The 68,207-nt window shown below is 31.8% G+C and overlaps 4 protein-coding genes and 1 pseudogene across 4 annotated transcripts; all 5 read left to right on the top strand.

The window, feature by feature from the left end:
* Positions 1 to 4,947: 4,947 nt before the first annotated feature.
* Positions 4,948 to 10,061, top strand: LOC7473582 (triacylglycerol lipase SDP1). The gene is made up of 3 exons (XM_002308873.4): positions 4,948 to 7,222; positions 8,069 to 8,212; positions 8,547 to 10,061. The coding sequence occupies exons 1-3, from the start codon at positions 5,804 to 5,806 to the stop codon at positions 9,552 to 9,554; spliced, it is 2,571 nt and encodes an 856-aa protein (XP_002308909.1). The 5' UTR covers positions 4,948 to 5,803; the 3' UTR covers positions 9,555 to 10,061.
* An 11,496-nt stretch (positions 10,062 to 21,557) lies between these two features.
* On the top strand, positions 21,558 to 22,781 carry LOC7473581 (probable calcium-binding protein CML36). The gene has a single exon (XM_002308872.4). The coding sequence runs from the start codon at positions 21,816 to 21,818 to the stop codon at positions 22,455 to 22,457; it is 642 nt and encodes a 213-aa protein (XP_002308908.1). The 5' UTR covers positions 21,558 to 21,815; the 3' UTR covers positions 22,458 to 22,781.
* Positions 22,782 to 31,463: 8,682 nt separating this feature from the next.
* LOC112327903 (nuclear intron maturase 3, mitochondrial) lies at positions 31,464 to 34,103 on the top strand. The gene has a single exon (XM_024603136.2). It carries the CDS (start codon positions 31,569 to 31,571, stop codon positions 33,930 to 33,932), a length of 2,364 nt encoding a protein of 787 aa, XP_024458904.1. The 5' UTR covers positions 31,464 to 31,568; the 3' UTR covers positions 33,933 to 34,103.
* A 136-nt stretch (positions 34,104 to 34,239) lies between these two features.
* On the top strand, positions 34,240 to 35,955 carry LOC112327871 (pentatricopeptide repeat-containing protein At4g38010-like; annotated as a pseudogene).
* A 1,197-nt stretch (positions 35,956 to 37,152) lies between these two features.
* Positions 37,153 to 42,184, top strand: LOC7496099 (probable methyltransferase PMT6). Its single transcript, XM_002308870.4, has 7 exons — positions 37,153 to 37,533; positions 38,685 to 39,099; positions 39,253 to 39,542; positions 40,124 to 40,504; positions 40,971 to 41,217; positions 41,319 to 41,457; positions 41,899 to 42,184. Exons 1-7 carry the CDS (start codon positions 37,362 to 37,364, stop codon positions 42,055 to 42,057), a joined length of 1,803 nt encoding a protein of 600 aa, XP_002308906.1. The 5' UTR covers positions 37,153 to 37,361; the 3' UTR covers positions 42,058 to 42,184.
* The last annotated feature ends 26,023 nt before the right edge of the window (positions 42,185 to 68,207 follow it).

Raw genomic sequence — 68,207 nt, 5'->3', positions numbered from 1 at the left:
ATTTCGTGGGATATGCTATTTAATTAATCCAGGCAATGCTTGTGAAATTCATATGTTGCTTTCGTGGGATATGCTATTTAATTAATTAATCCAAGCAATGCTTGTGAAATTCACATGTGAGTAACTTGCAATAGACAAGAAGTTTGTGTTTCTTCTACAAGTCAACAAGCTATCCACAATGGCGTCATTTGTGCTTTGTTTAGCCACCAAGTATGGAGGAATCCAATATAATAAACTTCAGTGAAATTAAAAATACTTGGTAAAAGCTTAGGATCAAGAGGTTTGCTCTCTTTGTGGTTTCAGGTTCGAGCCATGTGGTTGCTCATATGATGGTCACTGGAGGCTTACATGGTCGTTAACTTTAAGGCCCGTGGGATTAGTCAAGGTGCACGCAAGCTGGCCCGGACACCCACGTTAAACTAAAAAAAAAAAAAATACTTCCCCTTATCAAAGTATAATTTTAAACTCTATGGGGATTAATTCAAGTTTTTTATAAGAGAATCGAATAAATTATCATTATTTTGTTAAATTACACCTTGTCTACTAGGTAGACTCACAAGATCTATGATTCAGAATCTAATTCAAACCAAGTTTCGAGTTAAATTGATTTTTGACACTGGCCTAATGAGATAAACTCATAACTCGGTTGAGTCGATCAAACTTTATCAGGTTGGCATTAAGGATTTCTTTTCAAAATAAAACAATATGATTTTAAACAAAAATAATAAACACGAGTTAATCTAATAACCTACGAGTTAATCCCATATTTATTTCTCTTTTTAAAATCAATACCAAGCCAAGTCTAAAAATGGATTTAAGAACTCCATGGTCCAAATACATTTAAGAACCGTGGTCCAATAGATTACTTCTAGACATTCACTAAAAACACCGTGGTCCAATAGATTTAAGAACCCTAAAAATGGATAAGCTAGAATCCAGCCCAAAAAAAAATTCCATGATTGCAAAACAGTGGTTCCCAACCCAAAACATCACCAAGCCCAATAAGAAAACACGGCCCATGTTATCCATTCGACTCTATTTGTTTCTTCCATATCTTAAATTTTTTATTTTGAGGAAATATATGCCTTGAAAATAATTTTCTATCCATTTAATCTTTCAATAACTTCCTTCCTTTGTTATTAAATAAATCCAATTGCACATCATTAAATATTTATTTAACATGTTATTGAAATAATTTTCCATTGTTAACCTGACAATATCATACGTCAATATTATTTTCAATAAGCTAAAAATACTCTTAATATATTTTTAAAATCACGTCCTCCATACATTGCAAATAATTCTCTATTAAAAAAAAAAACCCTAATTCTCTATTAAGAAAAAAAGTCATTTGGGGCTGCTGCCAGCCAATTTTCATTTATGTATTTATGATACTTTTAAATCCCAATTTATATTGGGACTTAAAGTAGAAAAAATTAGAAAAATTCATATTTTATTTCTAAACTTGTACTCTTTACTTTATTTGTCAATGAAAGCTATTTTCATTTTTTTATATTAAAACAACAAAATTATAACAAGGAAATCAATTTAATTTAAAAGTTTTATTTAAAATAGCGAATCAAAACTAATTTCGTGCCAAATTTTACTAGGCATTTGCCTTCCTGTTCATTTTAAGATTTATTTTTTTTTATTTTTTTTTTATCAAAATTTGAAATATAAGGAAAACATATTAGTAACTTTTTAATGGTTGTTAAACACGAATGTATTAAAAATATAATCTCCAACAATTGATTTTAACAAGTATAATTCCATGTAGAGTTATAGTCTCTACGTGCCAGCAACGTCCCAGCTTCGTGTGGAATCCTTTTCAAGGTTTATTTCACCTTTTTTTCACTCTTCTGCAATCTTTTAGCCATTTAGCAGATTTGTGGCCTGAGCAGCCGGTTATTTTTTATGTAAAAAACCGGAAATAGAAAAAATCTGAGACCCGAGTAACCAAATAATTAATTGATAATTTAAATAATATAAATAAAAATTTATAACAACAGTAAATAAAATAATAACAAAAAAGGTAAAAAAAACCGAAATAAGTGCATCCGAAGTATAAAAAAACTAATGCTGAAAAGCAAAATTGAAAAAAAACAAAAAAAAAACCTCATTTAAACTGGATAAACTTTCGAACTTCGTGATAATAGATATAAGATTGAGATAACCTTATATACAAAAAGTATGGAAAAAATAACCATTTAAAAGTTTAAAAGGAAAAGAAAAAATACACGAAAATCAATTTTGAATATATCAAATATTTAATGTTGAAATTAAAATAAATATATTTAAAAAAAACTAAAATCAACCCGCGTTAACTTTTGAAACCGTTGATTTTGGTCATGAATCCGAGACTAGCCCAGTAGAAGTCAGACAAAAAAAAACAAAGCAAATATATAAAAAAAGGATTAAAAAAATATTAGCTTAAAAAAAGAGAATAAAAACTAAGCATACTTCCTAAACTTGATCAAATTTCTAAAATTCACAGCTCGTGAAATCCTAGACTCGAGTTGAATCAAGAAACTTATTTCCCAACTAATTTAATTTTGAAGGATAAAATCATAAAAAAATATCAATTTTAAAAACTTGTAAAAACAAAAAAAAAATAGTAGTAAAAAGAATAAATATCAAATTTGATATAAAAACCCCCATGGATGATGAAATTGTAAAACAAATATAAAAAATAATCTCAAACAAAACAAATAGCAATAAAAAAAATAGAAACCGAATATAAAAAATAAAAAATGAAAGATGGTGAAATAAAAAAAACATTTTTAATTTTATAATGCAAACATGTTTTATTTTTATTTTTTTCTTAAAAACATCGAAGACATATACTCATTTGCACTATTCATTAGATTAGTGTAATGACATCATTTTCCTTCACATCTAAATATATTGAATTGGCTATTAGGTGCATCAAAGTTTTTTCACAAGACTTATTAATTATTACTAAATTGATCAAAAATAAATAAGTTATTTTTCATTTTAAAAGCATAGTGAAACTCTTGAAAGGGAAAAAAAATAAAACTAGTATTCAAGGGTTTTTTTTTTGTATTTTTATAATAGTGTTTTCATTATTATCAAGTTAGATAGGGGGATATTTGGTATTTGACTAAATATAACAAAAAATGTATTAATAAAACAAAGGCACAATGAAAAAAACCAAAATGCTCACATAAGCAAAAAAATAATAATTAAAATTTAGTGACCAAAAGCTTTTTTGTATTTCCATATTCGGTGGACAATTTGATATTTGACAATATATAATAAAAAAAAATAAAAAGTGGTTGGCATATGCAATGCACACGCCAACATGTGGAGGGTGCCCACACCCTTTGGGCGACATGTGTTGCTCTTCTTGACGGCTAAAATTCCCTTTCTACCAGGTTATTAAAAGTGTTAAAATGTCTTCTCTTTTTTTTATGGCGCTTGTGATCGATGATGACATGTTTTTGCATCGTTAATGCTTTCTTTCCCACCTATTTTCTCTATCCTCCCCTTGATTTTCTTGCTGGTCATGCAAAATTTCATAGATGTCTTCTAATTTATCGGGATTACTACTTTGTTCTTTTTTATTTTGATTTCTAATTTTTACTCTTGGGTTTTTTTGTAAAATTTTAATTTGTTTTCAATTTAAGCATTTAATCATAATTTTTGATATGCTATTGTTTTTAACGTGGTTCTCATTCTTTTGATTGTTATTTTGTTTGTCCTTTTGTTAAGTTGATTTTTCTTTTTAATTTGTTTATATTTTTATGATAATTTTGATCCTTATTCTTGTAATTACTATTTTTTGTTTTAAATCTTTTTGTATAATTGGAAATATTTTTTTTTAATTTCATCCTTTAACATTTGATTGATTGAGAATTGGACTTCAGGTGGGTTACGGGTTTAAAAAGTTAACGCGGGTTTACATTGTTTTTTTTCTAAATGGTTTTTTTTTTTATCTTCTTCATTTTTTTATCGGGTTATTTCAATTTCATTACTCGAATCGTAGGTTTGACGGGATGACCTAGGTTGGCTTGATCCTGATTAGTGGGGTTATAAGTTTGTTATGTTAACTTTGATTGATTAAGGCTGATTTTGTTAGATCTTTTTTTCTTCATTTTATCTTTTTGTATTTATGGGTTGAAAATTGAGTTATATTGCCGTTCTATTTTGAAAAAAATATTTTTTTTCTAGGTTATCTTGATCTTTTTTTTTAAAAAAATATTCATGTATTGTTGTTGTTTTTTTCCATATTTATTTTTAAAAAATAATTTATCTAACCTAGTTGAGTTTACGGTAAGAAATGCAATTTGTTTTATAAAAAAAATACATTTAAAATATTTAAAAATTATTTTTTAGACAATAAAAAAATAGACTATCCTTTGCGGCTTAGCGTGAAACCACAACTAAGTAAATAGAACGTTTTTTAAGGCATCTAAAGCAACAAACAGCTGTCAGCTAATAATAGAAAGAAAAGAAGTATAAGAAATTGTTTCGTCTAAACCACCCGTTGCTTTCCAATAGTGATTTTACTTCCGCTTTTATGTGTTTGTATTTTAAAAAATTAATTTTTTTTTAATATTTTTTAATAATTTTAATTTTAAAAAATCTAAAATAAAAATTAATTTTAATATATTTTTAAATTAAAAATATTTTAAAAAGCTTCCATTATTGTAACCAAATCTTTTCCAGCATGCTTTTGATGTGTTTGATATTATGTTTTGATGTGTTTGATATTATGTTTTGAAAGTGTTTTTAAAAATATTAAATTAATATTTTTTTTGTTTTTTTTATATTATATTAATATGTTAATATCAAAAATTATTTTTTAAAATTAAAAAAAATTATTTTAATATATTTTAAAATAAAAAATACCATCCTACTCCGAATCACATTTTGAATACTCAACTCCAATTATCCGATGGTTAAAACAAATGCTTCTTTTCTTCCAAACGAGTCATCATTCAGTATAGTTTTCTTTCCCTTATCCGCCTTTGATTGCAAAAGTCAATGTCAGAGCCATCACCCCCTCCTTGCTCAATCTTTACGTAACCGTATGTATATCCTTATCTTCTTCTAACATTTCCCAAGACTCCGATCCTGTATTTATTGTATTCACTTCACCCTTCTTCTCTCTTTCCTTCCCGAACGAAAACAAAGTCTCAATCTTTCATTCTCTGTTTGTCTAAAGTCTGTACATTCTTCACTTTCTCGAGTTGGGTTTCTTTCTTGAATTTGGTTTCTTGGGTTTGATTTTGTTTTTCAAGTGGATATTGCTATTTATTGGGTGGTGATATTGAGACCCTTTTGTTAGTTTTGTATTTTGGTTTTTGAGGTGGATGTAGTTTTTTTAGGGGTTTTAGGGTTTGGTTATTGAAAACTCATATGGCAAGGTTGGCTTCTGGCAATCTGGATTTATAAGATTCTGTTTTTCTTGTTGACACAGTACAGGATCAAAAGGGTTGGATTTTTGTTACTTGTCAATATCTTCTTATTTTGTGATAGCTAGTCCTTTTGCATTAGGATTGCATATCTTTATTCTATCTACTTCATTGTCTCTCTATATATTGCCATCCTATCCGGGGAGAGACAGATTCAATTGTTTTATTGTCCTTCTCATTCTCATTAGAATCAAAGTCTTGACATACAATCCTTTCACAATTGTGAAATTTGATTCCTTAGTGACCATCTATTGTAGCTGTTTCATATTTGTTTCGTTCAAGCTAATTCTGTTGTTAGATTTGAGACAAAAGAAGGCCCCGCTTCCAATTACAGACCACTTTCTTGTTTTGGTTTTAGCTAAGATATGGATATAAGCAATGAGGCCAGTGTTGACCCTTTCAAAATCGGACCTTCATCGATCATTGGTAGGACAATTGCTTTCAGAGTTCTGTTCTGTAAATCAATCTCACATTTGAGGCAAAAAATCTTTCATGTGTTGTTGAATTACATTTATAGAGTTGGTGAATTTGTGGCGCCTATGTTATCATGGTTTCATCCAAGGAATCCACAAGGGATATTGGCCATGATGACGATAATTGCATTTTTATTGAAAAGATATGCGAATGTTAAATTGAGGGCCGAAACAGCGTATAGGAGGAAATTTTGGAGGAATACGATGAGAACTGCGTTGACATACGAGGAGTGGTTTCATGCTGCTAAAATGCTTGATAAAGAGACCCCAAAGATGCATGAATGTGATCTCTATGATGAAGAACTAGTCAGGAACAAGCTTCAAGAGCTCCACCACCGTCGCCAAGAGGGATGTCTTAGAGATATAATCTTTTTTATGAGAGCCGATCTTGTAAGAAATCTCGGTAATATGTGTAACCCTGAGCTTCACAAGGGTAGGCTTCAAGTGCCCAAGCTCATAAAGGAATATATTGACGAGGTCTCAACTCAGTTAAGAATGGTTTGTGACTCCGATTCAGAGGAGCTTTCGTTGGAAGAAAAGCTTGCTTTCATGCATGAAACGAGACATGCTTTTGGGAGAACAGCTTTGCTTCTGAGTGGAGGTGCTTCACTTGGAGCGTTTCATGTGGGTGTGGTTAAAACACTGGTGGAGCACAAGCTTATGCCCCGAATAATTGCTGGTTCTAGTGTGGGGTCAATTATGTGTTCAGTTGTTGCCACCAGATCGTGGCCAGAGCTGCAAAGTTTTTTTGAGGATTCCTGGCACTCGTTTCAGTTTTTTGACCAATTGGGTGGAATTTTCACAGTTGTGAAGAGGGTCATGAGACAAGGAGCTGTTCATGAAATCCGGCAGTTGCAATGGATGTTAAGGCATCTTACAAGTAATCTTACATTTCAAGAAGCTTATGACATGACTGGTCGAATTCTTGGGATCACAGTTTGCTCACCTAGGAAGCATGAGCCCCCTAGATGCCTTAATTACCTTACTTCCCCTCATGTTGTTATATGGAGTGCAGTCACTGCTTCTTGTGCTTTTCCTGGCCTTTTTGAAGCCCAGGAACTAATGGCAAAGGACAGAAGTGGGGAACTTGTGCCTTATCACCCACCCTTTAATCTGGATCCTGAAGAAGGATCTGATGCACCTATGCGTAGGTGGAGGGATGGTAGCCTGGAGATTGATTTACCAATGATACAATTGAAGGAACTATTCAATGTCAATCATTTTATTGTAAGTCAAGCGAATCCTCACATTGCTCCATTGTTGAGACTGAAGGATATAGTCAGGGCATATGGGGGTAGCTTTGCTGCCAAGGTAATGCACACATTGCTTTAAACTTACCTTTTCTTCTGTCTCATTTGCTCTTGGTGTGTATTTGTTATTATATTTGTCATTGAACATCAAAAGTCTTCTCAAGATGCTTGCTTTTCTTTTTTGTCATTGAACTTTACCAGCTTGGTTGTTAATTTACTTTGGAAATGCTTAGTTTTTATTCCCGTCCCTGGATAGAGTGTGAGTCAAAAAATTTCTGTCTATTTAAACTATTTGGATCAATGCCTCACGGATTTTGACTCTCCAGTTCATCGTTTTGGTCCTTTTCACCATTAGTCATCTTCTTTTTTAATGTATAGCTATTCCAGTTAGAGGCTGAAAATTCTTTGTAAATCACTCATGACATGTGAACTCTTCATATGAACTCCATACAACAGACTTGACTAATGGTCATGTTTGCTTTGCAGTGGTTTAGGATCTTAAAACTAGTGATTCTAGCGATTCAATTGATGGTTGGTTGAGTTGATGTTAGGGAATGCAAGAGGATTGGGTTGAGTTGATGTTAGGGAATGCAAGAGGATTGGGGATTTGACTTCTTTCCTTAACAAAATGTTTTCTTTGTTGGTGTAGATTAATAGTTCTAGATGTAGGTTTTGAATATGACTCAAAACGCAATATCTGGGGTAGTGATCGTCTAAGCTGGTAGCCTTTACAAACAGAAGGTGTACTTGCATAGAGATATTTCAGTTATAATGCTTGTTCTCAGTTATAATTCTTGTTTCTTGGTCCTTTCTTGAAGTTGAGTGCTTCTTTTTCATATTTTTCAGCCTTTATCTTTTACAGTTCTGATGAAACAAAAATAATCCATTTTGGTGTTTAACTTTGTAGCTTGCTCATCTCGCTGAGATGGAGGTAAAACATAGATGCAATCAGGTATTGGAACTTGGTTTTCCATTAGGTGGACTTGCCAAGCTTTTTGCTCAAGAATGGGAAGGTGATGTTACTGTTGTTATGCCTGCCACACTCGCTCAGGTACATGTCAAATGAAAATTTTACACCTCAGTAAGGTGGCAGTTAAAACCATGATATCAATTAACCTGGGACCTAGAATTGTAAGGTGTATATATACGTTTCTTAATTAGTGTAGGAATGGTGAAATCAAAAGCTCATCAATCTGTCCATATATGATTTAAAACCCATATTTTCTGATCATATTTCCGTGCGTTGTATGGCATGTGAATTAATTACATATTTCTGTGGTCCATTGTCAAAAAAAGAAAACAGAATTATGCGGAATGAATTAAAAGACAATCTTTCCCATGGTGACTTACTGGCTGTTTGAATTCAATTCTTGTTTATGATGCAGTACTCAAAAATTATTCAAAACCCAAATCACTTGGAGCTTCAAAAGGCATCAAACCAAGGCAGAAGGTGCACATGGGAGAAGCTTTCTGCCATAAAAGCTAATTGTGGTATTGAGCTTGCTCTTGATGAGTGTGTTTCTGTTCTGAACCACATGCGTAGACTCAAAAGGAGTGCTGAGAGAGCTGCTGCTGCTTCTCATGGCCAAGCAAGCTCTGCGAGCACATTGAGATTTAGTGCTTCAAAAAGAATTCCTTCTTGGAATTGCATCGCAAGAGAAAACTCAACAGGCTCACTTGAAGAAGACTTCCTTGCTGATGTTGCTTCAACATTCCATCAAGGAGTTGGTGTGGCTGGAGGAACTTCTACTGGTAGGAATTTGAGAACACAACGCAACCTACATCATGATGGAAGTGATAGTGAATCTGAAAGTGTAGATTTGAATTCTTGGACAAGATCTGGCGGGCCTTTGATGAGGACTGCTTCTGCAAATAAGTTCATTGACTTTGTCCAAAGTCTGGATGTTGATTCTGAGCTAAGGAAAGGCTTCATGGCTCATCCTAACTCGCCTGGGGCTCAGATGGGAGGCAGGGATCCATATAATCAGATCTCAAGAGTGACAACCCCAGATAGAAATTCAGAAAGTGAGTTTGATCAGAGAGATTTTAGCAATAGAAATTCTACTGGTGGTTCTAGCATTACAGTCACCGAAGGAGATTTTTTGCAGCCTGAAAGAATCCATAACGGGTTTGTGCTGAATATTGTAAAGAAAGAAGATTTGGCACATCCCAATAGGATCCATGATTTGGAGAATTACAATAGTGAAGTTCCTGAATGTGTTCAGCTTGATTGTCCTGAAAAGGACATGGATGCTAGCTCAGAATCGGACTATGCTGCAGAGGAAGACGACTCCCCTGCAACAGATTCCTTGCATAAATCAGCTTCCACTCTTGATCACACAGATGATTCTGTCGTTCATGACATTCAGGAGAAGCATGTCGTGGATGGTTAACTTTGAGTTTCTTCTGCATTACTGTACCAAAATATTGGGTGGAGTTGATTCCCGGGTTACTGTCAATCAAAGGTTTCCGACTTTCCGTCACAACTGGAGTCACAACTGGAGTATCATAGACGAGATTTAGAATCTGTTTGTTTTTTATTTTAAAAGTGTTTTCTAAAAAAATTTTGATTTTATTTTTGTTTAAAATTAATATTATTTTGGTTTTTTCGTATTATTTTGATATGTTGATATTAAAAATAAATTTTTAAAAATAAAAAATATTATTTTAATATATTTTTAAGTAAAAAATACACTTTGAAAAATAATCATTATTTTAAAAAAGGATGTTCTTAGTAGTGAATTATAAAAAACAATTGAAAGCAATCTGGCAGCGTCAGGCTATTGCTGTTGTAAACTAATTTTGTGCGCATACTATGCAACAATTGTAATCCACATGCTTAGATTTCAGCCAACGAGATGGAATTTGACCCTCTCTCTATGAATGCATGTGTATGCTCATGAATGTGTGTTGACTTGGAAGTTTATTTGCCGGGAGAGCTCCTGTCCACCGGCGACTTGAGTCCATTAGCTTGTTGACTTGATCTTCATCACTCTTGCTAGGCGAAGATATCTGATTGCTTTGAGCCCTTTGTGTGTTGCATTGCATTCAGATTTGAAGGGCTTCATTATAGTCGATTGGACACGGCCACAGGTCCATTATGGTCTCGTGGAAAAAAATTAAAGAACTTTTTTTTGGATATTAACATAGGAAAAAAAATCACAGTCCGAAAAAATAGCAAAATTTAGCTAATTTTTGTCAAGTCATTTAGCAATTTAAGAGGGTAGTATGTATCATCTGCTTCTCACTAAATTATATCAATTGTATCACACACACTCCTCAAGTGAAAACCCTTTAAACTTGAAACTTGTATAGACTCATATTATTTTGTGCTTAATTTTCATCAAATAAATGGAGATGATGAGATTCGAACTGATGACCGCTTGGTCATCAACCCAATAGTTTAAACTGTTAGGTGAGGTCTCAATAAATGATATATATTATTCTCTAACAAGTAGTATGTATCATCCACTATTCATTAAATTATGTTAATTTTTAAAATATTTTATGAATTATATTATTTTTTAAAAATAATAATGTAATAAATTCCAAAAAAAAACTCGTGAAAATGAAGGTCTGTTAATTTTGATGGGCAAACTTTTGTTTGGAGTGTTGTCGTTGTTGGAGCATTCGCTTTGCTTTGTGCCAAGTACTCTTTCTTTCAATCTGGTCAAGCCAGCCATATTAAAAAAAAACCACACGAAACCAAGAACGACTAAAGGAGAGTCTGACAAATTGACATGGCAAGATGGCTAGGCGGCCATTCTCATCTCCTTTATACAATTCCTTCTTCTTTTTCTCTCGCACGTAAATTTCATTTTACACATGTTTATACGACTTCATCGCCATTGTTGCCGAAATCACAACAGTGGAGAGCATGACGATAGCAGCAAATTGCATCAGATTGTCCCATATCGTTTATTCATTCAAAACTCATGTTGATGAGAGGAAATGGCATTGAAAAGTTGCTGAGAATATTTGAATCATGTTGCTCATGGTCTTGCTTATTATTCAAGTGGGATAGGTATTCTTTAATCGAATGCGTTTTTTCAAGTGCTCATGGCGCTGAATCCTATACTTAAGTTGATATATTCGACCCGAGACATTGTTTATGTATTTGAATAATCATAGATGATGAAGACTAGTTCAAACCATTGAGATTAGGTTTTAACTTGTATTTTAGTTTAATTTATTTGAATTTTTAGTTGAAATTTATTAATTAGATTTTATTTGTTGGGCTTGATTTAATTATTGTTGGGTATCGTATATAGTGTGCTATAACCCCAATTACTTGTTCTAGTTAGGATTTTTGTATTTGTATCGTATTTTTCTAAATGTAAGGGAGTTTTTGATGAATTAAATAAAAATTGCAGAGTTGCGTATTTTCTCAACCCTCAATCTTCTCTTTTCTATCCTTTTCTTCTCTTTCTTTGTTTTTAATTCTTAGTTTCTTTTTTATTTAATTCTTTTTTATTCATTGTTCCGCATCAATCTATTAACAAAAAATATATAGGAAGTGAGTTTTTCACTGTAAATTGTTACGGTAAAATTACTTTATTTGCCATTGGATGGAAATAAATGGGAGCCATAGTGGGCGACAAGGGTAATTCAATCTTTTTCAGTGATCTATTAGTCATTAAAAGATTGTTCGAGAGTACGCTAGTCTTTTTTATTTTTTTTGCACAAATGTATTTACCTCAAGGTCAACAAAATCTAGAACTGTTGATCAAGGGTTATTCCGTCCCTTCAAAAACTTTAAAACAATAAAATTACTTATTTATCCCTTAGTTAAAAAATAAAAGTTGTTGACCAAGGGATTTTTTGGTTTTTATGCTTCTTAGAATACAATAAAAATAAATTTTTATCATTAGAAAAGACAAAAAAAAGGCATTTGTTTAGGGTTTTTTTAAGTTGGAAAATAATTTTTTATTTTAAAAAACTGTTGGCACAAGTGACATCATCCGATGGATAAACCTGCCATTTCGTCGTGTCTTTAGAAGCATTATTATGTCCTCTTTCTACTAGTGTGGCGACGGATGGTTGGTGGATTTTCGCTAGCGGTCGGTTTTTTCTCTCTCTTCTTTTCCTTCTCTTCCAGAGAAAGCACACGCTTGTCTTTTTTTTTCAATTTCAATCCCTATGTTTTTTATTTCTTATTTTCTTGGTTGGCCCTTTTATATAAAAAAAATTATGTTTTCAATTTAGTTCTTAAATTATATTTTGTCATATATTATTTTTTCCAATTTGATCTATATTGTTTTAATTTTTGATTTTTTTCCTTGGCTCTTTTGTTAAATTTTTATTGGTTTTAAATTTTATTCTTGAATCAAAATTTATGTTTTTTTTTTTTAATTTAGCCCTCATTCTTTTGATTTCTTTTTCTTTTTGTTAAATATTTTTCCTTTTAATTTAACCCTCTTTAAATTTTCTTTATACCCTCTAATTTATTTTTATTTTGATTTTCACCCTCATTTTTTTAATTATTATTTTTTGTGAGATTGATTTTTTTTCCCCCGGGTCTCATCCTTCGACGTTTGATTTGTTGGAGATTGGACTTCTTGGTTTTTTTATTTGTGGTGCTTCTGATCTAATGACATGGGTCACGAGTTTGAAAAGTTAATACAGTTCGGTATCTTTTTTTTTTATGATTTTATCATTCTACATTATTGTTTTTTTTAAAGATTGATTTTGTGGTTATCTTCAATCTTTTTTCTATCGGTTTATCTTGGTCTCAAAACATAGACCACAAGTTTTGCAGACCTTTTTTGAATAAAGATTTTTTTAAAAAAATATTTTATTTGTATTTAATTCTTGAAGAATTTTTATTTTATTTTATACATATGAGCTTTATTTTATAAATTAATATTTATTTTGAAATAATATTTCTAATATATTCAACTTTGTATAATATTTTTTCTTCTTTTTATTCAATTATTTTTATGTGTTTTTATTTCTATGATCTTATATTGATTTTAATAAATAACTTTAGTACACATAAACGACTAAATATCTCATTTTACAATATCAAATATCTTAATCTACATCTACATATATCTCTTATTTTTTTACAGTTTATATTTTAGTTATTATTAACGACTTGTTTTTTATTTACATAAATGATTATCGATTTATTTGATTAGATACTTGCATAATTTTTTTAATTTATACTTTAAATTTTTTATGTATAAAAACATATAAAAATAGCTTGCATACCCAGTTTGTTGTTTTTAAAATAAATTATGACCTACGGTTAAATATGGATCAAATAGCTAGTACATTATATATAAAACATGACATGTACGAGTTAGTATTAATAGTGACACAGATAGATTAAGTTATTAGGTGAATCACTAATTATTTTTATAATTTAATTAAATAAGAAAACTAAATTCATAACTATTTAATTGTTTAAACTCTGAGATAATATTAAAAAAATTATTTTAATTCATAAATTTAAGATATTGAATGATTTAATATTCATCTCCCAAGAAAACTCCCATGAGCCCAAAACGAGAATCCCTCTTGAAAGCGTTAGTGATATACGGATGAGTTTGGAAATATGGTGTTAATCATGTTCTAAAAAATTTTGATTTTTTTTTTATTTAAAATATATTTTTTAATGTTTTAAGATGATGTTTTGATGTTAAAAATAATTTTTAAAAAATAAAAAAAATTATTTTAATATATTTTTAAATAAAAAATATTTTAAATTATCACAATTTCTACCGTTCTAAACAAGCTGTAATGAATATAGACTGACAATCACCACGTCAACTGACAGGTATCATGAAAATCTCTGGAGGAAACATCATTTTTCCTTGGAACCTTTATGCACGCCCAATAACTCTTTAATTGAGGCAGGAAAAAAATTTGGAAGAAGTGAGTTTGTTCTTTGTACTTTAAAAAATAATTTTGAAATTATTTGAATGTTTTATATATATATATATATATATATATATATATATATATATATATATATATATATAATTTTAGATTATTTTGATATGTTAAAAATAAAATAAAAAAATATTATTTTAAATAAAAAATATTTTAAAAAATAACAACAACAATATTTGATTTTCACGTTTCATTGATTAAAGTAGGGTAGGGTTAATGTTAACTATAATCTTTAGTTTATGTACATTCTATATTGATATATAATGTGGTCTCTTGTCATTTAATTTTCTCAATGCACTCCCTACACTACAATTCCATCTATTAATATGATTTTTCATCCTATTTCATCTTCACCAATTATTTTTAGCTGTTTGTTTTGAAAATATACCTTGAAATACCCTACTTCCAAAGCCTTAAACAAGAATAAGAAAGAAAGAAGAGAAAAACACATCAAGAAGAATTAAAGAAAAAAAAAATACAAGGGCTAGCAAGCAAATTAAAGAAGAGAAAGTATACAACACGAATGATGAGGGCATATGACTAGTTCACATTCATCATCAAAGACAAGAACAGAAGGAGTGGATATGAACAAGTCAAAACAGAAAACACCATTTTCTCTTTTCCTCTCGTTGGATGCTTCTTCTCATACTCAATTGACATCCCATTGTGAGTGCCACCCACTGAGTTTACAAGGACCAAATTAGCCATATTGTGGGCTGTCATGCCCCCAGGGTAACAAATAAAAAAACAATAGAAAAGAAAGCGACTTCCTTTTTTATTATTACTCTTGCGGAGCTGCCCATGTGTGAATGCACAGTTGTGCGTCCTGCAGGACACTATTGTATTATATTTTTTAAATTTAATAAAAGCGATGTTTAAGAGGATGATAATCGTTGTTTTTTAAAGTGTTTTTCGTTCAGAAATATATTGAAATAATATTTTTTTATTTTTTTAAATTATTTTTTATGACAGCATATCAAAATAATCTAGAAACACCAAAAATATATTAATTTAAAGCAAAATAAATATAACTTTTTTTAATTTTTTTAAAAATAATTTTAAAATAAAAAAACAATCATTTACCATATGATTGTTTATATTGCTCAGCCGGATCCATTAACTAATTCAGGGATGGGTAAGGAATGAGATGATAATCTAAGTTAATATAGATGAATTAAAAAGATGTTGTTTTAATTTTTTTTTAAATAAAATATAAACAATCATTAAAAGATTAACTAAAAGCTGTTAAAAGTAAGGTATTTTTTCTACTTTTTATATTTTATCAAAAAAGTTTTTTAAAAAATAAGGGATTTTCTTCTGAAAGTGTTTTATCCGAATCCGCGTGCCTCGTTTACCATATCATCTTCTAGAATACATATAACATATACTATCTCATCATTAAAATAATATATATTAAAGTTTTCAGTCTATACATATCAAATAAATATTGTCATGGTAAAAAATTACAAAATATATACTTATTATGCTGTCAACTAGTTAATTAATTAATGAAAAAAAATGGACGGAGATTCGAACCTAACACCTAGTAAGTATTATATGTTTTTTTATTTTTTTTAGTTCATTGCGTGGTATTAAATTTTGCCGTAATTGTGGAGCTAGCCTTTGTCTACATTCTAACCTTCTCCCCAGTTTTCCTTCCTGCCTATGCATAAAATAGAATAAATGCCAACCATCTTTAGATTTCCTCCTACCATTATAATAAATATAGCAAGTTGTGAAAGTGATGGGATAAGATGTTTTTTAAGTCAAACTATGGGGTCACTCTCCTCGTTCCTTCTGGCTTAATTTCATTTTTCCAATAAAATATTTAGTTAATTTATTAAAGAACCAATTCAATCCAATAACTTAAACTGTTAGGTGAGACTTTAAGATATAATTTGTATTATTCTCTAACACATCCCCTCAAGTTAAAGTCCTCTGGACTTAAAACTTGCACAGGCTCGCATTATCTTGTGCTTGATTTTTATCAAATAAATAGGGATAATGAGATTCGAACTCGTGACCGCTTGGTCATAAAGGCTCTGATACCATATCAAAGAAACATCTCAACCCAATAACTTAAGCTGTTAGGTGAGGCTTCAAGATATGATTTATATTATTCTCTAATATAATTAATCAACATCGTGTATATGTAGTGTATAGTCACTATAGTTTTATTCGTAAAAGTATCTTAACTTTTAATTTTATACATATATGACTATGGTGGGATTATCTCGCTAGTATAATGTGAATATTGTTTTAATTTTGATTTGTATATGATAAAACTATATCATCAATATAATCCAAGTAATGTGTTCTTTGATAATTAGAATAATCTATATTTTTTGTAGGAGGTAGCATATCAATGAAGAGATTGAATTCCATCTTTCTTCTTGATTTTATTTGTCCATGCACCTTACTGGTGGCATTATATGGAGACCATGCGTGTCTAGTGCCTTTTCATGCTATTAAAAAATAATAAAAATAATAATTAAGCTCACATTCCATGGACAAAACAGGAAGGAGGACCGAGTTGAAATACCAATTGCCTAGATGATCGAATTGAATGATTTTAAACTTTCAAAATACTGATTTGAGATTCAGTTAAAAGTTAGGGAGAGATTTGTGATCAGTTAAAATAATAATTGATCATTGATGTTTCATTCGGGTACTTTTCAAAACCAAATTTTACCCCCAAAGTTCTATATATATATAAAGTTGTCACGTGAAAAAATTAAAAGAACAAATTTTAATTCCTGAATTAATTTTTCAAATATCTTTTTTTAATTATCATGTCCGTCAACATTGCTTTTTTTTTTCTCTCCAAATATATGTTCAGTTATAATACAAAGCAAGACATGAAAAGTTCTCTTTTTTTTTTTGAATTTTATTGCCATTTGTACTAAACCATTTTATATATAAATATATATATATATATATATATATTGACACGCACACATTCAACTGGCATCATTGTTTTCACTCTTCTTTTTTTTCTTTTTTATGCTATGGGATTGGGACAGTGGGTCAAATTGTAAAAGTAGATCGAACCTCGTCAAGTTTTAAAATTTTAAAGGTGAAAATTGAGTTTTGTGTGTGAGATCTATAAAAAAATTAAAAAAAAACAAAAGAAATTAACTTTTATAATTAAATTTTATATATAATTAAATTATATCTGACCATAACCTCAATCATGAAAGCTAAAACAAACACTCAACATATGCGGTAATTGAGGGAAAGGCTTCTTTCTTTATAGGGTTCATGGGAAACAAAATGAGAAAGCTAGGTGTCCCTTTTCACTTGTGTTGCTTGTCAACAATACAAGTCTACGCCAAAAGTCAAAAGAAAAGGATGTTAAAAATGATAAATGATTTCTTTTTTCTTTTAACAAGAATGAAAGACTTGGTGGTGGTAACTTGGAAAGCCTCCAGCAATTGCCAATGGAGGTCTCAAAGTTGATTTCTCGTAGTCAGAATTGTATGTTGTGTCCAAGAAATTCATGAGACGAATCTCCATGGAACCCTCTTCCTTCCCTCTTTCTCTCTTTCTTTTCTGCAGTTCTGAGAATAGGAAATGGTGGTGCAAATCGCAACCAGACAAGTCTGAATAAAAATCTAGCAATAGTTTTTATAAACAGAGACAAAGACACGAGTGTGTTAGAGAATAATATAAATTATATTCTGAAATCTCTCCTAATAGCTTAAGTTATTGGGTTGAGATGTTTTGTTGACATAGTATTAGAGTCTTAATGACCAAGCGGTCACGAGTTCGAATATCACCATCTCTATTTATTTGAGCTCTGCAAGTTTCAAGCCTAAAGGGCTTTCACTTGAGGGGATGTGTTAAAGAATAATATAAATTATATCATGTGACCTTACCTAATAGCTTAAACTATTGACAGAGTGGTCATTTTAAACATTTATTTATTTGTTTATTTATTATTAATTGTCTATATTTGTTGCTTCTTCAAAATCACATCTTTGCTTTCTATTGAATTATTTCTTAAAATAAACTAAACTTCTTCGGACCGTTGGTATGCTTTTGAAATCTTAGGATCCCAGAAAAAGTCATGGCAACAAATGCTTAGCATCTTCCTCGAAGAATAACTCCAGAAATCCGCCTCACAGACAATTCAACCGTGATCACAATGAATTTTGAAGGTTCAATTGCTTGTATTGTATGTAATGTTGAAACAAGATTGCAAACAATACAGATTTAGTCAAACAAATAATCACAAAAAAAAAAAACATGATTAGTAAACTTGAACTAAAAATTGACTTGGTTAATCTCTTAATCGTAATTTGATTTAAGTTAAACTAAATAAGATGTTGATTAGTAAAACTTAGTTGGTCAAACTGATTTTTTTAAAAAAATTAGCTAATCTAACCAAATATGGATTAAACTATGTTGGGTCAATACTAGATAAAAAAGAAGATATTATTATTTTAATAAAAATAGTTGATTTATTTACCAGGAAGTCGATACAATGATCCAATAACTTAGAATTTTCCTTTTCAAAACAGTAACAAAGGTGAGGAATTTGTTAATGAAAGAAATTCTTAAGCTATAGGTAGGTCATTATAGTGTGTTTGGTATTGCGGTGTATTATTTTTTAAAAAAGTCAATTTGATTTAGATTTAGGTTTTTTTTTTAAAGGAGTTTTGTCTTTAAATTAAATTAAATCAATTGAATTCATCCTCTGACATTTTAAATTTGCAACTTTTGAGCTTTTGAGCTTAGCCCGGGTCAAGAATTTACGATTTACGGGCTTGAGAATTTAACCCAGGTTTACAAGGTTCGCTTGAGCTTGCTTGTTTTTTTTTCTTTTCTTAAGCTCATTTTTTTATTTCATCCCCCAACATTTTTTTTATTTACTTTCTATGAGATTTATCTATCGTTTTAAAATAATAAAGGTTCTCTCAAGATTTGTTTTTTTTTTCATGTCTTTGTTATATTTAGCTTTTTTAATTTTTTTTAATTAGTTTAAATTTATTGGTTTCATACTCCAACACTTATTTGAGCAGGTGTTGAGCTTCTCAGTTTAGTCATGATATATAATTTAATGGGTTACAAGTTTGAGAGATTAACTTAGATTTACTAGGTTCACCCGGACTTACTTACTTTATTTTTTTTTAATAAGCCTTTTTTTTCTAACATTTTGTGAATTGATTTATTCACTTTCCATGGAACTATTTTTTGTTGTTCTGGAAGTCACAAGGTTTAACTTGGTTTTTTATTTTCAACCTTTGTTGAATGTAGTTTTTTTTAAATGAATTTTATATTTTAATTAGATTAAGTTAATTATATAAGTGTAAGCATCATATGCTTGATGGTATTTTGTTTTTATCTTTTTACTTTACAGATCATTGCTATTACAATACATGCTATCTCTTTCATTTACCGAATTCTTATATTTTTTTACTCTTTTTAAAGTGTTGTTACGGCCTCGAGCACAGCGCGGGTATCTGTTTATAAATCACTAAAAACATGACACGTGGGCAGTGCCAACAAGCCTAGAGCTTTGCAGCTAACCTTTGATAGAAAGTATCTTTAGCACACAGCAACAAGAAAACAGGGGGGAGCAGTGCAAAAATAAAGAAAATCAACTTTCAAGAAGAAAAAAAAAAAAAAGACGTCTTCTTTTCGGTTCTCTCTCCTGTGATTGCCCAGACATGCGGAGGTGGGTCCCAGATGCTCCAGCAAATCATATCTCCAAGAAACAATGATTTCTTTTTATTTTAATTACGCGGTTTCCATAGCACAGCTCAACAGGTTATATTATTGAAAACAGCGTAACTTGTTGAAATATATTTGTTTTTTTATTTTTTTAAGTTTAATCTAAAGTCTTAAATAATATTTATCCCACATAAATCAAAATAGATGATATACTAAATTCTTTCTTATTCTTAATAACAATCCATTTAAATTTTAACAGGATTCCTTAACTCATGATGATAATTATCGATAAAAATAAGTAATTACAGTTAAATTAAGATTTAATAAGATTTATTAACTTAGCAGGTAAGTTAATAATTATGATAATTATCAATTAAAATAATTAGTTGTAATAAATTTAAATTTCAATAAGATGTTTTAGTAAGTTAGTAATTATAATTGTTTATGATCCGGTTCCGTTCAAGCTAAAAAACCAACCAAATCGAGATATACTAATTTTAAGTAATAATTATAAAAACTGTCGTAAAAAGGGTTAGTTGTAGTCTAGTATTACTTAATAAGTTTAATAAGTTAGTTGTAGTAAATTTAAATTTTAATAAGCTTTTTTTAATGTTAATTAATAATTACAAATAAATTTCTATAAATAAAATAATGTCGGTAAATAAGATGTTTTTTATAACTAAAAAATCTGGAAAGAATTATGATAAAGAATTGATTAAAAAATAGATAAATATCAAGAATACATATAAAAAAAAACATATTTTATTACAAAAAAACAATAGTTAGTATAATTACGGCTATGTTTGTTTCCCGGAATTCACTTTCCGGGAAACCACTTTCCAAACTTTCCTGTGTTTATTTGATATTAAAAAAGTTGGTTAACAGAAAACACTTTCCAGTCAAAGGAAAATTTGGCTTGGTTTTCAGGAAAGTGTTTTCCTGAAAAATTTAGGCGGAAAACACTTTCCGGAAATCGTGAAAAATTTAGAAATGTCATATGATTTGCTGATTATATCAAATTTAGTCCTCAAACTTTTGATTGCTATATATATTTTATTTTGAATATTTGTTTTTCAATTTCATCTCTTAAAATTTAATTTTTATATTAACCTTGGTCCTTATTTTTATAATTGTTATTTGCTTTTCCCTTATCATTTTTTTATCAAAATTTTTTATTTATCAAATTTGATCCCTATTCTTTTGATTGTTACTTATTTTTTTTGAAATAATTTATGAAATGTTAATTATTATTATTTTAATTTCTTCATCTTTCATTTTTTTTTATTTTTTAGATTTGATTTCTATTATTTTGATTATTATTTATTTTATTTGAGATAATTTATAAAATTATATTTTTTTTCAATTTCATTCTCATTCAACTTTTTAATTTGTAAGATTTGTTCCTCATTATTTTAATAAATTTGAGAAAAATAAAACATTAATAAGTTATTTTCCAGCTTATTTTTCATAACATAACGAAACACTGGAAAATATTTTCCAACTTATTTTTCATTACACTATCAAACATCATAAAATAATTTACTTTTCTGGAATTCACTTTCCAAAAAAAATTATTTTCTAGAAAACAAACCGGACATATAAAACCAATCAATACTTAAAATCGATCCGCTTCTCCACATAAAAATAATAATAAAAAATTATATAAAACAATTCACACAGTATATAAAAATAAATTCACAAACTGATCAACATTCCATCTGTCGTACCAAAGAAAAATTCATCCGACTAAAATACAACAATACAGCATACACATAAATGACAAAAAGAAAATAATAATACCACGAGCATCCACATATAAAAACATTATATTATAAATAAATTTACAGCCACTACGCACACCGAAAAGAGAGAGAGAGAGACATATAAATAGTGTGCAATTTCCAGGGAAGCTTCGTGGAAGCTGCCTCAAATGGCTGTCACCAGACTCACCACACTCCATTTAAACACTCACCTTCTGCTCTCTTGCCCCTCAACCACCTCCTCTCATTATTTCTCTCTTCTCTGTCTTCTCTACACTAATCTTCTCCATCCGTGTCCCTATCAATTCTCTAAATTTCGCTATGAAATTCATCAAAAAACTCAGCCAGAAAATCTTGTCCGCCTCCAGAAAAGACCGATCCACGGTATCCAGATCAGATCCATCATCGTTTGGCTCAGGTACCGCCTCCTCCTCCTCCTCCGCCTCCTCCTCCGCGTCCACCTCCGCTGCAGCCAAGACCGGTTTTCGGACTCCTACCAGCATTTTGCCACAAGTATCGGGTGACTGGACCGATATCTCGGCCGATCTTTATTTCGAGTTGACCCAGGCCTTTAAGCTAATTGACAGGGATAACGACGGCCTAGTCTCAAGGAATGAGCTGGAGGCTCTTCTTACCCGGCTTGGAGCCGAGCCGCCGAGCAGCGAGGAGATGGCCGTTATTTTAGGCGAGGTTGACCATATTAGTGTCGAGGCGCTTGCGAGTCGTCTCGGCACGGCTTGCGAGCCGGCTGGGGACGATGAGCTGAGAGATGCCTTCGTGTTTTTTGACTCGGATCGTGACGGGAAGATAACGGCAGACGAATTATTAAACGTTTACAAGGCTTTTGGCGACGAAAAGTGCACGTTAGAGGATTGCAGGCGTATGATAGCAGTGGTTGATAAGAATGGAGATGGGTTTGTGTGCTTTGAGGACTTTTGTCGTATGATGGAGCTGCGGAGATGATCATGATCATGTGTGATAATTATATCATAAACTATAAATCATGTGATGATGGTTGCTCTTAAAAAAATGTCCCTTGATTTTCATCTTCTGTTTTTTTGTTTTTTTCCCTCTTTGGGATTGAATTGTGTACTAGGATTTGTGGGGTTAGTTAGGGAAATGAGATCTAGAAGAGATCAAAGAAAAAGATCAGTCAATCAGACGGTTGTGATGGATGATCTTGTTGAGAAAATTGTACTTCCCTCAACCGTAGTACGAGAAAAAAAAAATCACAATTGTTTTCTCGTAATTATGTGCGAAAATGTAATGCTAAAATTCTTCGCTTGATGATCTTGCTATACAATTACTTATCTTGCTATAAATCACCTTATATTAAATTTTTATATATTTTTAAAATAAAAAATATACAAAAACATGTTATTTAAAAATAATATTTTTTTTTATTTTTAAAAATTAATTTTTCACGTAAGCTGAAACGGTCACTTAGAAAGAAGCCGGTAGGCTTAAACGGTCACTTGGAAAGAAGCCAGTAGGATCGAAACTTTGTGTCTCAATTTTCTATTTCAAAATAGTATTAAAGTTATCTTAACTAAACTTGTTTTGTCTTTTATTTTAAAAATATCTTTTTAATATTTTTAAATTATTATAATGTGATGATATTAAAAAATAATTTTTAAAAATAAAAAAATATTATTTTTAAATAAAAACTACTCTGAAAAACAATCCCTGCACATTTCTAAAACACCCTTTTAAACTCTCATGCACAATAGGTTAATCAGAAGAAGCCCGGTGTGCAGGTTCATCAGGAGTTGTCTCGAAATAAAACAGTAACTAAGGGCTTAGACCCTCATGTGCAGGAGGCTAGCTAGAAACCCCATCTGCAGGTTCATCAGGAGTAGAATTGCCAGGAAATTATAAACGCCATCTTCTGTCTCAGAACATGGCTTCGTGTGCAGGTTCATCAGGAGCAGAACTGTCATTAGTGCTGCAGTTGTTAGATAATGATTTTCAACTAAATTGCTTTTTTATTGTTAAATATTAGGGTTTGAACATCGGTTATGAATCTCTCTGAACGAGGATGAATATTATTGCGTATCGTTGAAGGCTGGGCCTAGTGGCACAGGCAGACAGGTTGCACATTAAAATCATACTGTTTTTGATAAGGTTTTGAGCACCAACAATGGGGTATTGACAGCTAGCTGATGTAAGGGATTGCTAGGTCACGGAGAGTCAATTCGTTCATGTCAATTACTGCATCGGGTCTGATTCAGATCCGCAGAATTCAACAGGATATTAATTTGATGAAATAAATTATAACAATTTTCAACAAAGTAACCTAGAGTTGAATTCCAAAACCTTCGGTCACATACAAGGGGTTGACAATCGAAGCAAAAGTTTCTGTTGAAGATTAAATTAAATGAATGAGAAAATAATTATAATTAGGATATTATTGAAGTGGAAGATTGAAGAACAAAGAAGAAATTTCTGTGCAAGAAAAATCCAGGAAGGAGGGAGCTTGGCGTCCTGATGCATGGGTCACAGGCAAGCATCGAGTCATTGTAGATCACCTCGTTAAAGCTGGTCTCCAGCTCCCACCAGCAATTGAATAAATGACTCGTAAGCAGAAATTCTTTGTAAAAGGTATTTCTCAATATATATAATGTTTTTGGAATTTAATCAAATCACTATTAGTTAGAGGAATATGGATGCAAGGATAGCATTGAATCCAATAATTTAAAAAATTTAATTGAAAATGTATTGAAATGATTTGTTTTTATATTTTTTATATTTTAAATGAATACATCAAAATCATTGAAAAACATCTAAAAACAATTAATCAAGTAAAACATAATTGAAAATTACTTTAAAAAACATATCGTATCACAAAAACAAATCATTCTTAATTATTGATGATGCATACTTTATTTTTCAATCTCACGAGTTTAAATTTTAAAACTAATATTTTAAAAAAACTATATATTTAAATAAGTATTTCTTCTTAAATGAAGTCAAGAATTTAAAAACAATTATTGGAATATCGATCATAGCTTGTTGTCTTCAAAGAACAAAAACAAATGAAAATGAATTTCATGCAATCAAGACAAAAGCAGGTCACATTCAATTATTCATTATAATTTTTAGATGTAAAATTTAGGCCTTGACGCAAACCCCCTTATCGTGAAGCTTTAGCTCACCGTGGAAACGGGTTGATCATACAAAATTACTCGAGAATAGTACTTTGTGGATATTTGCCACACCGTTTTTACTGATTAATGTTTTTTTTTTTTAAAAAAATAAACAATGAAGTTATATGAACACAGGATTCCCTTCTTGATCCGTTGCTATATGATTATTATAATTAAGCTGAATTATTCATTAATTCAATTTAATATTCCAAGTAAATATTAGGGTTCTTTCATATCACATGGACAAAAGAATGTCGTTAGTAATGTCCAAAAAGTTATTAGTTTAATATAGGGTAATTAAATGACAAGTATTCTATTTAAGAGGATGGTTGAGATTGTTGAATTTAAAATAATTTATTTAAAATATATTAAATTAAATTATTTTTAGATTTTTTTTTACATGAACACATCAAAATTATCAGAAAAAATAAAAAAAATGTCATTTAATATTTTTTAAATTAAAAAAATACTTTTAAAAAAGACTTAAAAACAGAAAGACAAGTTACACTAAAAAGCAGAAGGAAAAGTTATGCTAAACAATACTAAAGGGATCCCATTTGACGAGAAAAAAAAAATGAAATCTGATAATTAATTATTTATTAATAACCATATATATTGTGAGCAGCATTATTCCTGCTGACAATCTGCGAAACTTGGATCGGTCCATATTAAATTATAGTTCCCGTTGTAGTCTTTCCAATATAAAAACAAAGAATCTTAATCGCAAAATAATTATGGCATAGGTAGTAACCATTATATGTTAATATTAGCCAATCGCCTGCACATTGCTGTGTTCTTTTTTATATATTTGAACACCCGATTTTACTAATTGAGTATAGTTTACAATGACCAATTTGTACTATAAAAAAAATTATTTTGATGTTAAAAGTTTTGTATAATAATACTATTTATATTAAGAAAAAATTGAACACCTAATATTTCAAATTGGATACATTATATATGACTAATTTGTATTGTAAAAGAATTCTTTTGATATTAAAAACTTTGTTTAAAAATAATACCTGTGAAATTAATTTGATTTTTAATCAAATACTAATGCTATCCCAAATTTGTTAATTGGATATATATATATATAATTTGAATTGCATAAAAATTCTTTTGACAGTAAAACCTTTTTTTTAAGAATAATAGTTGTGCAATTAATTTGAATTTGAATTATATATTAATACTAACTTCTCAAACTTTGATATTATCAATTAAAAAAAAATGTAGCATCATAATCAATAAATATATCTAAAAACCCTTTAATCCTAAGTTTTTATCACTGGACCACCTACTAGATGATCATATTTTTTTTTTAGTTTAACGTGGGTGTTCGGGCCAGCTTGCGCGCACCTCGACTAATCCCACGGGCCCTGAAGTTAACGACCATGTAATAATGTAAGTCTCCAGTGGCCATCATATGAAAAAATTAATCTAACACACGAATTGGTTTGAAAATATCTCTCATGGGTTATTCTCAAGCGACCCACATGCCATGAAATAACACCATTTGCCACACGAATTGGTTTAAAAAATATTCTTTGGATTATTTAATGGAGTTATTCTCAAGCGATTATCATGCCATGCCAAGATAATTATATCCTAATCGAATTTTAGGGTTGTTGAAACCTCTACAAAGCACTGAAAATGGGCGGTTGTGGCTTGAAGTGAGGGGTGGGAAAATTAATGGCTAAATGTTTGGTCATAATATTGGTGGGGATCACGAAAGAATACAGCACTTTCAACTACGCAACATATTAAAAATGCATCACTATATAGTTTTTTGGTTTACTATGGCTGGGAAAATGACGTTTAATGTCGATTAATTTGTCCTCTTTATATAATTAATAAGTTAAATAATATAGTCTTGATAAAGACATCATGAGCGTTCCCTCCGATGTTAAAATCTTGTCCTCCTAACCTTTTTCCGGGAAACTTCCTTTGCCTCTTTCAAGAATCATAAAAATATTGGCTGGACTTTGTTCTTTTGGAGGTAGTTGACACTCGCTTTTAGATGATTTTTTAAAGGGTTTTTGATTTTTAAAAAATATTTGTTTTAGTATTTTATGATAATTTTGATGTGTTGATATATAAAAAATATATAAAATTTTATTTTAATATATTTTTAAATAAAAAGTTATTTTAAAAAACATTCTATGTTACAATCTCAAATACTTCACTATATAACTAGGATAAATAATTGGTTTCAAACTTTGATTTTGGATCGTCGTACATTTTGGTGTTATTTCTGTACGGTAAACTTTTAGACCAGTATTTATTCCATGACCACTTTATCTGAATATGGGAAAATCGTAAATTTATCTCAAATTTGTGATTTTGATTGGAGTTTTATTTTTTTTAATTGTATTACTTTTATTTTAAATGTTTCTAATATGAGATAAAATTATTATTTTTATTATATTTCTAAGCAAAAAAAGCATTGCTAATCTCTAAATTTTGAAGAAAAAAAATCTGGTTTAAAACAAAACTGAAAAATCTTTGAAGAATGCAACTGCGAGAGAAAAAGAACCAGAGACTGTATTAGAAACAAGCACAAAGTTCGAGGACTAAGAGTATATATAGTTTGAGCAAAAAGAAAGGAACGAAAGATGATTCATTTGAGAAACAATAATATCGGATTCCTCCCTGCTTGCCTTGACTCCCATCCCATAAAGCCAAATTGGACCCCTTGCTGTCAAAAAGGCAACCATGGCGGAACAGCTGGATTCAATCATGCAATATATATTCGAAGCTGATAAAATGTTAATTTCAACGTCTATATATCTTCCATAGTGGAAGGCCCTACCAGCACCCCATAACCTGAGATACGTGAAGTAAGCTCCAATATAACTTTCGTCAGCAATATCGTGAATGTGATTTAGAGTGCCAACCATTTTGACTCGAGTTTGTGTTTCAATGGAAGATTATTGAAGGGGCCGCATGCGCCTTGATTATGACTCACGCAAATGGAGCAGGGAGATTAGCCATCGTTCCACTTCATTAATGTAGCTGAAGGCAGCTCGCAGAGGGGAAGAAAGAGCCCCAGTTCTTGTGGAAAGACACAGCAAGTCAACGAAAAAACTGCAGCACGAACGAATAATTCTGACTACACAGAGCTTGTGCCGTGGGGGACAGGACTCCAAAAGCTCACAAACCATTAGCTTTGTGGGGCTGGTGAGCACATGTTAAAACTCTATGTGTTGTACCTAACGATTTAAACTTATGGTTGGTATGGTAAACTGATTTAAGTTTTTTTTTCTTTTTATTTAAAGAAAGATCTGAGCATGTTTGGTTAGAAATAATTTCTGGTTTAAATTAAAAGTTTGTTTTTGACTTATAAATTATAATTTACACTACACCCACTCTCCATAAAAGTTGTTTTGAATTATTTTCTACTAACCTTGTTTTTTAATTAAAGTCATTTAAGCTCGAGTTAATTTATTATAAATTATTTATAAAATTAATTTTTGAATTATGATTTAAAGTAAAACACCATCATTAAAAAATCATGCCAGACAAAATCTAAACTATTATGAATCTGAATTTGTACTGTTTAATCAACACAAAAAAAAAACAAAAAGTCACAGAGAGAAGTAACCATATAATATTCATTATTTATTTTTATTAATCTTATGGATTTTTTGAATTAGTTTTCATACATTCAAACTAATTTTTTGTTTCTTTTTTATCAAAATAATTGTCTACTATAATATTTATAGAAATTACTCGTGTGAAATTTGAAGTTTGAATGATTAGAAAAGAAAAAATCTTCTGCCAAACATATGAAAACCTCTATAGGCTCTAAGGTCACGAATCTCTTATCGTTTGCCCGTTATCTTCTCTCTCTTCTCTCTTTATTTTCACAACAAGAGAAGTGTCTATTAATCATGCATGGCCCTCGTCCAGGGCACCATTAGCATCAAAACTAGAGGTCCACCGTGAGTCTAGCGACAAGGCATTCAGCCCATAGATGGTGCCGACATGAGGACGTCGGTTTTATTATCATTTATCAATTTTTTTATTATTATTAATAATGTTGATCTTTGGACTAGTTTGTGTGTATTTTAACTAATTTTACGGGTCCTGAAATTAATAATTATATAAACCTTTAATAGCGCTGAGATTTGTAGAACTTGAACTGGTGACCTCTAATAAGTTTTAGTATTAAAAAAAAAAAAAACTAGATTCTAGTTTTGGATGAAATAAAAAAAATCCAACCCCCATCCCCCAAAATCATGTTTTGTAAGCTTTAGAGGCATAGAAACTTCACAGAAAAGATAAATATATGAATGGTTAAAAAGATAAAAATAAAAATATAAAATAAATGTGTCTTTATATTGTTTTAAAATAGATTAATTTGGTTATTTTTTTTGATAAAAACCGAACCGAACCAAAAATGATCATCCCTACTCCATAGTATGCGTAATAACAACCCCGTGGAATTCAATGACTTGTTTAAATGAAGTTGAATCCAATTCAGTAATTAGTGAATTCCTCCCGCTGATGAAAGAATTCAATTCAATTCAATTCTTTGTGGTTCAATAATTGCATTATATTGAATCATGTGATCGGGAAAGGCTAATTAGACCCCTAATGTTTGAGAATTAAATCAAATCACACCCCTATGTTTATTTTTATGCAAACTTATTGTTAAATCACTGTTTCTTTTCCCACAACAAGAAAAAGTTCCCATATATTACGAGCCAGGCCCAAGACATAGCCTTAAATATTAGAGAGGTTGTCTACCACAAGTTTAGAGACAATTGCTTTCAGCCCACAGTCTCTTTTATGGATGTCTAGCTAGAATCTAGGTTCGAAATGGAGGATTCCTTGCTCATGGTCCGAGGGACGAGGGAAGTGAAGTGGCTTTGCCTTTCTGCCGGTTCCCTGAGGAGGCCCCAAAGGAGTTCGATCTCTTTGCCTCATCCCACCCGCGGTTATCCTCTGTTTCAACCACAGTTATCAGATCGACTCAAGATTTATTTGGTCAGGAGATAAGGTTTTGGATTACTCGGGTTAATTAGAGTCAATTCAGTAAAATTAAAAAACAAAATTGAGATTTTAATATATATATATTCTATATTCACAATAAAAAACATAATTTTTTTCGTGTGAATATAAAATATATACATTAATGAATTTTTAATTTTGCATTAAAAAAATATTTTTTTTTTAATATTTATATACTAAATTTTGATATGAATTAGTAATTAAAAAAAAATAATAGAATTGTATACATAAAATTAAGTCGAGTAATAAAAAAATATCTGATGAACCCATACGCGCGAGGCAACACTTATTTTCCTTTTATCCCTCCTTTAACTTGAACCCAATGCCCTTTCTATCACGGGAATATTTTCCTCCAATGCTCTTGATTTAAATTCTCATTTGTAGAGAAATGTTAACTTGCTATGCCTTCATTTTTTTTTTTTCCTGTTTATAAAGAAAATGTTTGAAGAAAAAATTAAGGTTTGTAGGTTTATCGGGTCGCTTCAAGTTATGAGTTAACTTGACAGGTCACACAAGTTTCACTGGGTCAATTGCAGGCCCGAGTTTTATCTTTTACAAACCCGACCAGGGCCCAGAGTCACTTGGGTAGTGGGTCAACCCGCCAAGCCGAACAGACTCTGATAACTATGGTTTCAACTACTATTTTAAAACTCGATTTGACCTGGTGGTTAACCCATGACCACGGTAATTTAGAGCCTAAACGAGGTCAGATTTTAAAAAAAAATTAGGAAGAGAATTGACCCGCTATGATCCAATAAAAAATCCAGGTTAACTCGTAATCAGGTCATATCAGGAAAACTTCAATCAAAACCCATTGACTTATTTTTTCTTCTTAAAAATGATATCATTTGTTATTTTTTATAAAATAAAAAAACAGATTTAACCTACGATAAACCTATCTAATTAGTAACTCAAAACTTGTTCCAAATCGATTTTATATCAGGTTTAAAAACTACAGTTTCAACAATCATTTTCCTTCAACAAAATCAATTTCTTTTGATTTAGGGTTAATAGCGCTTACCCCTTCCTTTAACTATCAGCTTAAATGAGTTTTTGAGAAATCAAATTCTCATCATTTTCTTTTAATCCGAGTAAAGAGATAACTTAATTTGACATACAGAAATTAATTAAAAATTCCCCTGAACTATAAAAATGAATTTAACAACAATATTGCTAGCTACACTAAATAGACTTTTTTCTTGATCCGAGGATGACTCAGTTTTGTTCAATATTCCATCCCATCATATTCTTGGAGTGGGGAAATGAAAAACAAATTATAATTTTGGATGCAAAAGCTAAAATATAAATTATTTACAATACAAAATACAATTTAAGAAATAAAGTATAAATAAAATTTCCAAAAAAATATCTGATTTTTTTAACAATATTAATGATAATTATTAAACGTGATCAAACTTGGATGAATTTAGAATTTAGTTGATGAATTTAATCTGAAACTTTTTTTAAAATCAATTTAGAATTAATAACTTGATCAACTCAACAAATTCTCCTGGTTAAAATCCAATATAATTTTTAATATTTTTTTAAAATAAAGTTGTTTAACTTATTTTGTTAAAAAATAAAAGTAAATTTAGTTGAACTCAGATTAATTTAAACAACTAGTGATTTTAATTTCGTTAATAACTGTTTGAAACATGATATTAGTTATTTTTTATTTGTAAAAGTATTATAATAATATTTTTTTTATTTTTTAAAATTTATTTTTAATACCTATTCGAGAAATAATTTAAAAACATTAATTTCTTTTTTCTTACAAAAAAAACAAAAAAACCATGTTAAAACTCACCACGATACACTTCCCGTTCCAGTTAAGTTCACAATCCAAGCACGCACACCAAAAGGTCTCAACTCCATTGCCACACTGTCTGCCATCTCCATCTGTTTTCATGTTTCAATGCTTATTGTAAACCTCAAGAAAGTTACAACAACATTTGATCTCAGACTTTCATCTCCAACAACCTCTTCGCTTAAACTCCTTTATTCTACACTAACCTTAAACCCTAACACCATCCAGAATCCTAAGACCCCACCAATCCAAAACCCTACAAAACCCCTAACAACACCCCAGCTCAAAACCCTAGTCCTTTCCCAATACTCCCATGGAAAGTTCTCCAATCTTATCCAAAACGTCGTTGGTTTACCTTCAGTCCTCCTCACTGCCTCTCAGAACCTCATTACCCACCACAGCAATGATGGGCTTAACTGCACTGAGTCGAACGAGTTGGCCGAGTCAACTCAGCCGAACCTCTCTCTTTACCACTCCGTTTCGAAGCGTTTCTCAATTGAAGAAATGGGTCGTGAGATTTTTGAGAATCGGTTTGATATTGAGGCTCATTGTGTCAAAATGAGTGATGAAGGTGAGACCTTGGTTCTGCCAAATTTGAAACTTAAGGTTTTTATTGAAGCTATTAGGATTGTTTTAGAAATTGTTTATGATGATCGTTTTGTCACGTTTTCTTATGGTGGACGTGTTAATATGGGGCGGCATACGGCTATAAGGTACCTAAAGAATTCAGTGAATAATCCAAGTTGGTGGTTTAGTGTTTGTTTTAATGATGTTAAGTTTGATAAAAGAAAAGTAGATAAGTTGTACTTGTTTATAGAGGAGAAAATTAAAGATGGGATTTTGATTGATGTGATAAAGAGGTTGTTTGATTGTGGTGTGTTGAAGATTGAATTAGGTAGGTGTTATTTAGCGAAGGGGTTGCCTCAAGAATGCGGGTTGTGTTCAATATTGATTAATGTTTATTTCAATGGATTTGATAGAGAAATTCAAGAGATGCGTTTAAGAATGAGTAAAGAGAATCCTAAACTCGATCAGAATGAGATCGGTGAAGGGTCTAGTTCTTCATATAAGCCGCTGAAGATGTATGCTGTTAGGTACTTGGATGAGATATTAGTGATTACGTCAGGTTCGAAGATGTTGACGATGAATCTGAAGAAATGGGTTTTGAAATTTCTGGAAGGCGAATTGGAGTTGAATGTGGATAGAGTAAAGACAGCTATTCATAGTGCGGTTTCTGAGAAAATTGATTTCCTAGGGATGGAATTGCAGGCTGTCCCACCATCAGTCTTGCATCCACCAATGTCGGAGAAAGCCATTAGAGCAAGAAAAAAATATCTTAGACAGAAGGAAGTTAAGGCTTTGGAATTGAAAAATGCTCGGGAGAGGAATAGGAAGAAATTGGGTTTGAAATTATTGAGTCATGTTTTTAAAAAGTCGAAGCAGAGTGATGGGTTCAAATTTGATTTTCAAATTGAGAATGAAGTTCGAGAAATCTTTCAAACTTGGGCAGATGAAGTGGTTCAAGAATTTTTAGGCTCCCTTGAAGAGCGTTGGACATGGCATCGAATGCTCAGTGCTGGTGATTTCCTCTCCCTGAGGCACATCAGAGACCAATTGCCACAAGAGCTGGTCGATTCTTATGACAAGTTCCAAGAGCAGGTACACAAGCATCTGTCACCAGTCAAGGCTAGAAAGGCATTGGAGGAAGAAGGAAGGAGAATCAAGGAAGAGGAGGAAATGAAGTATGCTGAGAGAACCGTGGATGATCTGACAAAACTGTGCATGAAAGTCTCTGCACCTATTGAACTTGTAAGGAAGGCTGTTAAGATGGCTGGGTTTACGAATAAAATGGGCCGTCCCCGGCCTATCAGCATTCTCACTTCTCTGGAAGATGCTGATATTATCAAGTGGTATGCAGGGGTAGGGAGAAGATGGCTTGATTTCTTTTGCTGCTGCCACAACTTGAAGATGGTGAAAACTGTTGTAAGTTATCATCTGAGGTTCTCTTGTATTTTGACGTTGGCAGAAAAGCATGAAGCAACAAAAATTGAATGCATTAGGCATTACACTAAAGATTTGAAAGTCCCAGATATGAATGGAAGTGAAGAGGTTCACTTTCCCACAGAAAAGGAGGTAAAGATGATGGGGGATAAAAATCTTTCAGATCCAACACCTGTAGATGGGGCTTTATCTTTGCTACTGATCAGACTGGCTTCTGATGAGCCATCACATTCCTGTGTCGGTCATTTTTGTGACAAAACTGATACTGTTATGTATCGAGTGCGGTTGCTGCAGAACATTTTAAATGTGAACCCAGCCGATGAAGACAAGTGGGTTCCAAGGATGAGTGCAATTCATGAAAGTCTGAATCAGATGTGTTTCCCTCTTTGTTCTGATCACAAAAGTGACTTGTATACTGGGAAAATCACCCTGCAGGATGTTGACTGCACTTCATATGTGAATGTTGACTGAATATTGCGGTAGTAGCATTGCGTTGGCGTTAGTTATCAAGGCTACGTACTTTAGTAGCCTACATCAATCTGGTCCTTCTCTGTCTTCCAAACACAAGTGCAGCCATGCAGTTGCTCTGCACATTGTTTTCACCTAGGTTGATTTATACAATGAAAACGATGGTTCTCCTGATCCCAAATTATAATATTTCCTAAGTACATGAATAAACAATCCGAGGTACTTCCCCTGTTGGTTTTAGTTAAAAACTTGATCACCAATTGAACAGACTGTTGGAAACTCCCTAAACATGACTTACCTAATGACTTCAGTTCCCCTGGCCCTGACCAACTCCTAGGACGAACCATATTTGACTCCATTCCATTCCCAGCCTTCATTTGATTCCACCAATGGGAGCGTTTTCATGCAAAATTCCTTTGTCAACTACGTCAAAGTCTATGTAGATTAGACCAATGATATTGGTTAACATTATGTTTTTCAGACAATTAAATTGGTTAGTGTTGTTAGCTCAGTTGGTTTGATTGGCCCTAAATTTGTGACTAGAAACTCTTTCTCACAAGAAAATTCCTTTGGCGGGTGTCTCTTGGAAATTCACACTTATTTATATAAACAGATAGTTGTTTGTCAATGGTGCAGTGAGAGATTTCTCAATCAAGAATCTTTCTCCACTCTCAACAATTCCTTCACATTTCCATTGCTTATTACATTTTCCCTGGTCTTCCCTTACCTCTAAACTCCCTTTTCTACTTCCCTCCCATCACCTATAAAAAACCCGCCAATTGCTTCTCTTCCTCTCCTTTACTTCTAAATTCATGTAAAGACCTCAAAACTCTAAAAAAGATCCATGTTTTTGTCATTATCTCAACTGGGGCCAATCAATCCATCTCCTTTGCTTCAAAGTTCACATCTTTACACACATTTTTATGATCTTCACAGTGCCGTATCAGTGTTAAAAACTTTACAAGAAGAACCCAATACTCTAACATGGAATTTGATTATAGAATCCCATGTTAATTTTGGTCTTTATAGGAAGCTTCGTTGTTATATAAGAAAATGAGAGAATTGGGTGTTAAAGTTGATAGCTTCACATTTCCCATTAGTAAATAGAGCTGTTTGATCACTTAAGATGATTGTTATGTTTCAGGGGTGTTGTTCATGCGACGGTTTGAATGAACGGACGCAACCTCATGGTTTTGTGATAAAGAACGGATTATTAGTTGATGTTTCTGTGCAGAACTCAATCTCGAGATGTATAACTAACTAGGTGGTGTTGAAGAAGTTGAAACTTCTCTCAGTGAAATTGACAGCAGGGATGTTGTTTCTTGGAATGCTTTGATTACCTTCTATTCCTTGAGCGGGGATATCGAAAAAGTGCAGGGTGAAGTGAGACTTTAACTTTTATTGCATCCGTGTTTGCAAAGATGGGAAATCTAATGGAAGGTGAAAGCTGCATTCTTTTTCTATAAAAGCTGGGCTGTGTGATGGTATTCTGCTGACTTCTTTCATGGATTTGTATGCTAAGTGTGGGGAACTGAGAAACTCTGGTCAGTTGCTTGGAGAGATCTCTTCTGGAAGCTGCATTACTTGGAAGGCTACCAGTCAGTCAGGGTTCATTCAAGATGGGAGTTATGTGGAGGCCATTGAATTGTTCCGGCAGATGCTAGATTCAGGTCTTAAACCAGGAGCTGAGATTTTAGGCAGTCCTCTGGATGCATGTATGCTTCTGGGTGCACTACAAATTGGGTGAAGGAATCCTTGAGTCCTTGACTACCTCAGACGGAGCTTGTTTCACATTCCTGAAGAATATACAGTATGCACTCAGGAACCTCTATCCTTAACATTTACATACAATGTGGAAACATCAACGATGGAGGGGTTTGGAATCCATGGGATTGGTGATGAAGCTGTAAAACATTTCGATAAGATGTTGGAGGAAGAAATAGAGCCCAACAGTGTAACCTTCTTAGTTCTGCTGAAAGTTTTCTTTATTCATAACTTGTTTCTTTGGTGGGAAATTTTTTTTTAAATAAAATTTTGAAAGTAAATTATTGTTTGATGTTTGATAGTGTTATAAAAATAATAAGTTTGAAAAGATTTTATAATATTTGGTTATATTATGAAAAATGAGCTGAAAAATAAGTTATTAATGTCTTAATTTTTTTTCAAGTTTATTAAAAGAATGAGGATAAAATTTTATAGACAAAAAAGTTGGAGGTGAAATTAAAAAAAATCTAATTTCATAAATTATCTCAAATAAAATAAATAACAATTAAAATAATAAAGATCAAATTTGATAGATAAAAAGTTAAAAAATGATGAAATTAAAAAAAATATTATAATTTCATAAATTATCTCAAATAAAATAAAAATAAAAATAAAAACCAAATATGATAGATTAAATTTTAAGGGATAAGAGAAAAGCAAATAATAAAAAAACTATATATTAAAAATTTCATATATCATCAATCCTTTTATTATTATATATTTTAATACACAAATCAATTTAGATTAAATTTTAATGGATAAAATTAAAAAAAATATTCAAAATAAAATATATAGTAATAAAAAGATTGATGATCAAATTTGATTTAATTAATAAATAATAATACATTTTTGAATTTTCCATGACTTCTAGAAAATATTTTCCGTTCAAAATTAAAAAAAATACTTCCTAAAAACCAAGCCAAATTTTTTCTTGGTTAGAAATTTTTTTGTGTTGATCAATTATTTTAATAATTAATAAATACAAAAAAATTAAAAATACATTTTTAAAAAACCATTTTTATTGAAATAAACAGTAGCTTAGCTAAAATCGTACACAAGGGCTATTGAAGATTTACGGCGGCATCTCTTTGGAAGGAATTTGCGAGAATTAATGAACATATTCCAATTTAATGGAATCACGAGTCACAAAATGCAAAACACCTTATGTAAAGGCTAGTTTCGAGTTGCACGGACTTAAGATATAATATGTTTTTTTAAAAATATTTTTTTAATTAAAAATATATGATATTAATGTTTTTTTAGTTTTTTTTAATACTAACATGTTAAAATTTTCTAAAAATATAAAAATAATATTAATCTGATATATTTTTTTATAAAAAAATATTTTAAAAAACATATAATAACACAAAAACACTTTGCCAAACACTAAAAAGTCACGTGCATGTCATGTGCCGATTAAAAAAAGTCGGTGATGATAACTAAACAAACTAAAACCAAAATTAAGGAGATTAGCCAATGATCTTTCTCTCTCTCTCTCTCTCTCTCTCTAGCTCACAACACAACACTTCTTGTTTCTTAGATTTGTGTCTAAAACAGCTCAAAGAGGAGATCTTTCTCCAAATCTGCAAATGCCAATTTAGTTCCTTTGCTTCCTGCAAATCGTAGAAGCAAAACCCAGTTTCTATTTCAAGAGATAGAGACAGAGAGATGGGAGGGTACTCATGGGGGTCAGCCTTTGATTCAAAATCAGGGCAGATGATAATGGTGGCTTTGTTATTAATGGTGGGTTCATTTTACACTGGCACTCTTTTTGGCAATAACAATGCCTCCATTTATGTCTCTCAACTCTCCTCCTCTTCTAATTCCTCTTCATCTCATGGTATGTTCTCTCTCTCTCTCTCTCTCTTGTAAAGTTTTATTTTATTGTGATATTTACGCAATCTTCTGCATTGCATGGTGTTTTTGGAGATGGATTTTGTTCTGTGGAATGTAAAGTTGGTTGCTTTTTTATACACTGGTCCCATTTTGGTATTTTGCTTTGAGCTTAAATTTTGAGGGTTCTTTTTTCTTGCTGTTATTTTGGGGTTGTAATTATGTTTTTCTTTATTTAATTGGTGTTCGAGTTTGCAAGAATTCAACTTGGTGGGTTTTGGATGGACCCATTTGGAAAAATTTTAGGCTATTTGGTTGAGAATTGTTAGTGCCTTGCTTTGATGACTAATGTTTTGCTAATAAATCCTGTAAGCTAGTAGCAATTAGAAAAGGTAATAGAGAGCTCATAAATTGCAAGATGACATTTAAGGCCACACAACATGTAGATGTCTTGATACTCTGAATATGGAAATGATACCATTTTCTTTGTTTACAGAAGCATATTGATTCATATCCTGGACGCCTCTTACCTTTTCTCACCAGTGAGATTGGAGGGTTAGATTGGTTATTAAGAAAATGAATTTGACAGATCACCATGAGAATCTATTGAATTGACAGATTGGTTAATAGAGTACGGTAATGTTAAATTGCAGACATTCTAAGTTTCTGACATATTGACAGAAAATAGACCTGGATGTGACATATTTCAGTGGGGATCAACTACATGGGACCAATCTTAGGGTGCAGCTGTGTAATTCTTTAATTTGCATCAAGCATATTTTCTAGTTGCATGCAATGTGCTATTTATCAAAAGGAAGCCTCGGGGAGTACTCGTTGCATTGTTCACATGTGGATTTATTTTTGGGATATAGTCGTTGCTGCATTTGGGATTGACATTTTATACTCGTACATTCCAGATTTGCAACAACCATGGGTCAGATTAGATGTTAAAACAATTCTCTAGACCTGGAATATCAAAGCTCATGCAGTAAAAAAAGTGATTATATGACCATGAACATGCACAAATTGTGTCTGTTTCCATCCTCAAACTATAGTTTAATTCGCATCAGCCTTTGGCATGTTGGTAATGACTGCATATGAAACTTTACACTTTTGGTCTGCTACCAAGTTTAACAACTTTATCTTCTACACTTGCAGGTATTTACACATTCACCAACAAAGTTGCTCTTGCTTATCGACAAACACCAATTGTAATCCCAGAAAGTGGGATGAATGTATGCCCTTTGAAGTTCAACGAGTATATTCCTTGCCATGATGTTGCTTATGTGAAAACTTTGTTCCCATCCTTGGATCTTTCTAGAAGAGAAGAGCTAGAGAGGCATTGTCCTCCCCTTGAGAAGCGTTTATTTTGCTTGGTGCCACCTCCAGAAGATTATAAATTGCCCATAAAATGGCCAACCAGCAGGGATTATGTGTGGAGAAGCAATGTGAATCATACACATCTTGCTGAAGTCAAAGGAGGACAGAACTGGGTGCATGAGAAAGATCAGCTATGGTGGTTCCCTGGTGGTGGCACTCATTTCAAGCATGGAGCAGCAGATTACATTGAGAGGTAGATGAACTTAAGCTTCTTATATCACTTATTCACATTCAAACAAGTTAATTCATCATTTCCTACGATGGCAATGATACCAGTAATTGATGATATTTCCAAAACCCAGGCACTATAATGTTCCATCTCTTATGATTTTTTTTTTGACTGCAGGTTAGGAAATATGATAACTGATGATACAGGTGATCTGCGTTCAGCTGGGGTTGTTCAAGTTCTGGATGTTGGCTGTGGTGTTGCTAGCTTCTCAGCTTATCTTCTTCCTTTGGATATCCAAACAATGTCTTTTGCTCCCAGAGATGGTCATGAAAATCAGATTCAGTTTGCTTTAGAACGAGGAATTGGTGCCATGACTGCTGCCATTTCCACAAAACAGCTACCATACCCCTCTAGCTCTTTTGAGATGGTTCATTGTTCGAGATGTCGTGTTGACTGGCATGAGAATGGTATGGTGCTTGAGCAGTGGCATTTGAAAATTGTTCATAGGGAGAAACACATGTTTCAGATAAATGCTTCATGCTCTTCATGCATTTTTCTGCAATCCTTTTATCGAATTGAAATGATATAGTCAGCCAAAAGAAGTGATCTCTGATTTCTTAAATTTTTCTAATTGCATATAGTAACTAACACAAAGGAACAATAGTAAATCATACCTGGAACTACAAATGCATCTCTATGCAAGTTTATTATTCATAATTCGTAGCATTGCTTTTATGCATGCCAGCAGATTGCTGTATATATGAAATGCATCAGCTATCTTTGCTACCAAACAAGCTTTTAAATCAGTTTAGTGAAAGTGCACTATGAAGTTTTACATTGCAGATGCTACCCTGATATGTGTTGATAAAGATCGTTATGGCCTGGCAAGTATATGAATTGTTGTTCATTGTGTTTGCAAGCTCCTGGACATTTCCCCCCCCAAGATTATCGAGTTAGAAAAAAGGCTGTTTAACTTATGTTTGGATTTTACACCTTCTCTTTAATTCATTGGGCTTTTATTTTATTGCAATATTTTTTTTTAGTGCAGGTGGTATTTTAATCAAAGAAGTTAATCGTCTTTTGCGAGATAATGGATATTTTGTCTATTCGTCTCCACCTGCTTATAGAAAGGATAAAGATTATCCATTGATTTGGGATAAGTTGGTAAATCTGACTTCTGCTATGTGCTGGAAACTCATTGCTCGAAAAGTTCAAACTGCAATTTGGGTCAAACAAGAAAATGAGTCATGCCTCCTGCACAATGCAGAGATGAAACAAATAAACATCTGTGACACTGTAGATGACATGAAACCATCATGGAAAACACCACTGAGGAACTGCATACCAAGAAGTGCACCAACTAATCCTCAGAAACTGCCTCCCAGACCAGAACGTCTTTCTGTATATTCAAAGAGTCTCAGCAAAATTGGTGCGCTCATGTGCTTTTTATGAGCTTAAAGTAATTTAAAGTTGTTTTTGTTCATCCCTGCTTTTCCTGATCCCTGGTCATGCCTGAGTATGGTATCTTTTTCAAATTTGCATTCTATATTAGCTTTTTGTTTCAAAATCAAGTACACTGCAAGTGTAGTCAAACTGCATTATGATGAGCACAATGGAAGATATAGATATCAATATCAAATACATTTTATAGTTTCAAGTAGTTGGAAGCAGCTTGGGGGCAAGCTGGCTAGGATTGCCTGTGCTTTCCTGTCATCAAAATCACTGGGACAGGGTTCATGTGGGAAATTTCAGATGAATGACTAGCATTTAACCTTGTCATTCGTTGTCCCATTTAACTTGTCATTTGTAGTCTTTCTCTTTGAACACTTGGAAAATGCATAAGCCATGTTAAATATTCAATCTGACATGATAATTTCTGCACATTTTTGTTGCAGGTATCACTGAAGAAGAGTTTTCTTCAGATGCCATATTCTGGAAAAATCAAGCTGGCCATTACTGGAAGCTGATGAATATCAATGAGACGGATATACGAAATGTCATGGACATGAATGCTTTTATTGGCGGATTTGCTGTTGCTTTGAACTCGCTGCCTGTTTGGGTGATGAATATAGTTCCCATGAGCATGAATAATACCTTGTCAGCTATTTATGACAGGGGTCTCATAGGAGCTTTTCATGATTGGTAAGAGATTTTCAATCAATTCAGTTGTGCTCAAGCTATACTATGTGGATGCAAGGATCTGTAATATGCTAGTTTGCTTACCACACTTGTTTTAACTTCAGGTGTGAGCCATTCTCAACATATCCACGAACATATGATTTATTGCATGCCAATCATCTCTTCACACACTACAAAGACCATGGAGAAGGTTGCCTGCTAGAGGATATCATGCTGGAGATGGACCGTATTATCCGACCTCAGGTAACTGTTTCTAAAATATTTCATCTATCAAAGTCTTAAAAATCAGAGAAGTTATATGGTGAATGCCAGGATGAAGAATGAGATGGATGGGATTTAATCAACTAGATGTAAAGCTATGCCCAGCCTCTCTGAATTATATTAGACATCATGTGCTCGTTACACTAGCACATTATTTGCATTACCTGTAGGCCATTTTTTTACATGGATGCATAACAAAGCTAGCATGGAGCTAATGTTTACGTCCCTTGGAATTTATTGCCATCTAGATCTGAGAGAATATATAAGATACTGATTATCTGATCTGATCTTGTTACTTAATATGGTTTTATCCATTTCAACCATTCTATGGATTGTAGCCTGACATTTAAAATCATTTACGCTTTTGTGTCTGTATCCCACATTACATTTGATTCAGAATCTTACCAAGACTATAATGTGCAGGGATTTATTATCATCAGAGATGAGGAATCGTTTACATCAAGAGTCCAGCATTTAGCTCCAAAGTTTCTGTGGGAGGTCGAATCACATGTTCTGGAAAACAAAGGAAAGAAGACTGAAACTGTACTAATATGCAGAAAGAAGTTCTGGGCATTGGTATAAGGTGTACTTTTTACAGTCTTTTTTTCATTTTACCCTTTGTATCTTGCATTTGCTCATCAGCTCACGCACCTTGTAGAATGTAAAGAGGTCATCAGCTTGTAGTAATTTATCATTTGCTTTGTGGTTATTTCATTTCTGCATGTTTGTTGTTCACCTATACAACACACACACACGCACATACACCAGTGGATACAAGACCATAGAAATTAGATTTTCTTTCATATTTCTTAGAAAACAAAATTGTACCAGCCTCCCAAGAACTATCCATTCCCCCCTCATGGGCATATTTTACCGTTTTCGTTTTCATGGTATTCGTGCTCGGTCAATGCATTTTCAGCTTCATTCTTTGCTTAAGCAAAACCCATTTACCTCCTCAGCCAACAACTCAAGATTGCATTGCATTATATGTAAAAACCTCTCTTATATAGTTGCAAAAATGTTGCCATTGGAAACATCTTGGGGGATGTTCAAACTTTGAAGTTGTATCCGAGCATGGATGGGCTTTAAGCAGGCCTTCTCTTGCCATCTACACCTCTGAGTGCAATTTGTAATGGGATAAATTAACCTTGTTAAAAGAATCCCAACTGATTGTTGATTTCAAAATTTATCGGTCCCAGCAGCAAGACCATTCAAGAAAACCCTTTACGGTTCAGGTGATTTTACTTTTGCTCTAATGAGGTTTTGAACCCTTCAGGCAAAGCTTTTGTGCGAGATGCTATATACGAGTATTTTTGTGCCAAAAAGCTCGTGTTTTGTCTTTTTTTTTTTTTTTTTTGGACATTGAAGAAAAGAAGTACAGTCTAACAGTCTGGATACGAGACAGGTCAGCCAGCAACATCAACCAAAGCACACACACACTGGTGAAGCAAATCTTACAAGAAAGAAAGAGGACTCACTGTTATCTTATATGGGAGTTCACTTTAGAGTTTTAATATAAATAAGGGTAGTATTTATCATAATTATCACACCGGCTCAACGCTAGGATGATAGATTTATTTGATTTTAAATGAAATCGCTTTAATTTTTTTTAAATAAAACATTGTTTTGAGTAAAAATTAAAAAGTTCATGGTGTGACTAGGCTGGTTTTATTCTGGTTTGACTACATCAGCTTTCAAATTGGTTTGAAATAAAACCCAACTCGGGTCAAGTTCGAGTCGGCAAGTTATCGGATTAATCTATCAGGCCGAGCCAAAGTTTATTAACTATAGTATTTATAAAAAAAAATACAAAAGGCAGAGTAGAAAATCCTAAAATTTCTTCGGTAAATAATAATTTAAAAATAAGTTTTTTTTCTTGTTAAATAAAGTCATGTGAGTCTTGAAGTCCATTTATGGTACTGTTATAAAAGAATTTATTAGGATGAATAATGGATTCGAATAACTAGCCGGTTAATGTTTACAGTTGACAGTAACCATTAAACACTGTATATTAATTGATGCTAACGTTTTCAAAGAATTAAACCTTTAATTTAATAGTATATTAATATCACTGTTAAATCTAGCTTATCTTCATCACTCATTGCTTACATTTTATTGCTTCTAGCTACTATATCGATTGTTATTCTTATTCTCAATAATTCATAATGGACAGGAGGTAGCTAGGAACACAGAAGTGTGAGTGAAGGGCTTGACTACAAGTTAAGAGACCTTGACCATGCCCTAGATGCCTAGCTAGCTGGGCCCATCGATAGCCATGCAAGATATACAGTAGTCCTATAATGGAGGGAGAGGGAAGTAAATTTAGAAGAAGCACCGAACAAGCGAAGGAAGATAAAATCATCCTTTAAATGAAAAGAAATGGGTCACTGAAAAGGGAACTGATAAGACAAGACAACCCCACGCTTGTCGGTCTTGCCCCACCAGAAAACCCTACACCACACATGCAAACACACACGCACGGTCTCTCATTATTTCATTTGCAGAGAGATTGATGATGATGATGGTGGTGGTGCTGATGCTCTATTGCCAGCGGTTGAGTTGACGCTTTGGCTTCTTCATATCATCATAATCACCCCTCCCTCTTCGTTTCAAAACTTCCTTCCATCCTGGCTTTTAAGGTTTACAATGTTCTCTCCGTTGATTGATTTATCTATGTTTATAGCTTCTGCTTGTTGTCATTTTTTTGCTTAGGGTTGTGTGTCTTTGTCTGTTCTTGTGGTCTTATGAACCATTAGATCGATCCCATGTACAATAAGATTATACTCTATTATATACATACATACTAGTTCTTTCTTTCTTTGCATCCCATGACAAACTATGAATGGTCAATACGTGACAACTTTGATTTTTCCTTGTACTTGGATACCAGCTTACCCTTTTATATGTTAAAAGTTTGGCCCACCATTAATGGAGTATTCACTTCTCATCAAATATGATAACCTACTTGCTGTGTCGTACATTTTAGTTCAATTGATCATAAAAAGATCAGTTGATAGGATCGATGGCGGAACCAGAAATCTAGGATTAGAGAATGAATAAGAAAATATTTGATTTTTTAGAGTACAGAACATGCATCATTGAAATGTATAATTGAAAGCTCTCCAAATGTTAGGACTAAAATATAATTCTTTTTTCAAAGTTTGGAGTTGCCATGACCTTCTTGTGTTTCGGTATTTGAATCATAATTGTCGCACTTTATTTGAGTTTTGTTCGGTTATTAGATTATCAAGTTAACTCGGGTAATTTATTTATTTATTTTATCAAAATTACATCATTTTATTCTTTAAAAAACATTTTTTAGTGTTGATTTTGCTAAGTTTGGTTAGGTTATGGCCAATAAGATTTGATCAGGTCAATTTTTTTCGGTTCAAATTGAAATCCAACCTGGAATAAATTTAGAATCTTGGGTTTTCTAGATCGACCAGTCAGATTAGATTAGATCAAATTTAATAAATACAAGGTGAATAGAAAGAATGTGAATAAATAAAACTCTTATTAGACCTCAATTGCAAATACATGAAGATTTATTTTTCTAAAGAAACAAGTAGTAATAAGAAATCATAAGTTGGGATAGTTTCCTTGAACAAATAAATCAAGGACGATAGTGTACGTTATAACTACTTGAGTTTGATATTTAACCACATGATAGTTGATACAAAGCCATAATCTTACCTTGGAATTCTTCGTATAAGACAAGGAGAATCGCTAGGGCTACTCACGAGGCTGTATATTAGTTACCGTAGAATGACTAGCTTAGGATTATAGGTTGGACCCCTAAAAAATTGGCCATAAATATCAAACTCTTATTCATGGGGCCCATCTAGCTCAATGCCTTCCAACGGTAAAAATGAATAACTCTTCAATTGGAACTTTTTTGGTACTCTTAATTTTACTCCTACCTTTTATAGTTCTTATAGAAAAGTTTTTAAAATTAAGTCCACGCGCGTCAAAAATTCATTTTATAAATTAAAATTTTCTTTTTAATTTCATCCTTTATTTTTTTCATGTATCGATTTGGTTCCTATTATTTTTTTGCTATTTTTTTATTTAAGAAAATTTTTAAAATTAATTTTTTTTATTTTATCCTTATATTTGATTCTCAATCTTTTGATTTTGATTTTTTTTAACTTCGTAAAAAATTTAAATTAATATTTTTTTTCTGATTTTATCATTCAACATTAAATTAGTTGGGAATTAAACTTCTTAATTGAGCCCGGATTTAATATTTTCATGAGTTGTAAGTTTAAGAGATTAATCCAGGTTTAGAAGATTTGCTCGAATTTGCTTGGTTTTCCTTTTTTTTTTAAGCTCAAGTTTTTTTATTTTTATCTTTCAACATTTAATTAATTGGAGATTGAGCTTTGTTATTTTTTTATTGCTTTCTATAGGATTTTTTTAGTGATTTTGAAAATAACCTAGTTTATCTTGGGTTTTTTTAATTTGTCGTTCTTTGTTAAATTTATCTTTCTTTAAATAAATTTTCTTTTTGAATTAAATTAAATTAATTGACTAAATATAAGCATGAAATGTTCACTTCATAATAATTCATTTGGTTTATTTTTCGGGTCATTGCTCTAATTGTGCATGCGACTTCTTTTAATGTTATCGTGCAACCTTTCACAATGGCTTTAGAATCGTTCTAATGAGCTAGTTATATCCGGTGGTAGAGCGGTGTCCACAATGAAGCGATGATGAGTCTCCAATGATTTTTTCTTTCTTCTTCTCTCGAGTATGATATTGAAAGGTTATTTTTTATAGTTAATTATTGTTATTCTTTTGTTCGTTTTATTTATTGTTGATGATTTTTTTAATAATATTATTAAGTTAATTAAACTTATTGAACTCAGTCAAGTCAATGACATGAATCTCAATTTTTTTTTTTTTTTGTAAAAACACTGACATCACTAGTATATTTTTTTTATATTACAAAAATTTAACTCGATCCATAACATAACGCAAACATCTATTTAGTGATATCTAATTTTTAAAGAAAAGATTTGACACAATGATGCCCCAAGAATAGGTAGAATGTTTAGTCAATCTTTTTATTCTTACCAAACTTATAATTCTATGATAGTTTTGTAGATGCCATTTAATTATGGTAAATACAATCACTTTCAAACAAGCCATTAACAGTAAGAAAGAAAGTTTAAATGACTTGTTATACTCATCCATTCCAATCATTCTTCTGTTAAATAGGAGTCTAATCAATAAAGCCAATATAAAGTGAAAAAATCACCAGCTATATCATAGAGCGATCTAGCAAAAAAAAGACTAAGAAAGTTGCAGTTCATCGGATACTAATCTCATCATCCAAGGCTAATTCTACCCTAATTTTTACGTGGGGTCTGAATAATTTCGTCTTAATTCCACTTTAAAGGTGCAAAATCCACTCATCGACAAGTCAAGCATCACAAGGAGATGATCTTAAAGAAGTAACTGATAATTACTTGGTACATTATGAGAGCTAAATCAATTACTACCTTCTGTTCATTGCTCCTTAAATTGCTAGTGATTGTAAATTTAGTATTTTTAAGGGCCATTTTTCACCATCTGATGTTTAAAAATTCAATCATGATCAATCATATTTTAAATCCCACCATTAATTTTGAATTAAATTATTTCAATTAAGTTAGACAAAAATATAATAAGTAGTTAAATTAATTAAGTGTTCTTATCATGAATTAAATGTACTATTAGATTTGGATTTAATAGTTTAGATTTAATGAACGCTATGTAAAGATACATACAAGATTCCAATCTATAAATAGCCAACCAATCAATTAAATGAGTGTTTGGTATTATGATGTATGATATTTTTTAAAGTGTTTTTCAATTGAAAATATATTAAAACAATATTTTTTTTAGATTTTTTATTCATTTTTTATATCAGCACATCAAAACCATCTAAAAAACTCAATTTGATGTTTTTCAGGCAAATATTACTTTGAAAAACAGGTTTGAATGCAAAAAAAAAAAAAAAACACTCACTAAATAAATTTGAAAAAAAAAACATAAAATCTTATTATAAGGAATGTCAGTAATACTAGCTTTTAGAATCTCTACAATTGTATTTGATTAATATCTTAGGATAAAAAAAGATATAAACAAAAATGAAAGAAACTTGCTTTACTAAGGAGATATAGGTATATATATAAATATAAATCTATATTTTTAAGATACATTTGGAATGAATTTTAATCATTTCAAAACAGAGAAACCATCTATCATTTTTTTTTTGAAATAGTAAACCAATAATGCTACATATTAAATATTCATATTGTAACGAAAAGACATTTTCAAATCAATGGTATGGTGATTTAAACCAAAGTGGTAATAGAAAAAAGCAATTTTAGTCCTTTCATTATCTGGAATGTACGCATATCTACAACTTCCTAGTGTCCATATATAGCTACAAGCTTGCATCAAAGTCATCTCCAAAAGTTACAACTAAATTTTCCGACCATAAAGACCTCTTCTCTACCTCTACTTATTTTCTTTGAGTTGTGGTAGAAAACAACATCGTTAAAACATGTTTACAAACCAACATCCACTACGTACTCCACTAGTTTGATAATATGACTTTAAGGACTGTCCCTACTCCAACCTCTGCCCTCTTTTACCTCTTACAATTTCACAACCTACCCTCCTAACCTTTAATCTTCACAAAAAACACATCAAGTAACGTCTATGTAAACCACTTATGTGTCACAAATTCTTCTTTGAACATGGACGAAGATCCATAACTAAGGACGAAGATGTTGAATGGTTACAAAAAATCCATGGATACAAGTGGACAGGGCCATTGATAGATTTGCATGGGTTAATATTTCAGGATTACCTTTGGCAGCATGAAACAAAGACTGTATTTTTGATATCTTAAAAGCAAAAGCAAAGGTCATTGGCTATGATTTAAGTAATGCTAATGATAACTAGTCTCTAGTGTACGTGTATTACTTGTTACATCATCTACAAATGCCTTGCATGATAGAGTTAATCTGAACTTATATGACAGTAGTTTCAGATAATTATTGCAGAGATTACACCATCTTCCCGTCCAAAACTCTAATCAATTCAACACTTTGTAGATTATATAATTAAATCAGAATCTAAGGATGGAAATGATGTTATGTCACCCCATAACAACATCAATGATAAGGTTAATAGGGCTAAAAATTCAGTACGCTGGAAATCATAATTGGATGATGTGGTTATAATTTATCACCAATGTAGTGCAAGGTTAGCAATTAATAATGCTCTATCTCAAGGTACCGGTACGAAGAGAGTTATGGATCTATTTCAAGAAATGGAGGATGAATGTTATTTTATAGAAGACAGAAATTATGAGAATCACAGTATCCAACCAAGATCTATTATACTAGGAGGGTTAGTAATGGGAAAAAGCAACAAAAAGATTAAGTTTTTAACTACCAATGACAATATCAAAGAAATAGTAGAGGAACAAAGGGAACACTCTCCAGGCTTTGTGGAATCATGCATAATACAAGGGAACAAATGTTTTCCTAGGCACATATCACCTCGAAAAACAGATAGCTTGGGCTACTATATAATAACAACAACCTTTTCTTAATGTCGAGTAAGGCTTCTTCCTCTATTATTATGACGATTTATTTTTGGAATAGTTGTGGTTTATGGATGTTAACCAAATGACATACAGTACAAAACATGATTTCATAATATGGAATTGATATTGGCTTTCTATTAGAAACAAAAAGGGCAGCTTGCAATCAAGAGGGTTATAGCTTTATGAAATAAGAGTAATTTCAATGTTGAATCTATACAATTTAAGGGTAAATGAATAACATTATTTGGAGTTCATGTGACTACAGTGTTTAAATGTGTAGTGGTTGAGGTTTATACAACTAATTTGATGAATGAACGTTGAGACTTATGGAATGATATCATTATCTTAAAGATAGTGTTTGAAGAACCTATATTTTTAAGTAGGGACTTTAATAAGACTCTGCATTCTGGTGGTGCATGCCAAATACCATTGCAAACCTGCTACTTGAGTGAAAATATTTGGTTAAAGGCAAATTCCAGCGCAAATCCATTTTCAATTTGGCTTATGGTGTTTTATAGGGTATTTGGTTAGCTAGAAACAAGATGATGTTTGTACTGATTAGGATATTATCTTCGAGCTGGTTCTTCACCAACTGGCACTTTGGCTACATAGGAATTGACTTGCTCAGAAGCTCAGATGGGATCCTCCTATGGTCAAATCAGCAAGGCGTTTCAGTTTTGTTCATTAAATGCTTGTTGGTATGTAGCTCAATTTATTTTTATTTTCCTTTTTTGCCTCCCTTTTCTTTTTTGTATTGAACCGTTGTGTTCTTCTTTTTTCTTGCTAGTTTGGCCACTGTCTTCATGGCACTAGCAGACATTTATAAAATCTTATCGTCTACTATAAAAAAAAGAAAAAACAAATTTATAGCGACAACAGAATTTGGTATTATTAGCTTGTGAAACTTGATGGTATAATTGCAACAGTCCAACCTCTATACGCCATAGTTGTAAACCTTAGAGCACTATCAGGGTACAGTTCGAAATCTCCTTCTCTCTGTAGAGTAGTTTCTATACTTGATGGTATAATTGCAACAATCCAACCTCTATACGCCATAGTTGTAAACCTTAGAGCACTATCAGGGTACAGTTCGAAATCTCCTTCTCTATGTAGAGTAGTTTCTATACTTGATGGTATAATTGCAACAATCCAACCTCTATACGCCATAGTTGTAAACCTTAGAGCACTATCAGGGTACAGTTCGAAATCTCCTTCCCTCTGTAGAGTAGTTTCTATACTTGATGGTATAATTGCAACAATCCATCCTCTATATGCCATAGTTGTAAACCTTAAAGCACTATCAGGATACAGTTCGAAATCTCCTTCCCTCTGTAGAGTAGTTTCTATTCGTTTTCCTCATCTGGGTCCTAGAAGATTTCTTATCATTTATATCCACTTGACTAGGTGACAGAGCATGATGGAAACCAGAGTCTGGAAATATATCTTTTTTCTGTTTTCGGCTACTCATGTGTGTGTGTATTATGCTTATATCGAGTTTTGAGTTAAATTTAACAATATTCATATTTTAAAGTAATTTGGGTTAAGTTAAATTAAAATCTAAGATAATATAATAGGGTCATTTCCAAACACTCCTAAATTAGTTTTAGCCGTGGTTTAAAATGAAAATAGATTTTTCTGTGGCTGAAAATTAGTTTTAGATATCCGAATGAAATAATAAAAGTAAAATAAAGTTGATTAAAAATTCTGATCTCTTGCAATTCTTACTTAATCATTGAAAAAAAGGCTAGAAGTCATTGAATGGTAGGCAGAATTATGGCTTGAGCCTTTTGTGCAGGAACTCTTCTAGATCTGATTTTTTTTTTCTTAATGATCCTTAAAGTTAGAATCTAATCTAATTAAACAAACATCTCCTTTATTTTGCTCCTTCACACAAAAAGTACAATCAAGCCAGGATTGGGAAATTCGGACCCTAGACGACTAAGACAAAACGAAATTAAACAGTATCTCAGCTGAAAGACAAGAATAGCCCTAAAGTTTATCCAATATACATTCTGATTCCTCCGGACAGTTCCATTAACTGAAGTTAAAACCGTAGACTCTCGAAAGACACAAAATTTACAGCCTGCATCGAGGAGATCGATCGATGCCAACCAGGCAAAAGGAATGAGAGAGACTTGAAAGGAAGGAAGAAGAGACATGTGAGATCTCTCTCTATCTCCCTCGCTCTTCCTGTCTACATGACTAGCTCACTATGTGTGACAGCTTGTGACAGTTTTGAACGTGGGAGTCAGTGCCTATCACACACAAAAATCTGCCAAAACCCTAAAAAAAACTAAGTACTAATCAATGTCTGTGATGTGTGGTAACTGTATAAACCAGAGAGGGGACTGATACAGTTATTGACATGTGTCGTGAGTTTAAGACTTCTTTAGGGGGTTATGGGGACCGTTTCTACGTTGTAGTGGTCGTAGGAGTACGGTTTCATAGCCGTTTTTTTGGGGTAAAAAGTCGATCTATAGATAGAGTGATAGGTGTGTGCCTGCTGCTGCTGCTGCTTCTGCTGCTTCTGCTGATGCCTGATGCATGGGTGCAGCTTTGCAGTTGCCAGCTGCCTGTTCGGACGGGCTGGGTTGAAAGGTCAGGTCATTTGTCTACATCAACATCTTCTCACATGCCCCTCTTGTCTTGTCAAATCATTTGGAATCAATAAACCCCATGAATGAATCACTTCTTTGTGCATTTTTGTCTTTAACACTTCTACTGTACAGAATGCAGCTACCTCCATCCCTATTTCTATATATAAACCTTCAATGCACAAAGTCATCGTTCCAATGTTTTTTTTTTTTTTTTAAGATATTGGCTTCAATTTTTTTTTTAAGTCAAGCTGCTAATTTCATACACTAGCTCATTTTCATACACTAGCTCAATCTTAATTAATTTCATACACTAGCTCATAACCTGCGCATCTAATCTTTGTTTTATTTTTTTGTTAATTTTTTTTTGTTGTTTGATTTTTTATTTATTTCTGAACTAGCTAAGTCAACTGGATTATATTAAAAAAAAATTTATATAATTTAATTTAAAATTTAAACTTGGTAAGAAGTTGAGTCTGGAATTCTCTGGTTTGACTCACTAAACCTAATTTAATAATAATATCAAAAAATTAGTTGTAGTTTAGATATTGAATTTTTTTATGTTCAAAAGGCTTTCACCTCAGCAATAATTGATCATTATATATATACACATAAATATTAAATTAGAATAACCCTCTTGAAATATTTCAATATATATTATTGAGACTATCCAAAAAAAAATCCTATTTTTATATAAGAAAATATCCTGAATACTATTTGAAAAATAGTAGTGGTTAAATAACAAAGTTAGATTAGACTAATGATTAGTATTTGCTTATCATTTTTACCATTTCTTTTAGAAATATTACTCATTTTTATTACCTAAATATACTAAAATATTTGGTGTGTAGTTCACCGGCTTTACTTTTCGGATGCATATTTTATTTTTAATTTTATCATTTTTTTTCTATGTATTTCTTAAAATTTATTTAACGTCATCATGATATTTTAGACCATCAAAATTGATTGGGTAATATCAAATCAACTCTCGTATGATTCAGTTTTAAACTCGAGTTAAGTAAAGAGTTTGGTTATAATTTTTTTTGTCTTATGAATTTTTTTTTCTCAATTTCATCTTCAAACTTTCTTTACCGGTTGACTATATTGTTTTGGGTCGGACACGTCGACTGTATCATATCAAGAAAACTCTCACACGATTTAATTTTAAACCCCGACCAAATAAAGAGTTGGGTCGAGAGATTTTTTTCTTTAAATTTATCATTTTTTTTCTCGTTCTTTACCGGTTGATCGAGTTATTTTTTAACCAACCAAGTTAACTGGGTAATATTGAGACAACTTTAATACAATTTAATTTTAAACCTGAGTTAGGTAAGAAATCGAGTCTAAAAATTTTATGATGAACAATGTCAAATAGTTTATTGTGGCCTAGACATTTTTTATTATATATTTTTTAAAAATTAATTAGAGGCATGTAAACTAGTGTTTTTCTAAATAAATTTTAACTAGTTCCAACCATAGTTTTTAAACCCGGCTCGGTCTAAGGCCCGGGTTCCCGGTTTTGACCGGGTCACCGGGTCGCCCAGGTCAATCCCTATTTTTTAAAAAATTCAAAACGGTGTCGTTTTAGTAAAAAAAAACAAACAATAATCAACGGGTTGCAACCGAGTTTTTGACCGGGTTTTGCCGGGTCATCGGGTCATGACTTTTTCTATTTTTTGTTTAACCCGGTCCGGTTCCAGCTCCGGATCGGCCGGGTCCCGAGTCGACCCGCCAGGCCGGACCGGGTTTCAAAATTATGGTTCCAACAACTCAATTACTTTACCTACATGCCGAAGCCATTAATGCTTAAAGTGCAGGGAGAGCAGCTGTGCGAGCCTGGCCCATATAGCAACCCTGTGTAAAATAGAAGCTTGTGCTCTGGTTTTGTTTCCCGAGTGTCTGAACAAGCTCCATACTGAACCAGCATGAGGTCCTTGGCATAGTGCTTCCAATGATTTAATAGCCTTTTTTCATGCTCAGTCTACAAATGCACTGCACAAATAGTGAAATCTGGTAAGTAATTCAAATTGTTGTCATCTGAATTTTCAACAACACATTAATTAACATTAACACTAAAATTAAAAAAAAAAAACTGAAAGCCATGATGCTTTTACTGTGCAATTGCAGAAAACCGAAGTTAAAAATACAGAGGAACTAGATGAGTGTTCTGAAATTTACTCAAAAATTGACTTTGATAATTTTACTGTGTAACTCATTCATTTTCAGTCCTTTCAGTTTTTTTTAAAATTCATTTTTGATTCAAAACTTTATTTTTTTATTCTTTTGTTTCTAGATTAAAGTCCCGGGAAGGGGTCACCGAATTCAAGTTGTAAGGAAAAACATCGATTGGCACCAAATTCAACTACCAAAATAGTCGATATTGGTGTCAATAAATTCTTTTCGATGAGAAAAGTTTTACTTTATTGTTTTTTCACCTTCAAGCATGAGATAACAGATTTGACCTCAAGAATTTTTTAGATTTTAGGTTGATTTTTTTTTTGTTTTTGGATTTTTTTAAAGTTATTTAAAGGCATAAACTGATTTATTTAGATCTCTAGGGTGTTTTCTTAGTGTTTTGGGTCAACTTATGGTTGAAAATAAATTTTTAGATGTAAAACACCATTGTCCTATTTTTTCAGTGACAATCTAATCACCTAAATTTAGGTACAGCAGGCAACGCGTTGCTTGCTCTATTTTTTTTTTAAAGCAAACAACATGTTGTCTGTCCTTTAAAGAAAAAAAATGATCAAAACCCAGGCGCACAGGTCCAAACTGATAATTGTTTTGGCTTATTAGTTGGTATGATATCGTGCCATGGATTCTGTGTTTGTACCTCATTAGATAGAAAGTTAGGGTGCCATATCTTGAGTGGTGAGTATATTTATTTGTATTGTAGTTTGTGGCTCATAGACATATACCGAAGTGGAGTGGAATGGAGCAAGGGGAGTGAAGCGTCCTATGGGTCTATTGTAAATATACATTATGTAACCCTAAATTGACATATAGTGAAATAAAAACTCCTTACTCCTGTGAATGTAAGTATTTTGTCAAACGACGTTAAATCTTGTGTTCTTTCTTGTTTTCTATTGTTTGCAATATTCATCAATAAATATTGTAGGTTTCACAATAATTTTCATTGGTGTTCATGTGGACTGATAAGCATAACAAAAAAAATGTAACTATTGGTAATAAAATAACATCTATCTTGCAAGAAATTTGTATGTGCGAGACAGAAAATTGTGTACTACACATAAAAATTATCAATACCAATAAAAACATATAGAGAGAGAATTGGAGAAAACAGTCAAGTCAGGCATTGTGGCTAGCTCACCCGAGGTTGGCTTGGGCGAGCTGGAACCAATCCGGCTCATGAGTGTGAGTTGGTAGGGCAGCTCGCTCTTGACCGAGGTGAGCAGGAGCTGTGCTCGCCTAGGCCTGGGCCTAGCCCAATTGAGCAATTTTTTTTTTCTATACATTGCTTGGAATTTGTTTTTTTTTATAAAAAAGCTTGGATTTAAAATTGTTTGACAAGGAATAATGAGAGCATTTCCATTTGACAAATAATTAAGGCAACTCTCTAATTAAGATTTATATATGTTCCTCCCATTTTATTGTTCTTAATGCAAAACAGAAATAGGAAAAAATTGAAAGGAGAACAAAGAAAGGAAGTAAATATAGAGCTCATATGGTCATGCTCATGCTCATGCACATTCCATACATATATAAACTTTCATCTGCAGCTGGTATTTCGAAAGAAAAAAAACCTTAAAACTTGAAAACCAACGATTCTATTCTTTAATTATTAATAAAAAAACTTATGCATGCCTCTATATTCGTCCCTTTTCTTTCTTCTTCGATTCCCCCCCTCAAATTAATATAGACAACTTTTATATATTCATATTAAAAAAAGTTTTATGTGCCTTGTTTAATAATTCAAAAGTTGATATGGGCTTTGAAAGGTCTAAATATGATCATGTCCACCCTTAACTGAAAGTAATTGTAATTAATGAGAGTCTCATACAAAATCTAACTCAATTCATTGGTGCCAAAGCAAGGGTTTGAAAGTTATGCTTTTAGAAGTTGGAGACAGGCTTTACAAGCAAGATTTTAATAAAGAATTGATCACAAGCTCAGCCAAATCTCTTTTAAAGTATACTACAGTTTTCTTACACTTTATCTGGCATCCTTAACAAACACTGCTACAAGTTATAATGGACTAGCTACCGCATAACATTGGCTAGAGAATCCTTTACAAGATCAGTCTATACATACTTCAGGGTTTTTTTTTTCTTAATTAATGAATGAACTTGTTTTGGTGGTACATCTTCAGGGTTCTTCGCACCAGAAACCAGTTCATGATGTCTTGGTCTTCGTGGAGTTGGTGGTTCAAAGAGATCCCTTTGGAAAAACTCCCAAGCAAACAGAGATTATGTTACAAATAATTAAGCTGAGTGTAGCTAGGAAGACAAGCATCAATATAGAAAAGAAGAGATGGGACACAAACAAGGGCTTATGAGAGAAGGGAAAGCCACAAGTTTATGCACTCCCACTCAAACAAGTGTTCTTCCCATGTCATGATGGTATGATTGCCTTATGCCCTAGTTGGTGGAAGTCAAAGGGGTTATAAGAGAAAGTGGGTTTGCTAGGATCCCTTCTTTGCTTTTTTACAAGTGGGAGGTGGTCTCCCAAATGCCTGCAAGGTCATTCAAAAGTCTTAAACACCACCTTTTTGTTTTCTTTATTTTTTTAATTAATTCTTAATCCCTTCCACAACTCCTATACCCTCCTTGAAAATTCAATCTGTTCTCATTGAATAAAAAATCTCCAAAGAATTAATCTGAATTTCTTAAGAAAAATAATTATAAAATCTTCATATATCAACTAGGAAAAACTTGGTTAATTGTATATGTTTAGAAGTCTTTATGTCAAAGAAGAAACATTAAAAAAAATCTCATGTTTAAGACTATTTTAAATGCTATAAATTGAAATTTAAATATAATTCAATATCTAAAAATAATTCAAAAATAAATCGGAAACCAGCCCCTCCATTTTGCTAAAGTAAGGAGAAGAAATTAATGTAAAATTTAGATTTTTTCAAAATATCCACGTAACCATCTTTTTTATCACTCTTCTTACTTTTATCGAAAGTAAATATACACCACTGTTACAACCTCAACCACGCCACCACAAAAACACACTAAGTATAGATTTAATATTTTATAAAAATAGGTTGGTTGGATTCTTCAAGAGAAATAGGGGTAATTAATTGATAATTAGATCCATGTTTATATATATTGTGAATAATTATGAAGCTTACGGGCTATAATTTGTTCAATTAGTTAATTAAATTCGTTTGATTATTTTGGGTATAGGACTTATTATGTTCGGGCTCTGTGACGGAAGAGCACATAAACTGTTGTTTTAATTAAATAATTTGAAATATTAGATATGTTCCTTCACATTTTATAAACCCTAATCTATAAACAACGATTTACAGAAGATAGTTGACCGGTTGAAAACTATGTCTTTTGTTTTGTTCCTGCCACTAGAATAAATATCTTTCTACATCATGGCCACACGAGGCTCGTTACCAATCTCTCATTTATATTTATTTAATTATGTATTATTTTATATTCTAGCATATGGATCTATCAATTCAATTTTCAAACAGTGCATCAAAGCATACGGGACTAGATCCCTGTTGACATGAACATTATTTTAGACCGTGGGTATAACTCGTTTTCTTCTTTCTTTTTCCAGTATTCGGTGCCGAATATGAGACACGAAACTCTCTATGTTCTTGTGCTGTTCATGAATATTATGTGCTTCGATAATGAAATTCAATAACTATTTCCTGCATACTATTTGTTTATTCAGTTAGTATCTTATAATAGAAAGGATATATATATATATATATATATATATTATTTTATTGAAGGAAAATAAAAATAAATTTATTTTTTAAATAATTTTGTACCATTTCAAAATAGGATTAATGAAAATCTCAATCGTCTCCATTTCTTACCAAATGTTTATATATCTAAGAGTGTAAGAACTATTAATGAATATGACAAGTGAAATGCAAATCGCCCTAGCTAGTAGAGTAAATGATCAAATTATTTAATATATTCTCATGTCTTGATTATTATTAATGATAATAATTGCATTGGCCGACACCGAATTATAGATAGTCAACCAAGCAAGCAAGAAAATTCGATGCGGGTCCTATAAACAAACCTGATTTATTGAAGATATAGTTTATGCAATATTTTTTTTATATAACCAACTTGTTCATGCAAAAAAAAAAAAAAAAACCCTTTGTTTTGAAACATTGAGGATTTGTTTTAATTAATTTTTCTCTTTTTCTGAACATTGAAGGATTGTTTTAATTATTTTTTTCTTTTTCTGAACAGTACTGAAGAATTGTTTTAATTTTTTTTTCTTTTTCTGAGCACGAAGATTTGTTATCTGTGCCTTTTTCACAATGTGCTTTTGCCGTTGAGTCCCTTTCCATGGTGAAATGCTATTCCTTCAATCAAAAAACACAATATATGCTTTAATTAACAAGTAAATGTCTGGTGATGTAGTAGTTACATGTGCTTTTCAATTACTAAATTATTATCGTTGTTGTTATATAATTATGATTTTATCTTTTAAAAATCAGGAAAAAACACAAAAATATAATCAATTTCTCATAATTTTTAAACTAAAAAAAATATTTTTAAAAAATATTTTCAATCACATCACTAAATACACACTAAGTGTTTTTGCACTGTGTGCGTTGAAATCATCTACCTTAAAAGAATAGCCTCATCCTTTCACCATGTTCATGAATCCAAGTCACCATATGCACTTCTGCTTTAATCAAAGTCACTAAGCTCATAAGCTATGGCGCGCGTCTACCAAGAAAAACAAAAAACATTAGAGATTATAGATCATTTGTGAGCTTTTTAGATGAATTCTCTATTAACCAGCATGCTAGTATAAGAATTACGGCCAGGTCACCAAATCTTGTATCAAGCTGCACCTTGGTTTAATTAAAGCATGGGATTAAATATCAAATTTCAAAAAAGAAATGTATCCAAAAAATGAATTATTTATTATCATTAAAAAATTCACAACCTGGTTGTTATTTATTATCATTATTTCCCTTATAATTGATAATTTCGTTATGATATGATAAGGCACGAAGTAGAAGTTCAGATCAACTAGCTACAAGAGCGTACAAACAGCGAAATTAATATTATTGAGAATTATCAAGAAAACAACTAGGAAAACCGCGACAGTCTAAAATACATCACAGAAACTCCATTGACTACAGGGCAAATTAAGATAACTTTGGGATATTCGTTGTAGCCTGGCCTCCTCTGCAATTTTTTCTTGCACAAACGAAACTGAACAGATGGATTGAATGATCTTCTTCAGCTAGCAGGACACCACCAGCGATTTTAATTGGCCTTCCCATTAGATCAACATAGAAAAATATGGTTGTTTTCTTCTTCATGGATTTTTATTTTCGAAGCCATATGAACGTTTTAAATGATTTATAAATGTCTCCAATATATTGCCGACGATTCTTGTCCCTTTTTCCCCTCAAGATCATCGAATGCGAATGATGAATGCATTATGTAATTGCTAAATCATTGAATGAAGTTATTCTTTTCACAAAATGGGGGGTATGCACACTTCTCATACATGATATTTTTATAATAAAAAACGTAAATCTTCTGTCACTTCCCTTTAAAAAAAACAGGTAGCTAGGTTTGTGGCATGCAAGAATATTTCAACGCGCTAAGTTGCTAACATGATTGCTTAAAACAATTCTCACTAAGGATTTTCACACGGTAGATCTTTTCATTGCTTCAGCAGTGGTCAGACGGCTTAATCGTAGGTGTCAAAGCCTAATGATTTACGCCAAGACCATGTGGACATATGGAAAATCTTTTGGAATAGTACATGTGGCAAACCAAATATAGTCAAATTCTTTACTAGTTAGATTAACAAGTGTTTGTCACCTTTAGAGTCTGTCATTTCACCAAGTCAAAACTGGCCGACCTTCCATAGATAAAAATATGATGTTGTCTTCATCTCAAACCCTAAATTAAAAAGATTGATGGACATGCAAGGAAGAGAGGGTTAATTTCTGATCAAGTCTTTGAGAGAACATAGCCTGAGAGCCTTAATTGGTGGAAGGTGCACGATATTAAAGGATTCCCTTAATGGATGGGAGAATTGGGTTGCTTTTGTTTTGAGCTGACTCCAAATATTCCACCACTATAAATGGCAAGATCAATCGTGGAATTTTGACCCTACGTCCTCCACAAATGCAATCCCCAACAACTTCCCTTACATGGAAAATTGTCCATGTTACTACCACCTTACTAGACATCAAGATTTTATAAGATAGGACAACCTTACTAAATTCAAATGGGTTCCACCTAAGAGTCCCCAAGTCCAAAGTCAAAGTGGATCCTATCATTGTAGCCATTCAATATTAGACATAACTTAGTTGGACAACTTACCAAATCTATCTCCCATACGGAGAGCGTATTGTCACAATAATTCGTGCAATTTTTCCTCCTTCTTCAGTCCTTGGAGTGATCAGATAAAACTTTGAAATTCTGTCCACCCTGGGTTCTGTAACTCTCAAGATCGAAAGACCCTGAGATTAGACATGATTGAAATGGACATGGAACTGTTTCTATTTGAAAAAGCCTTCAAGGAAATGACCGGTCAACTCTTGTTTGCTGAATGCTCGATAAATGATTGATGATATCACCAAGTTCAGTTCAGCAAACCTGGTTCTTTAATTTCAAAACTTCTTCAAGACTTCGTTTGGAGTGAGAGATACCACTGTTTCTAGTAACTAATAATTTAGCTCAATTGTCCTCTTCTCTGGGACTCTATACGAAGGGGGACTTTGAAAGCGATGAAACAAAGCCATTGTATTGCATCCCAGCTGGTGTAGTTAGTGAGATACCACATGCGGAAGAACTATATGAGTCCAATTTGAAAACGAAGGTTAAATGTATTGAGCCAATAATGGCGACTTCAATTGAGGAGACTGGAGAGGGGGGTGCAGATTCTGTTAGAGTTTAGTGATCTTGAGAAACTAAATGCATTGAAAGGTCTTATCCCTGTATGCGTGGAGTGTCTGGTAAACAATATTCCCTGTGAAAAACATAAGTGCAAGCTTTGAGGTTTGAGTATCTTCTTTGCTGTCTATGGAAATCCTCAAGAGACATCTTTCAACGTTGAAGTAGGAGTTTGAACCATCGGATTCAGTAATCTGAAGCTGAATAAGTGTTTGAACCATCCGATATTGAAACAGAATCATGATTAATGATTTTTTTGGCAATATTCGTTTCCCGTGAACTTACAGAAATTTCATGGCAAGGCCAGATCAAATATTTTTACGTACTATATACAAAGACCGGCTTCTATTGTTGGCTACAAATCCCAGTACTCTTAGTAAAGCGTTAGGAATTTCTCTGCTGATATAAAATATCGAAGTCTCTTGTCTATCAGATGCTTAAGAGGTTTGCATCAATTAACAGCCAAAACAAAAAACAAAATCAACGAAGCTTACATCAATCCCATTTGTTACAAGGTACCATCAACCTGCAAACTTGACTTTTCACTTGTACAGTGCACTCCTGTTCCAGACATTTTCTTAATTTTTGTTTTCTTCCAAAAAGGATACTAAAGTAGTTACTAATTTCATTTTTAATATAAATGCAAATGGTCACTATGGAGTTCAGAAGATCATAAACAGTACTCACTCAGGCCTTAAAGGATGTATAGCCATTGAGGAATTCAATCTCTCTAAAATCAAAGCTTGGTTTCATTACTCTCTCCTTTCAATATTTCATCCTCTTGAACTAAAGCTAAAACTTACTCTTTTTTTACCTTGTGTTTTTAAGCTACGTAATAAGAAACAGTCCTTCAACTACATTCTTATATCGCCATTCCATCACTTCTATAAAATTTAAACCTCGAGTGTATATATAAATGAAAATCCAAGTTTAAGTTGATAGGATATTGTTCGCTTGGAAACAAAACTAACAGTGTCATTAGCCATACCCCTATTTAAATCCGGGTATGATTTTTTGTCAATTGTTGGTGTTACATCCACCAAGTTATAAAATTCAGCATTAAAAAATATATATATATTATTAAAAAATTATTTTTAATATCAGCACACGAAAACGATCCGAAAACATAAAAAAAATAATTTTAAATAAAAAAATGATTTTGACCAATCTCAGTTCGGACCGCAATCCCAAACAGGACAAGATTTGAAAAGTCAAAATGGATTTTACTTAGATTGTGATCGGGTTATGAATTGATTTATCATGTTAATAAAATCTGACTAGGTGAATTTTTATCTATTTCAACATAAAACCCAGGCCAACAAGAAATAACACTATCATCAACCCACACAAAAGGACATGAATTTCAAATGAAGATCCAAGGAAATAGACTTTGGCTTTAACTTGCTAATTTATGAAATGCTAGGCGTACGTATGAATTAATAAAGCAAGAAAAATCTTCTCTCTTTATCTTTTGTTTTTGTTTTTTTTTTCAATCAACGGGTAGAGTAAGAAAAATAAAGATGAAAGGGTAAAACAAGGGTTGAAAGGACAACTCAACAAACAAAAAGGACCGAAATGATACCTCCTTTATGAATGGCCATGGACAGTTTTTACAGCAACATGAAGGTGCCTGTAGAAAACGTGAATCAATGCACCCAATATAAAAACCAATGCTAGGTAGGTCCGTCCATCCAATTGTGGGTCAGCACTCAAAAAAAGTTTGAAAATGATGAACAATTAAATTAATTAATTTTCAATCGATGATCTAGCCAACACGGTAACACCCTTTTACATAGAAAAATAAATTTACAAAGCCAAAAGCAGAAGGGCACCATGCTGTAGATAGGAAAATCACAAGATATGGTACCAACTTGGCTATTAAAATATTAGGGCAACCGTTGTTCTGCACCATGGAGATAAGAACGAAAGCATTTCATCTTTTATATTCTTTCCTAATGTGGAATCTTGCATTATTATATGTTCTTTTACCAGAGAATGCCGCTATCCCTTTATAGCAATATCTTGATGGAATTTTCACGATTATTGCTTCTATTTTTTTAATGAAAGAGGAACCAATGCTTTGTAATTCGGTCCGACCACAGATTTTGTTGAGCCATGCAAGCTGCTATTGGCCGGCTAGCTATACAATTCATCCAATCTTTTTTTAATTTATTAAAAATACTATATTACAGCAATAATAATAATAAAAAGCAAACAACAAGACAGGATATAGTAACGTGTGCTGTCCTCATAATCACCACTTTAGCAATTAAGTTTGGGGATTTCGATTTTTTGTCCAATATTAAAAGCTGAGAAATTAAATATAAATGTCCAAAACCGAGTTGGAGGTGGGCTTAGCCTCACTGTACCTAGCCTAGTTCAGCTGTTCAAGTCAGGACCCAATTAATCCTTCCTTCAATGAAACTAGATGTAAAAAAATTAACTTGGAATTGGAATTATCCATATATATATATATATATATCATATTGCAAACTGATCAAAATTCAACTTGTTTTTGCACTTAAGGGTCTAGCTGCTGTGGTCAATCATGTGACTTGTTCCGCCCCCGTCCCGGGTTCGACCCTCTATGTGCACGCCTGTCACCCCCGCGGTGCCTTACCTGCTTCTGGGCTTGCAGGATGTCCAGTGGGCCGTGGGGAATAGTCGTGGTGCGCGTAAGCTGGCCCGGACACCCCACGTAAATAAAAAAAAAAAATTCAACTTGTTTTATCTTTTTAATTCTTTCCTTCAAATAACATTAATATTTTTTAAAAAACTATTAACCTGTATTAACTTATAGACCTCGCACAAAATGAATAAATTTAATAATTATGTAAAAACCTTTAAATACCTCGTTGAATAAAAAAAATATATATTGAATTGGATTAAAACAAATGTACTGTCAAGGGGTTTTGTTGCAAATTTTTTCTTCTTTCATAGGGATTGACAAATTCAGATGAAACCGGTGGGTGTATTGGCTTACGAATTTTAGATTTCATTGAGTTTTTGGAAACTCATTATTTGATAACCCTTTTGGTGGAATATTTATGTTTTTAATTTTTTCATGATGTCATAGGGATTACTTTACCTTAATTTTGTTGCAATGATTTTCTTAATTTTTTTTTTTTGCAATAATTTTCTTACATGCATATTAATATGCAGAAACTTGTCTATAACTTAAACAAACTAATTCAGCATTTTGCTTAAGTTGGATTTTTGATGATTATTGTTAGAGAATAATATAAATTATATTCTGAGACCTCACATAACAACTTAAACTATTGAGTTGAGATAATTATTTGACATGGTATCAGAGTCTTGATGACCAAGCGGTCACGAGTTCGAATCTCACCATCTCCATTTATTTGATAAAAATTAATTATAAAGTAAAGTAAACCTATGCAAGTTTCAAGCTCAAATAGCTTTCACTTGAGGGGATGTGTTAGAAAATAATATAAATTATATTTTAAGACTTTGCTATTGTTGTTAGTGTGTCGCAGCAATATCATGTTGCTGGATTAATGTTTGCAATGCAACTTGCGTAAAAAAGTGCACTTAATTACAATATTAAGCTTATCTAAATTTTGTGATGCCAATAAGGGCTAGAACTAAGAGACAAGAAATAACATCACCAAAGTTAATTTTACTCTTTTGCCATGAAGAAAATAATAATTAAAAAAAAAAGGGGGGGAAAGGAAAGGAAAGGAAAGGAAAAGGGCACCTCCATCCGGCCTTGGGCTAGAGAAAGAAGGTCGGATTCATAAAATTAGATAACAATTAGAGAGTATTTATTTTTGTATTTTAAAAATATTTTTGAAAATAATTAAATTTTTTTTTCAAATTAATTTTCTTGTGTTTTTAAATTATTTTAATGTGCTGATATTAAAAATAATTTTTAAAAAATTAACAAATTCAAAATAGTAACATGTATTTTATAAAAATACAAAAACTCCTTTGAATATGTATTTTTGAAGAATTTAAATTCAAAAAAGTAACATGAAAACAATCTACTTACCATTGTACAGTACCGAGCAAAAAAGATTCTTCCCTTCACTCAATCTAATTCATTTTTTTTTTATTATTAATGCCTCGTTCATTCATTTTTTTTTCTATATAAAAAAAAGAAATTATTGCCTCATATATTAATGTAGCAAGTTAATTAGGGCATGGTGGGCACCTAATGGATACCTAACTCTCAGGACGTCCTACCTTTAGAAAGTGTGGAGATGGTATTGTACAGCGTAGAAATTGTGTATTGTAAATCAAATCTTGACATGGAAGACAGAGAGAGAGAGGGAGTGAGAGGGGGAGAGAAAGAGAGAGAGAGAGAGAGAGGGGAAATAAAAGGGAAAGGTGAGGGAGTGAAAAGACAAGTCAAACGTCAAATCGAGGGTCTTGAAATCATAAGACAGTCAGTGGATGTGTTGTCAATCAATATGATTTCGTTGCTTAATAATTATAATTATAATTATAATTCTTCTTCTTCTTATAATTATTATTCGAATTTATTAATTTTACTTGATAAGGTTTAGGTATATACTTGTAATGTCTTTCAAATATTAATTTAAAATTAATTTAAATTAAATTTCACTTTAAATAATGTTAGGAGATATGAATTCATGACAACATGTGAGCATGCAGAGTTCAATAAATGGTGTTTATGATTATAGTATAATTAATATATATTATTTTTAATATTAGCATATTAAAATCATCTAAAAATATTAAAACATTATTTTTTTAAAAAATAATTATATTTTTATTAAATACCGTTTTGAAACACAATTCCAAACACCATATTCTATTTGAATTGCGTTTACTTTTTCAGTTTAAAATATTTTATACGAGGAAAAAACATAATTTTAATGAAGAAAATACTTGCACAAAGCGTTACCAAGCACGTATTCTTCTTCCCTTGGCCTCCTTTTGTCTACTGGACAACACCAAGCCATGAAGCAACAAATGGTATAGAAAACAAACAATCTTTTTGGTTAGTGCACGTGCCAAGGTCTTGTCTCACGTGCAGTAGGTCTGACCCCTCCTAAAATATTAATTGAACATGATGTTGTTGGGCACTAGTCCCGATATATGAACATGAACCCTCAAGACCCGGCCGACACGGTTCCCAATGACCCCAATTTCCAGCCCCCTCCCTTTAATTCCCCATTTTTATTTATTTTTGAAGTCCACATTTACAGCTAGTACTGGTACATGGCTACATGCCATGGCCGCTGCTTCTTCTTCTTCAATTATTTTCTATCCTTTTCATTTCTTAGCCATCCCTTTCTTATGGAGTCTTTGTCACTGATACATTTTTGTGTTGATTTTTGTTACAGATTCCCTCGCCCATTATGTAGTAGCTCGTAGAAGTGTTAGTGGTGACAGTGTAATCATGCTGTTTATAGCAGCATTTGGTTGGTAAATAAAAAAGTTGAAGGCAAAACTTTTTCCTGCTAACTTTGAGGCTACCTTTCTTATCGGGTATCATTATTAATATTAATACTCACTCTTTTTTTCTTTCTTTTTATTTTTTTAGCTTGGATGTTCTATGGACCGCTTGGTTGTTTGGTGTGATTTTAAAGTTTTTTTTTAGTTTTAAATTAATAAATTTTAATGTTTTTATATCATTTTGATGTTCTGATATTAGAAATAAAAAAAATACTTTTTAGTTTTAAATTAATAATTTTTTTCAAGGGTATAACATCCTTTAATCACAAACCACACTTTCAAGAGGTAAAAAAACATGCTTTTTACCCAAAAAAAAGTACAAACCACCTCCCATCCAAATACACACCGGTCTTATTATGATTTTTGAATTTTTTTAGTTTTAAATTAATATTTTTTTAGTATTTTTATATTATTTTGATGTTCTGATATTAAAAATAAAAAAATACTTTAAAAAACAATTTTTATCATATTTTCAAGACAAAACTATAATTAAAATTCATTCATCATGTCCATGTCTTTTGAAATATAAATCTTCAAAGTATCTTGTAGCCGATGCTCCTGCACTTGCAGGGCTTCTGTCAATTAATTTGCAGTCATTCATGCATGAATGAAGTTTCTAATAATCATAATAATAATTGGAGCATATATATATATATATATATGGTTTGTGAAATATATATATATATATATATATATATATATATATATAAATCTTCAAAGTATCTTGTAGCCGATGCTCCTGCACTTGCAGGGCTTCTGTAAATTAATTTGTAGTCATTCATGCATGAATGAAGTTTCTAATAATCATAATAATAATTGGAGCACACATATATATATATATATGGTTTGTGAAATATATATTAATTGGATGTGTTTGATAATGTATAAATGTACCATCACGCATGACTTTGAGGTCAAATATAAGAGTATGAATGGAATAAATTACAATTTCATAAACAATATCAATTTGCTAATGTACTATTAATTGATTTATCAAGTAATCATGAATATTATACTAATTAATGTTGTATTTAATTAGTCTTCTGGCTAGCTTAATTATATATATGTGTCCTCTGGCATGGGATATATAAGAATATGCGTAAACTAACTAGAGTCAATAGATTCGAGGGAGTGAATTTTGCCAATAGGGTGAGCCAAAAACCTCCATATCTCCATACTTTAAAGGCAGATTGACAATGATTAATTGACATATATACTTTCTTAAGTACCATGCATGACTTGCTAGAACTATATATAACCAATTGTATATTGATCTAGACAAAGAGGGAGGGAGCGTTTTGATTGATTAATTAATTAATTAATTATTATAATCTAATTGGGATTGATTTTAATTAGAGAATTAATTTGAGAATGTGGATAATAGTCGTGTCCCTGCTAACATCAACGGACTGCGGGGATCAGTGGTATCACAGGAGTTTTGACTGGAAGTCTTAAGGGTTAGTTGGCCAATTAGGACGACATAGGAACAGATTCTTTTTGAAGTTATAAACTTTGTCTTTTGTAGCTTTCTTATTGACTAAGTATGTAATCTGAAAATATTGAGAAAAGATTTAGAAAATTATAATCCCTGAGGTGTGATTGGCTGAAGTAAAGCCTAAGGCCTCGTATATATAGAAGATAGCACTAGTTTTCTTGAGGACCTACTCTTTTTCTTTTTCTTTTTCCTTTTCCTTTTTGTTTTTTCCTCTTAATCTTAGATCGTACGTATGAATTAACTAAATATTGTTATTTTAGACCATGAATTAATTAATTATATTACCTAGAGAGATTGGCCACACAGGGCCAAAAACATTCAGTCATGTACTTCTTTTCGTTGTATTTATTTTATTCTAAATGAGGTACAATTCAGGAGACTATATATTGATTTTTAATTTCTTCCTTTTCAGCTTTATTTTTTTATTTATTTTTAGAAAAGTAAGAGGAACTAAAGCAAGAGCTAAACACGTTCGTAAAATTCTAATATATATG

This window comes from Populus trichocarpa, chromosome 6 (assembly GCF_000002775.5).
Source record: "Populus trichocarpa isolate Nisqually-1 chromosome 6, P.trichocarpa_v4.1, whole genome shotgun sequence".
NCBI lineage: Eukaryota > Viridiplantae > Streptophyta > Magnoliopsida > Malpighiales > Salicaceae > Populus > Populus trichocarpa.
The sequence above is the reverse complement of the archived record's forward strand: the minus strand, read 5'-3'. Positions and strand labels throughout refer to the sequence as shown.

Coding starts and splice junctions, on each gene's coding strand:
- LOC7473582 (XM_002308873.4), top strand. CDS start 5,804: ATGGATATAAGCAATGAGGCCAGTGTTGACCCTTTCAAAATCGGACCT. Junction 7,223..8,068: donor GGGGTAGCTTTGCTGCCAAG/GTAATGCACACA, acceptor TTAACTTTGTAG/CTTGCTCATCTCGCTGAGAT. Junction 8,213..8,546: donor TGCCTGCCACACTCGCTCAG/GTACATGTCAAA, acceptor TTTATGATGCAG/TACTCAAAAATTATTCAAAA.
- LOC112327903 (XM_024603136.2), top strand. CDS start 31,569: ATGCTTATTGTAAACCTCAAGAAAGTTACAACAACATTTGATCTCAGA.
- LOC7496099 (XM_002308870.4), top strand. CDS start 37,362: ATGGGAGGGTACTCATGGGGGTCAGCCTTTGATTCAAAATCAGGGCAG. Junction 37,534..38,684: donor TAATTCCTCTTCATCTCATG/GTATGTTCTCTC, acceptor CTACACTTGCAG/GTATTTACACATTCACCAAC. Junction 39,543..40,123: donor TGTTGACTGGCATGAGAATG/GTATGGTGCTTG, acceptor TTTTTAGTGCAG/GTGGTATTTTAATCAAAGAA.
- LOC7473581 (XM_002308872.4), top strand. CDS start 21,816: ATGAAATTCATCAAAAAACTCAGCCAGAAAATCTTGTCCGCCTCCAGA.